The following is a 72089-nucleotide window of genomic DNA, read 5'->3' on the forward strand; positions in this document are numbered from 1 at the left end:
ATGTTTGAGTGGTACCCCAATAATAAGGGCTGCTGCTATGAATAGCAGCGTGTGGGTTTGGCCGTTGTGGAAGAGTATGTGATCGCAGTTCTTCAAGAATCCTGTGTTGCTGTTTTCTGGACTTTGTTGATTTTTCACACCTTTGAAACCAAAGCAGAGCAATGTGTGTGTGTGTGTGTGTCTCACTTCGCTGGAAGAAGAAGGGGTGTGAAGTACTTAATGACTGCTTAAAGGAAATTGTACAGGCTACCCGGTTGTTTTGGGATGAGTGCTCTTTGCAATACCAAAAGAGTGCTTAGTTTATTTTTAACTTTGTGATAAAGAACATTGTTTTGAATTTTCAAACGTGTGTGTGTCTGAAATTTGTACCCTTGAATTTTCGGGAGTCTGTACACCCACGATACAAAAAAGATGTTAAGATCCTAGAAAAAGCACAGAGCAGAGCAACAAGCTCATCAAGGGACTGGAGACTAAACATATGAAGAACAGTGAATATCTAGTCTAATGAAGAGAAGGATTAGAATTATAGCAGTCTTCCAACATTTAAAGGGCTGTTACAAAGAAGAGTGGTTAAATCCTACTGGTACGACCTGATTTGGGTGTACCCGTACTACTGGGTGTACCAGTAGTAGATCAGCACAAGGCTCTGCCCAGACATCACCCTTTTCTTGTTTTTAACTCTCTGCACATGCGCAAAGCATTCTGCGCATGCCCAGAGGGTGAAAAAACACACACGATGGTGGCACACTTCCTAACCAGTAGGGAAGGTAAGTAGCTTTCACTGCTGAGGTCAATCCAAAGCACCTGAAGGCAGAACAAGAAGTAACAGATGGAAACTTATCAAAGAGAGATCACCTGGAACTGAGAAATTTCTTCACAATGACAGCAAATAATCAGTGGAACACATTTTAAAAAGAGATTGGAGAGCCAGTTGTCTGAAATAGTAGACAGCCTCTTGCTAGAGTATGGCATTGGACTAGAATAAGTCCCGGGTCCCTTGCAACTTTGTTATTCTGTTAAGCATCAGACTGATTTGTGCCATACCAAGCAATAGCTTCCAACTCCTCAAGAAATACTCTCTTCCAAAGATTTCATTTACATCATCAAAATAAAACAAGATGGAGTTGGCAAAAGATCAACAACAAACATGTCCATGGTGGGGGTGAGTCAAATAATTCAAGACGGCAGCCATGATCACACCATTAAAGATTCGTCCCTTTTCAACAATGTATAGCTCTGGGTGACTTCTTTACCCCTGATTAGCAGCCATGCTTTGGCCCAAGAATCCTGCTTTTGGTCTAGGAGATGTTCAGCTTCCTGTACATTTCTACATGATGCCTAAGGTTCATTGTTCCCTTTGGAAAAAAAAAATACCCTTGCCATGTTGAATCTGTAGCACAAAATATCAGTGGTGAAATCCACTTACCAGTTCGGAAGCACACACTTTGGGTGCGAGCCCCCCACCAAGTGTGCTTTTTCATCCTCTGAGCATGCACAGGAGGGTTTGTGCATGTGGAGAGGGTTAAAAAAATGTGTCATGTGGGCGGATGGGCAAAGCCCTGTGCTGCTGCCACTATCAGTTCTCCGAACTACCGGTAGCCGCTGCTAGGGGTATGCCCAAACTGGTAGCCTTTCACCCCTGCAGAATATATTAAAAACAAAATCAGCAGGAAGTTATGTCTGTTTCTTTCTTTTGGGATAGCAGAGAGAGCTTCATAATAGAGAAATGTTTGTCCCTTGGTGTAACTTGTAAACCAATTCAGCTGCGTACAGTGTGTGAATGTGTTTGCTTTTGGATTAGAAATGGTTTCTTTGTTTTATCCGCCACGACGACTATTTTTGAAAAGAAAAAGGAAGTAACATGGCACCAGGACTAATTTCCTTCTCAAAGCTTTTGCCTGACCAATTCCCACCTGTGTTCCCATCAGTTAGTGTACAGAACTGACGATTGCAACAGGGTATTGATCAATTGTTGAGACACTTCTCGACAAGGGTGATTATTTGGAATGCAAAGTAGGGGGGATAAGATCTCCAAAGACAAAATCTGTTTAAGTAGTACAAGAAAATGAACAGAGAAAAGGCTGTTGTCAACCATGTTCAATACAATCCCGGCTAACTCTAGGCAGCATCCTTCAATGGTCACCCAAGGTGCTTACATTGTAAAAGGAGAGATTTTTCTCATTTGACAGAAAGTCAGTGAAATCATTCAATACAAAGATAGTTCATGTTTCACTAGACTCCTTTTTTTGTTCCTTTTCCGTAGGCCAAACAACAAGAGCAAAACACCAGACAGTTATTTTCTTAGGAATACAATGGGATTTAAAAAAATCTTTTTGGTTCTTTTTGTTAGTGTTGTGGTTAGCTCTGGCCCTGCTCTTGCCCCAAGGACTGTGGATGTGGGGGAGACATCCACATGCTGCAGGCCTGTTTTGCCCCTGGTGGAATCTGCTGATGAAGGCTCCTCTGACCAAGAAGACATGAGTGACAGGGAGGAGGAGAGTGGGGCAGACAGCTCAGAAGGAGATCAATTATCTAGCTCCTCCTTGGATTCAGAACAAGAATTAATGATACAGCCACGCATGCGGAGAGCGATGCATAAACAAAAACAACTGAGATTATTATCAAAGAAAATGAGGCCACCTGTGGTTGGGTGGGGCTGTGGTGATTAGTGAGGCTGCTATAAATAGCAGCCTGCGGGTTTGGCCATTGTGGAGGATTATCTGATCGTTGTGTTTCGTGACTGCCTTACTGACTTTGCCTTTTTGTGTGCTGATTTTTCCCCACTTTGAAACTAAACCAGAGCAAAGTGTGTTTCACTTTGTGAAAGAAGAAGGACTGTGACTTGCCTCACAGCTGCAAGCTAAGTATCACAGAACTGATAAGGGACTTGTACAAATTACCAGTTTGTTTGGAGACGAGTGCTCTTTGCTATACCATAAGAGGGCTTGGTTTAAGTGAATTTTCAGTATAAAGAACATTGTTTTGAATTTTCAAACGTGTGTGTGTCTGAAATTTGTACCTGTGAATTTTTGGGAGGATTCTACCAGAGAGCCCGACAGAACAGTTAGTTTTTATTGTTTTAAATATGGACTTTTATTCTGTAAGCTGCCTTGAGTCGCCATGGGGGAAGAGGTGGCAAAACTAATTAAATTAATTAATTGCATAAATTAAGATCAGTTTCTCCAAGCAAAATTAAAGGACATTCTTCAAGTCTGTTTAGCAATGAACGTATCATTTGCCATCTGGTTTTAAATCAGTCACAGAAGCATCAGCATTGAAGCAATAGTTTGCAGCTGACACAGCTCATATCCACTTTAGGATGAAAGCCCTACCGATCAGGATCTGTCTTTGCACACCATGTTTACCAATAGTTAATTTAATGATGGTTCATGGACTGAACTCTACTTCCAGGTTTGCACAAATGATGAACTATAAATCCAATCCATTAGATTGGATTAATTAATTAATTATTTTTATTATTTATTAGATTTGTATGCCACCCCTCTCCGTAGACTCGGGGCGGCTCACAACACAATAAAACAGTTCATAACAAATCCAATAATTTACAATTTAAAATATTTTAAAAACCCCATTATTAAGCAGACATACATACAAACATACCATACATAAATTGTATAGGCCCGGGGGAGATATCTCAGTTCCCCCATGCCTGACGACAAAGGTGGGTTTTGAGGAGTTTACGAAAGGCAAGGAGGGTGGGGGCAGTTCTAATCTCTGGGGGGAGCTGGTTCCAGAGAGTCGGGGCCGCCACAGAGAAGGCTCTTCCCCTGGGGCCCGCCAAACAACATTGTTACATGCAAAAATAAGAATATAGTAGAGGCCTTTACAGGAGCAGCTCTGGCACAGCTGGTTAAGACACCAACTAGAGGGGAGAATATTCTAGATTTAGTTTTTACGAATGGGAATTGGGTTTCAGATGTCAAGGTGGGAGAAAATTTAGGTTGCAGTGACCATCTATGTTTGTGGTTTGATGTAAAAACTCATTGTGAGCAATCCTATAATGCAACCAAAGTATTGGATTTCAGAAAAACAAATTTTAATGCAATGGGAGAATATTTAGATAATGAATTAAAGGGGAGGGATAAAATGGCAGGAGCGAGCATCCAGTGGACTGTATTAAAAAAGGCCATCTTAAAAGCCACTGGACTGTATGTAAGACAAATAACTAAAGGTAAAAGGAAGAAGAAACCGCTATGGTTTAGCAATGATGTAAGGGCTATAGTCAATGAAAAAAAGGCTGCCTATAGGAGGTATAAAGAGTCTGGAAGTATAGCTGATAGGGAGGTATATAAAATGAGACAGAAGGAGGCGAAACAGATAATATATGCTGCTAAAGCCTCAAAAGAGGAAGAAATTGCCAAATCTGTAAAGAAGGGGGATAAAACCTTCTTCAGATATATTAATGATAAGAAGAAGAAAAACTGCGGCATCACGAAGCTTAGTACCGGGAATAATACATGCATTAATGGGAATAAGGAGATCGCTGACCATTTCAATAGCTACTTCTGTTCAGTTTTCTCAAAAGACACCTTACAAAATAATACTATAGAGGGATATAGCATTGCTTCCAGCTGTACGGATTCAGCTCCAGTGATCTTAGAAGCCGATGTCTTAGAAGAACTTGAACGATTAAAGATAAATAAGGCAATGGGTCCAGATGGCATCCACCCCAGAGTTCTTAAAGAACTCAGATCTGTCATTGCTACCCCCCTGACTGATTTGTTTAACCAATCCTTGTTAACAGGAGAAGTTCCTGAGGATTGGAGAATGGCCAGTGTTGTGCCTATTCACAAGAAGGGCAGTAGAGAAGAAGCTGGTAACTACAGGCCAGTTAGCTTGACATCAGTTGTAGTTAAAATGATGGAGACTCTACTCAAAAAGAGGATAAATCAGCACCTAAAAAACAATAACTTATTAGACCCAAATCAGCATGGCTTTACTGAAGGCAAATCATGTCAGACTAATCTCATTGATTTCTTTGACTATGTCACAAAGGTGTTGGATGAAGGTGGTGCCGTGGATATTGCCTACCTGGACTTCAGCAAAGCCTTTGATACGGTTCCACATAAAGAGCTGATAGATAAATTAGTGAAGATTGGACTTAATCCCTGGATAGTTCAATGGATTTGCAGCTGGCTGAAGCGTAGACATCAGAGAGTTATTGTTAATGGCGAGTATTCTGAGCAGAGTCAGGTTACAAGCGGTGTGCCACAAGGATCTGTTCTGGGTCCTATTCTTTTTAATATATTTGTGAGTGACATAGGGGAAGGTTTGGTAGGGAAGGTTTGCCTATTTGCCGATGACTCTAAAGTGTGCAATAGGGTTGATATTCCTGGAGGCGTCTGTAATATGGTAAATGATTTAGCTTTACTAGATAAATGGTCTAAGCAATGGAAACTGCAGTTTAATGTTTCCAAATGTAAAATAATGCACTTGGGGAAAAGGAATCCTCAATCTGAGTATTGTATTGGCAGTTCAGTGTTGGCAAATACTTCAAAAGAAAAGGATTTAGGGGTAGTGATTTCTGACAGTCTCAAAATGGGTGAACAGTGCAGTCAGGCGGTAGGGAAAGCAAGTAGGATGCTTGGCTGCATAGCTAGAGGTATAACAAGCAGGAAGAGGGAGATTATGATCCCACTATATAGAATGATGGTGAGACCACATTTGGAATACTGTGTTCAGTTCTGGAGACCTCACCTACAAAAAGATATAGACAAAATTGAACGGGTCCAAAGACGGGCTACAAGAATGGTGGAAGGTCTTAAGCATAAAACGTATCAGGAAAGACTTAATGAACTCAATCTGTATAGTCTGGAGGACAGAAGGAAAAGGGGGGACATGATCGAAACATTTAAATATATTAAAGGGTTAAATAAGGTCCAGGAGGGAAGTGTTTTTAATAGGAAAGTGAACACAAGAACAAGGGGACACAATCTGAAGTTAGTTGGGGGAAAGATCAAAAGCAACATGAGAAAATATTATTTTACTGAAAGAGTAGTAGATCCTTGGAACAAACTTCCAGCAGATGTGGTAGATAAATCCACAGTAACTGAATTTAAACATGCCTGGGATAAACATATATCCATCCTAAGATAAAATACAGAAAATAGTATAAGGGCAGACTAGATGGACCATGAGGTCTTTTTCTGCCGTCAGACTTCTATGTTTCTATGTTTCTATGTTTAGTTGACGGGATCCGGAGAAGGCCCACTCTGTGGGACCTAATCGGTCGCTGGGATTCATGCAGCAGAAGGCGGTCTCGGAGATATTCTGGTCCAATGCCATTAAGGATACTTCCAAACTTGGCAGCCTTAAGACTTGTGGACTTCAATTCCCAAAATTCCTCAGCCAGTCATTTTGGTTCAGTGTCCCCTATGAATACAGTCAAGCCGATGAATCTTATTGAAGCTTTAGCCATATATAGACAAGACTAGAGCCAGGGCTAAAGTTTGCTTTAAATATTCCAAAAGTTATAGTTGATGATAATTCAGTTCTACAGAGGAATTGTTGAGTCTGTACTTCTATAAATGTTTGGTTTAGCTCTGCAACCAAACAAGACAGACACAGTCTTCAACGGATAATTAGAACATCAGAAAAAACAATTGCTACCAACCTGCCTTCGATTGAGGACCTGTATACTGCACAAGTCAAGAAGATGGGTGTGAAAATATCACATCCTGGACATAAATTGTTTCAACTTTTACCCTCAAAATGATGCTATAGGGCACTTCACACCAGAACAACTAGGCACAAGGACAGTTTTTTTCCCCCAACGCCATCACTCTACTAAACAACTAATTCCCGCAACACTGTCAAATTATTTACTAAGACTATATTACTATTATTCTTCTCATTCTTCCTAATACCTATCTCTTCCCACTTATGACTATAACCATGTTGTTTATATCTTTATAATTTATATTGTTTTCTTTGTTTCCTAGTACGTTTTGATTGCTTATTAGTATCCTATCACTAAGATCACTTATAATTCTTAATGAATACATTTTCTTTGTGTATACTGAGAGCTACAAGCTTTCCTTCTTCCTTCCTTCCTTCCTTCCTTCCTTCCTTCCTTCCTTCCTTCCTTCGCAGTATTGTAAGCTAACTCTGCATTCTCATGCCAAAAGTTCAATCATGACCAGCTCAAAGTTGACTCAGCCTTCTAAACTTCTGAGGTTGGTAGAGAGGGCTCTAAAACACTGTGGTATATAAGTCTTATTGCTAAGCCTATTGCTATTGCTAAAAGTCACAATAATGAGTGTTTTAGTAATACAGGTAGTCCTCAATTTATGACCACAACTGAGCCCAACATTTCAGCTGCTAAGCAAGGCAGCTGTTAAGTGAATATTGACCCACTTGATGGCTTTTCTTTCCACAGTTGTTGAATGAACCTACTGAAGTTACTACATTACTAACATGGTTTTTAAGTGAATCTTCCAACTGACTTTGCTTGTTAGAAGATCGCAAAAGGTGATCACATGGTCCCGGGACCCTGCAAGCATCACAAATACTTATCAATTGCCAAATGTCCAAATTTAGTCACATGGCTTTGGGGATGCTACAACAGTCATACAGTGTGAAAAATGGGCAAGTCCATTTTCTGTGCCTTTTTAACTTTGAATGATCATTAAACAAATGGCTGAGGACAACCTGTAGGTAGATAGATCTTGCAGTATTTCTGCAAAAATTTGGGTGTGATGTTTTTCACTATGCTGGGTACATATAAAAGTAACTTATAAAGTGCTACAAGGTCCACTTGTATTGCCATGGCAATATAATCTTGGGGGCCATTGGTTTCACTTCTTTATTTTTTTCATTCTGAGTTACTGTGAGAAACCTGGGAATGTAGCCAACAATAACAGAATAACTAAGGGGGTGAGAGATAAGTGCTTTGATCCCTACCTTAAACTTATGGACCAATAGGACAGTGATGGGCTACCAAAATATTTACTACCACACCATGGGTGTGGCTTATGCATTTTGTTTCAACATCTTTCAGTGCAAATTGGGTGCTCTGGGGTGGAGCTCCAAATTTTGCTACCAGAACTGCGCTCCTGACTGTTCCCTTAGGAGTCCATCACTGCAATAGGAGGACCATATTAAAACAACATACCTCACGTGTGACCAGAATTTGAAAATAATGTTTAATATAGCACAGTTTCTGACTAAAATGGTCCGACTAAGATTGGCATATGCGGGCCTGATTGGGGTAGAGAGCAGGGCTGACACAGAAATACAATTTCAGAAACATAGTAACATAGAAACATAGAAGATTGATGGCAGAAAAGGGCAGCGCCGGACTTACCCGGCAGGCAGGCTTTGCTGGAGGGACCGGGAGACACGGTCCCTCATGGCGGCCGCCATTTTGGATCCCGGGCGAAGCCTCGCGATGCGAGACTTCGCTCGGGAGATCGGGGCCTGATTGGCCAGGCCCTGATTGGTCCGGGCGGGGCCTGCTTGCCCTATATAAGGGCGAGCAGGCCCGGGGCTCTTCCTTTTCGCCCGGACCAAGCTCCTGAGCAGACGTTCGTTCGTCTGCTCCGGCGGCCATTTTAGGTGGCGACCTCGTGCGAGGCGCCATTTTGTGGCCTGTGGTTGAAGCGAAGAGCCTTTTTTCAGTGTTTAGCGGAGCCAGCATCGGCTGGACTCCGCTCTGGTTTGGAGCCTCATTACCTGTTGTGGGTGGTGGGGGTGCTGCCTTTGGGAGGCCCCGCGGGCTTGTGGTATCCTGGGGGTGGCTTGTGGCCTGGGATAAAGGCCTGGTGTCGGGCCTTGTTGCCCACTGGGAGGTGGGATTAGCCTTTTGGGAGGGCTTTGTTCTGCGGAGGCCTGCTGCTTCTGGCAGGCCTTTGCCCGGGGTGCAGGGCCCGTTGGGGGAAGGCTTGGTCTCGCCCTATTCCTTTTTGTTACAAAATAGATTTTAGTAGTATGGCCCCTAAAAAGCGGCCAGCTAAGGCCCTCCCGGCCCAACCTGTGGTGCGGCCTAGGAGGGCTGCCAGGCCGTCTGCCCGGGCTCGGGCGGCGGCAGAGGGGCCCCCGGGGGGGATCCCGGTTGGGGGGGTGGTAGGGTTTATGCCCACAGTCCCTCAACCCGAGGTGTCCCCTTCTCTCTCCTGGGCCAGGGTCCTGGAGCGGCTCGACGAGTTGGAGAGGTGGAGGTCGGGGGCAGGCCCGGAGGGGCTTTCCTCGGCTGCCACCGCAGCTTGGGGCGCAGACCCCGAAGAGGAGTCGGCCCCAGCTGGGCAAGTGGCCCACGAAGTACAGATGGCGGGCACCGGACAGGCGGGCAGCACCGGGCAGACGGGCCATGCTGGACAGATGGCCCAGCCTGGGCAATGGTCATCGTTCCAGGGCCCAACCAGGTTGGGCCCACCGTGGATGGCTTCTACCCCTTACGGGGCAGGTGAGGTTGCATCACATGCAGGCACATCTCCGCTCCTGCCCATTCAGGGTCCCGGGTTCATCCCGCCAGCTTTGGGGGGTGGCAACAGCTTCACGGGGGCTGCTGCAGGCACCTGTGGTCAGGTTTGGTCCCCGCCGGCTCCGCCAGTGGGGGCGCTGGGGGTACCTGTCCCACCTGGGGCGGGGGTGGGGGGTTGGATTCCTCCTCCACCGGCCATTATGCCACCGGTCCCATTCATGTACCCACCGGGGCTTGGGGTGCTGGGCTCGGGGGCCACCACGGTGTGGGACCCGTTCGCCAGCATCAAGCCTGGGGCCATCCCTTGCGGGTTGCCCGCTACGCCGTTAGGGTACCATCTGCACCCGTCAGTTAAGGAGGCAATCTGGCGGGGGGAGTACGTTGATTTGTTCTCCATCTTGAACAGGGAGGTCCCTAAACAGGACAAGGAGGTGGTCCCTGGGGAGAAGGTGAAAAAGACTAAGGTCACGAAATGCTTTAGCTCATGGCTGTATGCCTTTCTGACCTTCGCGTCGGTGGTCATTCAGAGGCAGCCGGGGAGGGCCGCTGCCTTGCTGAAGTACATCGACCTCATAGCGAGGGCCCATTTCGAATATGGGGGCACCATATGGAGGCATTACGACAAGGGCTTCCGTATGCGTATTGCCCATGACCCCTACTTGCCCTGGGATATGGTGGTTCCGGACCTGTGGTTCCAGGCCACCCATATGTCGGGGAAGGAGGGCTGTGATAGGACCGATAGCGGTCACTTTATGGAGGAAGAGCCGGCTACACCCGCGCCGGCCAAGGCCGTGGCGGGGGTAGTCGGCAAAGGGGCCACTCTCGTGTGTCACGAATTTGCGGCGAAGGGGGCGTGTTTTCGCCCCATTTGCCGGTTTCGTCACGCCTGCGGAAGTTGTGGGGGAAACCATTCCGCAGCCGTGTGCCCCCGCCCCAAGAAGGGGATTGAAAAGAAAGGCTCGGGTCCCCCAAAGCCTCCCCCACCTGCTGGGGGAAAAGGGGCCCAGCCCAATTGATTTAGTGGTGCTTGAGGGTTGGTTGGGCGACTACCACCCTCGCTCGAGAGCGGCCGCTCTCTTGCTAGGTTTTTCAGAGGGATTTCGGATCCCTTATCAGGGTGTTAGGAAGGCCTTCATGTCTGACAACCTTAGGTCGGTTGTTGGGCATGAAGACATTGTTAGGGAGAAGATTGGGAAGGAGGTTGCCGAGGGTAGGGTCCTTGGGCCCTTCTCGGAGCCGCCCTTCCCGAATCTTCGGGTGTCTCCCTTAGGTGTGGTCCCCAAAAAGGCGAGTGGTGAATTTAGGTTGATTCACCATTTGTCTTTTCCAAAAGGGGAGTCAGTGAATGATTTCATTCCTGACGAGTTGTGTTCGGTCCGGTATGCGTCCTTTGATGCAGCCGTGACCATGGTTAGGAAGTGTGGGGTGGGAGCCCTTATGGGTAAATGCGACATTAAGTCGGCATTCCGGCTCCTCCCCATACACCCAGACGACTTTGAGCTGTTGGGCTTCCATTTTGAGGGGGGCTATTACGTGGACAGAGCTTTGCCCATGGGGTGCTCTGTCTCGTGCTCTCTTTTTGAGAGTTTTAGCACCTTCTTGGAGTGGGCGCTCAGGAGGCAAAGTGGTCTGGGTACGGTCGTTCACTACCTTGATGATTTCCTGTTGGCGGGGCCTGCGCATTCGGAGCAATGTTTTGTTCTGATGCGGGACTTCGAAGCCCTTTGTGCTCAATTAGGGGTGCCTTTAGCCTCTGAGAAGACCGAAGGCCCCGCTACCAGGATTACCTTCCTGGGTATTGAATTGGACTCGGAGGAGCAATCTTCTAGATTGCCCCTAGAGAAGTTGGTTAAGATTAAGCGGAAGCTTGATGAGGTCCTGGGCTGCCGGAAGGTGACCCTACGGCAGCTCCAGGAATTGGCAGGCATTCTTAATTTTGCCTGTCGGGTGGTTGTTCCTGGAAGGGCTTTTTCCAGGAGGTTGTATGATGCGATGAAGGGGCTCCGTTTGCCCCATCATCGTACCCGCCTTTGCGCTGGGGTCAGGGCTGACCTCGGCGTGTGGCGGGATTTTGTGGATAGATTTAACGGGTTGTCTTTCTGGAGGCACGAGCTTCTGTTGGAAGCTGAGTTGCAGCTCTGCTCTGACGCCGCGGGGACTTGTGGTTTCGGGGTAGTGTTAGGTGACCAGTGGTGCTGGTCGGCATGGCCTCCGGAATGGAGTGCCTCTTCGTTGGTTAAGGACCTAACGTTCTTGGAGCTCTTCCCCTTAATAGTGGCCTTAGAGCTTTGGGGGGAGCAGTTTAGGGACAAGACCGTGCACTTCTGGTGTGACAACCTAGCGGTTGTCCATGTGGTGAATGCCCTGTCCTCAAAGAGCGACAGGGTCATGCGGCTTGTCCGCCATTTTGTGCACCGGTCCTTGTCTCTAAACGCATTGTTTTTGGCTAAGCATGTCCCCGGGTTAGATAACGGGGTTGCTGATGCCTTGTCCCGTGGTCAGTTGTCCAGGTTTCGGACCCTGGCCCCGTGGGCCCGAGAATTGCCAGATGTGTTCCCCAGCCACCTCTGGAGTCTGGGAGGGATCCAGAGTGGTGGAGAGTCGCGGCATCCCGGGCAATCCCCTTGTCTGTAACGCCCGGCACCCTTGGGGCATACCAGCGTGTGGGTAAGGAGTTTGGGGATTTCAGGCAGGGCAGGGGTTACCAGCTTAGCTGGCCCGTCCCTGTATAGCGCCTGGCCGGGTTCTGCGTCCAGCTTGGGCAGCGTGGCCTGTCAGTTAGGACGATCCGGTCCTGGTTAGCCGGCCTCGCCTTTCTGTCCAAGGCGGGGGGGTTTGCTGCTTGTTACGGGTGACTTTGCATCCGGCAGGTGCTGGAGGGCTGTATGGGGAGCGAGCGGGGGCCCCTGGTGACACTCGTCAGGCTCTGACGGTGGAGCAGCTGTCTTTAATCAACGTGGTTTTTGGCAGTCTGTGTTCCTCATTGTAAGAGGCCCGTCTTTTTTGGTGCAGCGACTGGTGTCATGCTTGGGGCCCTTGGGGTCAGCGAGGCCTGGCCTCATCTCAGGCTGGCAATTCGCTCCGTGCCTTCCAGCACGCTGATCTGGCCGTTAGACAAGGGGGGGGTCCCTTGTGGTAAGGCGGTCTAAGTCAGATCAGCTACGCAGAGGGGTTACCATCTACCTAGTGCGGCCGCCGACCAATCAGTGTGTACGGTGGCCGCCCTACAGCTTGGTGTTTTCTGCGGGGATCAGGTCTGGGGTACCCGTCTAGGCATTGGGACGGTACCCCTTCTGACCCGTTTATACTTTTGTGCGTTAGTACCCAGGGCTATGGCCCAGGTGGGCACGGATCCCGCCGGTTATGGAACGCGTTCGTTCCGTATCGGCGCCGCCACTAGCACGGCACTTTCTGGTTTCCCGGCCCATTGGATTCGGGTGATCGGCCGCTGGCGGTCAGCGGCATATTTGGGTTATGTTAGGCCCGCTGAGGATCCTAGGCAGGGCTTAGGCTAGGTGACCTCTCTGCGTGTGTTTCCTCTTGCAGGTCCCCAGGCTGACGTGACACCGACGGCGCTGCTGTGTGGCCACAGCATGATTTGCTGGGCCGGCCGCCTGGCGGCCAGGAGCGCTGTCGGGACCCAGCCGTCCCTGGGGCGGTGGGTCAGGGTTGCCTGGATGGGCCGGAGAGGTATGCGGTGGGAGGGTCTCCTACCGGTGTGGCTGGGCGGTCAGCATTTGGTGGCTGCGCCCGGCAATATGGGGGGCGGCTCCTGGAGTCGTTCCCAAGTGGGTTTGGGTGGGCAGTGTCCTTGGCCGCACCCAGGTGGCTGGTATTGCACTTAGGTGGCAATGACCTGCGCATACTGGGAGGCCTGGCGCTGCTCATCCAGGCACGCGAAGACCTGCGAAGGCTTCGTGAGGTCTGGCCCACCACGCAAGTGGTGTGGTCAGAACTATTACCTAGGATTGTGTGGAGGGATGCCTCTTCCCTTAGGGCCATTCACCGGGCTAGGCGACGGGTGAATAGGGCTATGGGTAAAACAGTTAGAGAGTTGGGTGGAGTAGTAATACCTCATCCCCTTATATCAATAGACCAGCCATGGCTCTACCGTGATGATGGCGTTCACCTGTCTGACCAGGGGAACGCCATCTTCTTACAGGACCTGCAGCGGTCTCTGCGTGAGCTGGCGCAGATAGAGGGGGGAGTCGGGGGGCCAAGATAGAGATCTGACCCCCGCTCCTGTGGCAGGTTAGGGGCGGAAAATTGGGTGGTTTAGCAACCGCGCGTTCTCCCTTGGGCATCTTTGGGGATGATTGACAGGTTCTCTGCAAGCTCATGGAGGGAGTTTCTGCCTGAGCAGCTGGGGGGAACCTGTCTTTGGGTCCTGCACCTTTAATTCCCCGATTCGGGTTAGCCGGTGGGACCCCCCTCATGCACAGCATGGCAGAAAAGGTCACAGGGGACGGCCTGGCCCTCACCTGGACCTTGCATCGAGATACGCCCATGAGTTGCCCAGGAATGTTTACTGGAATAACGTCATTTCCGCCCCGGAAGTATTTGTTTGACCCTGCAGGTCCAGTTCCGGGTCATAGTTGTTTATGCTAATTTATGCAAAGTATTTGAATAAATTATGCAAATTTATGTTGATAAAAATGACCCAATTTTAAATCCAGCTCTGGTGTCCGTGTCGTTACTCCGTCTCTCCAGCAAAGACCTCATGGTCCATCTAGTCTGCCTTTATACTATTTCCTGTATTTTATCTTAGGATGGATATATGTTTATCCCAGGCATGTTTAAATTCAGTTACTGTGGATTTTATGTCATTTTATTCCATTTTACATATTTAGGTATTGAATCATATTGTATTTTATCTCATAACTATTGTATTTTACCCTACTCTTATTTTAAATTGTTTACATAGGATTTCATTGGTAATAATGTTTAAATATTGTACATTGATATGGCCTATAGGCTAATCAATAAAGCTAAGCTAATCTAACTAACAAAAGGGACCTTGGAGGTCTTCTAGCCTAGCCCCCTGCTCGGGCAGGTAACATACCAACAACAAGTTGCTGCTGCTTCTTTTTAAAGAGACAATTTGATGTAAAAATGTACTAACTTTGATGTCGATTAAAAATATAAACCACAATGGAAATAAAAGCGAAAAATAGGCAAGTGTTTCAACTTAGGGGTTTGTGTTTCTGTAGGTGTAGGTAAATAGAAATTACAATGAATTCAGCACTAATGGCCATTTAGATTGAAAGTGGGAATGTATTTAGTGGGGCATTAAATGCTGCCAGGCCTATAACTCCCTATGTGTGTTTATCTTTTGAAGGCTGCAAAAGAAATGCATAAAAAAAAGATGCCTCCTCCAAATCTTTCTAAAAGCACAATAGCAAGTTTCACATTGCATTACATGGTACATCTGTTGATGTGTTCAGTTAAGATTTCCAAGCAAACAATTTCTTTCTGAACCAAAGGATGAATAATTTGAATCTTTCATTCCAATCTGCTGCCCGTATTTAGGCACACACTAGGCAGTTTTACTTCATAATGCCTGTGGGGGCAAATCATGTCTTTTAAAAGCAAATAAAAGCTTGACTTCCCTGGTAGAATTGGCTCAGAATGGAGAAAGGGAATGGGGTGGGCAAGAGCCTGGATTCTGAGTTACATAAAATTAGATGAGAATTTATTTTAAATTATTAATGGAGACAGATAACAGTCTACTGCATTATACATTTAGAATCCTGCTGTCAGGTAATAAAGAGGTAAGGAGGATGTATTAGCACACATTAACTGCAGATATGCACTAAGTGGAAAAGTAATTTTCTCTCTCTGTATTTATAGTTACAGAATATTGTGTGTTTTACTTGGCTTGCAGCCCGCGTCTTTGTTGTCTCTAGTGAAGTTTGGATTGGGGTTTGTATTAAATTGGCTTGCACTTTAATCCTTGGCTTCTCCATCAGGTTTTGTTGATTAAACCATAATTGATGGGTTCAACTATCATGCTGCAGTATATAGATCAGTGATGGTGAATCTTTGGCACAGGTGCCACAGGTGGCACATGGAGCCATATCTGTTGGCAGACAAGCCATTGCCCTAGCTCAGCTCCAATGTTCATGTGTGTGCCAGCCAGCTGATTTTTGGCTTGCACAAAGGCTCTGAGAGGGTGTCTTTGCCTTCCAGAGAGCTTCTGGGTGGGATGGGGAGGCTGTTTTTACCCTTCCCTGGCTCCATGGAAGCCTTTGGAGCCTGGAAGGGTGAAACATGAGCCTACTGGGGCCACCAGAAGTTGAGAAACTGTTAGCACAGGGTACATGATTGTTAGGGATTGCCATTGTAAACTGCATATTGTAAACTGTACCAAACTTGTACTTAAAGAGTTAATGTGCACTTAAAGGGTTAATTTGTACTTGAAGAGTTAATATTCAAGGCTGTTTCTTCGCTTCCTCATTGAAGCTATAAAAGCTCATTATTTGTCATTTCCTTTACTTTACTTTTGCCTGAGATGGGGGAGGTGTGTTTAAGCTTCGTGCTTGTATAAGCTTTGTGCTTTTATCTACATTGTATTTTAGCGTTGTGCTCTTATCTATATTGTATTTTGCTTTGTGCTAATCTTGTAATTGCTCAGTGCATATTCTGTATTTGCTTCGTGCTTATTCTGAATTGTTTATATTTTATTTATATGTAAATAATACTTATTTAACTAAGTCTGTGTCTTGGCTTTATCACACATCCACGCTCTTTTAAAATTCTCTGCTCGGTATTGTCGAAGGTTTCATAGCATAGCTAACGGAGACAAGCCAACAGAAACAGTCCATTTTGAGCCTCCAGAGGGCCTCCAGGAGGATGGGGGAAGATGTTTCTGCCCTCCCCAGGTATTGAATTATAGGTGTGGGCACTTGTGCATGCACTACAGCATGCACACACACTCTTTCGGCACCCGAGGAAAAAAAGGTTCACCATCACTGATATCTCATTACTGGCTCAAGGTTGACTCAGCCTTCCATCCTTCTGAGGTGGGTAAAAGGAGGACCCAGATTGTAGGGGCAGTATGCTGGCTCTGTTAAAAAGTGCTATTGTTAACATGTTTTAAGCTGCCCTGAATCTAAGGAGAAGGGAGGCATACAAATTGAATAAATAAATAAAATAATAGATCAATAGAGTGGCACTTTCCATATCCAATGATTCTCTATTGAACAGGAGAAATTCATAATGTACAGGAGAGGTGTCAAACTCAATTTCATTGAGGGCCACATCAGGGTTGTGTTTTACCTCTTGGAGCCAGGGTGGGCATGGCCAGCTTGGTGTCACTCATGTAGGGGGCACATGTGGTGGCCAGAGTGCTCTGCCAATGAAAATGGGCTCCTGAGCTCTGTTTTCAGCTGCAACAGTCTCCTGCACTACTTGGTCAGTGAAAACGGAGCTTGGGAAGGCTACATGCAGCCCTCCCAAGCTCCATTTTTGCTGGCAGAGGCATCAAGAGCCGGTCCCTCACTATTTCCAGGGAGACCCTGCAGGTCAGATCTAAACACCCTGTGGGCCAGATGTGTTTGACACCCCTGATATTATAATAATAATAATAATAATAATAATAATAATAATAATAATAATAATAATTTATTGGATTTGTATGCCGCCCCTCTCCGTAGACTCAGATAGCATTTCTCAGGTAGAATCTGAAGCTCAGGAGTTAGAAGAAGGAATGAAGCAGGAATTCTTTCAAAGCAGAAATTTCATCTTTAAGAGCATTACTTCACAGAAGATGGTTCATACCTTCTTTGAGTCAGGGGGAAAGGATACCGATATAAATGGCAGTACCCAAATTGACCCTTACAGTGCTATAGGAACAAAGTTGAAAACCATTGCTGCCTTCACCAACTGTAATGCTGCACGAATCCCAGTGACCAGTTAGGTCCCACAGAGTGGGTCTTCTCTGGATCCTGTCAACTAAACAATGTCGCTTGGCGGGACCCAGGGGAAGAGCCTTCTCTGTGGCAGCCCCGGCCCACTGGAACCAATTCCCCCCAGAGATTAGAATTGGCCCCACCCTCCTTGCCTTTTTTAAGCTGCTTAAAACCCACTTCTGCTGCCAGGCATGGGGGAATTGAGATACTCTTTCCCCCTAGGCCTTTACAATTTTATGCATGGTATGTCTGTACGTATGTTTGGTTTTATAATAAGGGTTTTTAACTGTTTTAGTATTGGATTATTATTATATGCTGTTTTATTGCTGTTGTTAGCCACCCCGAGTCTGCGGAGAGGGGCGGCATACAAATCCAATAAATAAATAAGTAAGTAAGTAAGTAAGTAAGTAAGTAAGTAAGTAAATCAATCAATCAATCAATCAATCAATCACTCAATCAATGAGATCTCTACAAAACTAAATCTGAAAACTGGAAGATGAAGCAATCTTTCTCCCACCCTCTGAGAAAAAGTCTCCCTGAGTGATTGGAAGAGCTGATTTGAATGAGAAACCACAGAAATCTAAACTAGAGAGTAACAGAATAACAGAGTTGGACGGGACCTTGGAGGCAGGTCTTCTAATCCAACCCCCTGCTCAGGCAAGAAACCTTATTCAGTGGTACCTCATGATACGAACCCCTCGCCATACGAACAACCTAAGATACGAACCCGGGGTTCGAAATTTTTTTGCCTCTTCTTGTGAACTTTTTCCATCTTATGAACCCGCTGCCGCCACCAAGAAGCCCCGCCGCCCGGCTGTTGCTTTTTGAAACAGCCGGGGGGCTTCTCAGCATCCTCCTGAACCTGAACGCTAAACCAGAACTTCCGGGTTCGGCATTCGGGAGGCCGCCGAGAAGTCCCCTGGCTGTTTCAAAAGGTGACAGCCGGGCGGCGGGGCTTCTCGGCGGCCACCCGAACCCGAACTTTTGCCGAACTTCCGGGTTCGGCATTGGGAGAACGCTGAGAAGCGCCCCGCTGTTTCAAAAGATGACAGCCGGGCGGCGGCGGTTTTTTGCATTTTTTTTTCGTTGCACGCATTAATTCATTTTACATTGTTTCCTATGGGAAACAATGTTTTGTCTTACGAACTTTTCGCCTTACGAACCTCCCCCGGGAACCAATTAGGTTCGTAAGACGAGGTATTACTGTACCTGTGATGGTGAACATGCCAAAGGTGGCATGCAGAGTCCTCTCTGTGGATATGTGCACCATTGCCTGCTACTCTTCTGGTTTCCGGCATGCAATTGTGTGCCAACCAGCCAGAGTGCCAGAAATCTGAAGACCAGCTGGCCAGAGTTCATGAGCATGCCAGCCACCTGGTCTTTGGGTTTCCGGTGCTCCAGTGCGCATGAAAACCAGCTGGTGTGCCGAGAACCACAAGACCAGCTGGTGTTCGTGTTTCTAGTATTCCAGTTTGGGCACATAGTGCCAATCATCATCACCGCCCTATACCATTTCAGACAAATGTTTGTCTAATTTATTCTTTAAAAGGTAGAAAATTTTAAGCGTCCACAACCTCTGGAGGCAAGTCCTTCTACTGATAAATTATTCTCACAGTTAGCGAAATTTCTCCTTAGTTTTAGTTTGCTTCTCTCCTTGATTAGTTTCCCTCCATTGCTTCTTGTCCTGCTTTCAGGTATTTTGAAAAATTTTGCAGAGTTTTCAGTATTGTGTCATTCTTCCCACCAGTTTTCTCTTTCTCTCTCTCAAAATAAATGGTCAGGCAATAAATCCTTTCTCTCTCCCCTCTTTCATTCCAATTTTTGCGTGAGTATGTAGGTATTTTGGTGTGCATCACACACATTCCATACTTCCCTCAGTCTTGCCCTCATATACAGTAGACACAAGTTTCACAAACATCAAATGGCAGAGTTTCTGGCTGACAGATCTAGCCGTTTCCTGGAAATTCAATATTCGACTGTAAAAAGAAAGAACAATTGTCCAGATCAATCTTTGTCAAGCGTGGCAACTTTAAGATCCATAGACTTCATCTCCCAGATTTCCCCAGCAAAGTGAGGAGACAAATTCCACAGATCTTAAGGTTGCCAGTGTTAAAAAACATAGTTCAAGCTCTCTCTAATATCGAAACAGCCTTGAAGATTGAAGAGCCCACAACCAGATTAGGAGGTTGCATTTCTGAATCAGATTTCCCGGGCTAATTAAAGCTAAGCTATCTCTGGTTGATCATCCCCTGGTTGACCCTAAGGCATCCTAGATTGCCCGTATGGTGAATTTTGTATCAGCAGAAGAAAGAATTCCAGACTAGAACAAATAAAGATGGCTCAGATGGCTTGATAGCGGCAGTATATGATAAAAATCACCTGTCCTTTAAAAATACTAAAGTTCCTTTGTGGAATGCAAACAGGATACATTCATTTATTATTTATTTATTTATAAGATTTGTATGCAGCCCCTCTCCGTAGACTCGGGGCGGCTCACAACAACAATAGAACAATTCAAGACAAATCTAATAATTTAAAAACATTTTAAAAACCTGTTATTAAAGCAGATATACACACAAACATACCATACATGAATTGTATAGGGCCGGGGGCGATGTTTCAATTCCTTCATGCCTGACGGCAGAGGTGGGTTTTAAGGAGCTTACGAAAGGCAAGGAGGGTGGGGGCAGTTCTAATCTCAGGGGGGAGCTGGTTCCAGAGGGTCAGGGTCTTCCCCTGGGACCCGCCAAATGACATTGTTTAGTCGACGGGACCTGGAGAAGGCCAACTCTGTGGGACCTAATTGGTTGCTGGGATTCGTGTGGCAGAAGGCGGTCCCGGAGATATTCTGGTCTGATGCCATGAAGAACTTTATAGATCATAACCATCACTTTGAATTGTGACCGAAAATTGATCGGCAACCAATGCAGACTGCGGAGTGTTGGTGTAACATGGGCATACCTTGGGAAGTCCATGATTGCTCTTGCAGCTGCATTCTGCACGATCTAAAGTTTCCGAACACTTTTCAAAGGTAGCCCCATGTAGAGAGCGTTACAGTAGTCGAACCTCGTACCAATTTGTCCACTAAAACGCAGAATAATTTCATAGTCATTTTCTCAGGAATCATAATTTAGAAAGGCTTATAGTGTCACATCACACACACATACCCCAACCCTGGGAGAAAGTGATTTGAAGTTGAGAAAGATCAAGAGCAAGTATTGCAGTGTTCTAAATTTAATATATATTTTTCTGGAGGAGTAGACATGATCAAGATTTCCTTTTGGTCTCAAATGTCAGGCACCCCAATTAGTTTGTAAATCATTTGACTTGACTAAATATGCTTAAGGCTTCATTCCTTCACTCGTTTATTTATTTATTTTATTTATTTATTTTGTCCAATACCCAATAATACACAATGAAGGTTATAGAGAATATAGTAGAGAAGAAACACGAGATATAGGAGAGACTATAGAACAGGGGACGGAAGGCACTCTAGTGCGCTTATGTGCGCCCCTTAATGTGCCCGAGAGAAAACAAGGCAAAATATTGACCAGAATAGGATTTCTTTTGAATTCTGATGGATGAAAGAAAAGGATGCTGATGCATTCTCATCTATTCTTAAATATGTTTTGCATCCTTTTCTATACTAATTTTGCTCCAAGGAATTAATTTTCCGGCAAAATTAAATAACTCTGGTATAATCTAGAATTAACCTAGTTATATTTACTCAAAATTTGATATGTTTTCTTTTTAATTATAAAAAAAAATTGAGTAGTATTCAGCATGGAATACTACATAATTTTTAGGTCAGTCTTTGCCCCTAGAAAGAGATTGCTTAATATTTATAAAAAACATTGAACAGGAGAAAAATCCGAGCATTCAAAATATATTCAATCCCAGTCTGCATGGAAAAATAAAATGCATATTATTATTATTATTATTATTATTATTATTATTTAAATATACTTTATTAATTTATACAAAAAGGAATAAAACAGGGGGAAAGGGGGATGGGAGTACAGAAAAGAAAAATGCATATTATTAAGCAAGGAATATATATTCTTTGGATAAACAAGAGATCATTAGGATGAGGTTGGTTTTTTGTTGTTGTTGTATTTTCTCAATTCTCTGTGTAGTATGTTAGGTAGTGTATTATTCTGAACAGTCCGAATCTCCAGCTACAAAGGATCAGGTAGCAAAGAAACCCCCTTGAAACTCTATTCACATTTCAATTTTCATAGCAAAATTGGTGATCTACTAAGAGAGGTGAGTTTCAGCAGGTTCTGACCAGTCCTGGAGAACTGGTAGTAGATATTTGGAATAGTTCAGAGAACCGGTAGCAGAAATTTTGAGTAGTTGGAAGAACCAGTAAATACCACCTCTGACTGGTCCTGTCATCATCTATTCTCTCCCGGTCCCAGCTGATCGGGCAGAAATGGGGATTTTGCAGTAACCTTCCTGTTGTGGTTAGCTCTGGCCCTGCTCCTGCCCCAAGGACTGTGGATGTGGGGGAGACATCCACATGCTGCAGGCCTGTTTTGCCCCCGGTGGAATCTGCTGATGAAGGCTCCTCTGACCAAGAAGACATGAGTGACAGGGAGGAGGAGAGTGGGGCAGACAGCTCAGAAGGAGATCAATTATCTAGCTCCTCCTTGGATTCAGAACAAGAGTTAATGATACAGCCACGCATGAGGAGAGCGATGCATAGGCAACAACTGAGAGATTATTATCAAAGAAAATTAGGACACCTGTGGTTGGGTGGGGCTGTGGTAATTAGTGAGGCTGCTATAAAGAGCAGCCTGTGGGTTTGGCCATTGTGGAGGATTATCTGATCGTGGTGTTTCGTGACTGCTTTACTGACTTTGACCTTTTGTGTGCTGATTTCCCCCCGCTTTGAAACTAAACCAGAGCAAAGTGTGTGTCACTTTGTGAAAGAAGAAGGACTGTGAATTGCCTCACAGCTGCAAGCTAAGTATCACAGAACTGATAAGGGACTTGTACAAATTACCAGTTTGTTTGGAGACAAGTGCTCTTTGCTATACAAAAAGAGGGCTTGGTTTAAGTGAATTTTCATTATAAAGAACATTGTTTTGAATTTTCAAATGTGTGTGTGTCTGAAATTTGTACCTGTGAATTTTCGGGAGGAGTCTACCAGAGAGCCCGACAGAACACTTCCCCTGGAGTGGGATGGGAATAGAGATTTTGCAGTATCTTTCTCCTGCCACGGCCACCAAGATACACCACACCCACCAAACCACGCCACCAAACCAGTAGTAAAACATTTTGAATCCCACGTCTGCTAGATTCTACAAAATTACGCACCAAGGTTTTTACAAATATTTTCTTTACTTAACATTCTTAACATATGCAGTTAACAGTCATTTTTAAACAAGACCATACTTAAACTTAAAAAGAAAAAAATAACAGAAACCCCAATAAAATTATTAAAAACTAATAGTAAAGAAACAACACCCCCCCAACCAAGAAAGAGGGGGGAAAACCTACATTTTATTTTATGTTTTAATATTTATTAGCATTCTCTGGCTTACTTATAAATACATTACTAGAGTAGAACATACATCAGGTTGACATGCAGGTCTCTTGTCTGACAGCTGTCAAGCAAAGGCATAACAAGGAGTTTTGAGTAGCTGGATTGGGTTGGGAGAAGAAGTAACAAGTTTGAGACAGAACTTTTTCAGAGTTTGGTACCTTACTGAGTCCGGCATTAAAGAGCAAGCAAGGTGGGTGTGTACTATGTAGACATGAGATTTGCACTTTAGTGTCAGGACACTTTCAGTGGAATTGGTCAAAAAGAGTTTTAGACCTGTGTGATTCCATGTTATTGACTCAGTTTGAGGGCAGAACTCCCCACCCTTTCCACACAATTGTACTGTGAGTCATCTGAAAATGGTGGGAAAGTGGATCTTCTGCAACCCAGCAAGACAGACACAGACTTCAGAAGATAATTAGAACTGCAGAAAAAACAATTGCTACCAACCTGCCTTCCACTGAGGACCTGTATACTGCATGAATCAAAAAGAGGGCCGTGAAAATAATTACTGACCCCTCGCATCCTGGACATAAATTGTTTTACTTTCTACCCTCAAAACGATGCTACAGAGAACTGTACACCAAGACCATTAGACACAAGAACAGTTTTTCCCCAAATGCCATCACTCTGCTAAACAAATATTTCCCTCACATCTGTCATACTATTCACTAAGGCTGCATTACTATTAGTCTTCTCACTGTTCCTATCTCCCATCTCCTCCCATATATGTATGACTGTAATTGTTACTTGCTTCCTTATGATTTATATTAATAATGATTGTTTCCTGATTGCTTATGTGTACCCTATGACAATCATTAAGTGTTGTAACTCATGATTCTTGACAAATGTATCTTTTCTTTTATGTACACTGAGAGCATATGCACTAAAGACAAATTCCTTGTGGTCCAATCACACTTGGCCAATAAATCTATTCTATTCTATTCTATTCTATTCTATTCTATTCTATTCTAATCCATTCCATTCCATTCTACCCTACCCACCCCACCCTACCCCACCCCACCCCACCCCACCCCACCCCATCCTACCCAATTCCTATTCTATTCTATTCTATTTTATTGTTATGTATGACAAGATGCCACTTTATGGGGCTTATGTTCCTTTCCAGTTTGTAGAATTCACCTCCTTCTAACTTCTGGTTCCCGGGTTTCACTACTCAAATTTACATGGCAGATTATTTACACACCTGAGTTGTTGGAAATAGATGGCATAAAAGTAGAAACAAATTTAAACAAAAAGGGGAAAAATCTGTAGTGGAGACCACTACAGTGTTTCCTCAATTTTTGATTTTTGAAAAAACGTGGTATAGACTTTTCGCAAAGTTCGAACCCGCAAAAATCGGAATTATTTATAATTCCTCCTCTTTTTCTTCCTTCTTTGGACTGGAAGCAATGATTCAAGCATTGTTGAACGAGGTTCTCTTGCATTCTTTCCCACATTTTGAGGTTGGTGGAAGTGAAGACCATTGTTTTCATTTTAAGAACCAGGGACTCAAGCTGCTTTTGAAGTATTAAAAAAGAGAAAATGATTGAGAATACCTTTTGTCTGAAGATGAATATTGCCATAAAATGTATTTAATTTTTTACCAGGAAAAGAAGCAATAGTTAACTCCTTAGTTCTTAAAATACAGAGAACATATCTCACATGTGACTTTTGCCTTGAGTAAAATAACCCTTCTCCTCACCTCCACCCTCCCAAAAAACCCTACATAAATAAAAAGTAATGTGATAGTCCTTATGGTGGAGAATGTGTAGCTTAATTTTAGGCTATGCACCAAGCTGTGGAAAGTTAGCACCCACCCCTCTCCTAGAAGAATGAAATATTTTAGGAAATATTTTAAAAGGCAGAATATTTTCCCTAAAAGAGAAAGAGAAATCTTAAGAGAGACAGAAGTTCAGCCCCAGCTCCCTGCCACCAGCAGATATTTTGTGCCAGTCTATCTACAAGAGAAAAGACTGATCCAACCTATCTACAAAACAAAAGACTCAAAGCTCCATGATGATAGGATTATCCCTCAGGGCAAAGCCGTTCAGCCACAATAACTATTGCACAACAAGCCCCTTCATTGCATCAGCAAGCTTCAACCAAGCCTGGGACTCAAGACAGCCTACATAATTAGCTATGATCTCTGCATAGCCCCATGGGAGTCTGACAGCAGCCAATAGAATACATTTCTTGCACAGGAACAGGAAGCTCAATGGCAAGGCCCAAGAGAGGGTATAAATAACCCCCCCTCTCCACTCTCTTAGCCATCCAAGACTTCAAACCCACGTGGTCCAGTACATCAATAAATCACCTTTCTAATTAGCCTCCATGTTTCCAGTGCCTTTCTCCCCACTTGGAACTGAACCAGATGGATATTTCTTCCAACATTAGGACGGGATGGCAAATTCTGCACGTGAACCCTTTCTGATATTCTTTAGACTCATTAAGGATAATTATTGCTAATGGCATGATTATACATGTAAAATTAGAATATCTTACATTATTCTTAGATGTCCAAAGTGGCTTCCCCTTTGGTCTAAGAAAGGTCCATCATAACTATGAATCTCTCTATGTAGTCTCTTTATCTAAACCTGGAATAGGTAGCTTATCATAGGTCAGGGACGTAATTATTTGAAACAGATGTTTCAATCATCTGGAAATAAGACAGGTGGCAAATAGCCCTGAGAGAGAAGGAAAGGACATTCCCGGGTGTCCTTTCAAGTAAAGGGCAGATTATAAAATGATAGAGCAAGCTCTTCCAGAAAGAGCTAATAAACACAACTAGATCTACTGTAACCAGGGATGGACTTCAAAAATTTTAGCAAGAGGTTCTCTGCCTGGTTGCTAGGTGGGCATAGCTATGGTGTGTGTGGCCTAGTTGGCCTTCTACACCACAGCAGGGGGTGGGGAGTTGTTCTCCTCAGGCTCCAGAGGCTCTACTCAAGCCTTTGAGAGGGTGAAAACAGCCTCCCCAGGCTCCAGAGGCCCATTTCCAGCCTTCCTGAACTTCCAGTAGGCCTGTTTTTCACCTTCCCTAAACCTGTATGTGTGCTTTGCACTTACCTGCATTCAAAACAGGCCGTGTGTGGAACAGAAACTAGCAAAAAAAAAATTGTCAAAAATCATGTCCACATGTCTGTGGGATACTGCAGACGACTGAAAAGTTGTTTGCCAAAAATGTGATCCTATAACCGTGGGAGATATGCAGCCATTTTACCATCAAAATCCAAATTAGGTTTTTTGTGTGTGTTTGGGGTGGGGAGGCAGGAATCTGTCATAACCACCACCAGTTGCTAGGTGACTAGTTGTAAGCCTAAGACTACCTGTAGCTGCAAATGTAGAACATTTCCAGCCGATGTGATTTTCTGCCAAGACAAAGGTGGATGGATTGGGAAAACATAGATAAGAACTGAGAAAAGATCCTGTGAGAGAAGGTGAAAATAAAGACTTCAAGGGATTCCCCCCCCCCTTTTTCATCTTGCCAGAATAATATTTTATTTAGGGCCAAAATGTAAGCAAAGAAAGCTTTATACTGTATATTTATAATTATTGACAATGGCTTCAGATTAAGTGGAGAAGGTAGCAAAGGGCTCTATCATTATTGATCTTTCTATTAAGAGTTTCAGTTTTAGGATGCATTGTTATCTTTGCATGCTTAATCATGCCCAAGATTAACCTAATTTTTCTTTAAGGCCATGGAATTTGCAAATATGCATCTGTGTGAAAACAACAAAACTGCAATATTTCAATGTAGGTCCTGCCTCTTTTGTATGTGTGCATGTTCCAAAAAATGGGAGCTTGTGGACACTGGTCATTTTGATGAAAGCCACTGGAGTTTTAGGGCATCTCTGAACCTAGGCCTTTCTTTAAAAAAAATGTTTCTATGTGTTCTGTCGGGCTCTCTGATAGGAGCCTCCCGAAAATTCAAGGATACAAATTGCAGACACACACACACACGTTTGAAAATTCAAAACAATGTTCTTTATCACAAAAGTCAAAATAAACTAAGCACTCTTTTTGTATAGCAAAGAGCACTCTTCCCAAAACAACCGGGTAATCTGTACAATGTCCCTTAAGCAGTCATTAAGTACTTAACCAGCAGCTATGGAGAAACTTCACACCCCATCTTCTTCCAAGGAAGGGAGACATACACACGCACACACGCTGCTCTGCTTTGGTTTCAAAGGCATGAAAAAGCAACAAAGTCCAGCACACAAGATTCCTGACAAAACTGCAACAGATATTCTTCCACAATGGCCAAACCCGGCTGCTGCTATTTATAGCAGCAGCCCTAATTACTGGAGCCCCACCCAAACACAGGTGGCCTCCCTTATTTCTTGTAATATGTTCTCACTTGGTCTCTTCTACGCATAATTCTGCGCTTGCGTGGGTCCAACATGTCATCATCTGAAGCTATAGAAGATAAGGAAGATTGACTGCCTTGGCTGTGTACCAAGCCCCCCTCTGCCGAGTCACTCCCACCTTCTTCTTCGTCCAAGGAAACTAAACTCTGAACTGATTCTGTCGGCAATAACACAGGCCTGTGACATGTTGAATTTTCCCCTGCATCCATCTCCCCATTCCCTGGGGCAGGAGCTGGTCCAGAGCCAACCACAACACTATGTGTGTTTGATTCTTATGAAAATCTAAAATAGAAAGCAAAAGGAGATCAATGCAATATGTGGCACAATTCCTTCAATTCAAATTTTAGCACCTTAATCAGATATTATAAGCCAAGAGTGTCAAACTCACAATGACAAGTTGTCATCATGCAACCTTTCCCCCCTTCGCTATACTGGGGGAGGGGGGCAACGGCCCAAGGGAAGGGAAGGGAAGGGACGAAAAGGGAAGGAAATTATTTAGTATTACAGGAATCCAGCTGACAACACAGGATCTTTGCAACTTCATAAACAGTGCTTAGTAAAAGGGAAAACTGTACAACTTGTGGGAAAACTCCAAGGCAAAAATAAAATGATGTGAACACTGCAGTTATCCACTGAATATTTATATTAGCATTTTATGTTTGTTTATTTGTTTGGCTGCATTGGCACAGATGTACTTAAACCTGTAGAGCTCTTGAGTCTTCCTTAGTAATTCAGTCTAATGGTCCTCTAAGTTCTTCTTTTTTAATTACAATTATTATTCCTATACAGCTTTGAGTACATGTGACACAAAACATGTGTGTCCTCAGAGAGGGGCAGCATACAAATCTAATAAATAATAATAATAATAATAATAATAATAATAATAATAATAATCATATTTCCATATTGGAAAAGCTTATAATAAACCTAGGTACATTTTCCAACCTCTTTTCCCAGATGCACTGAGGAATGTTATGTTTACTGACAGATAAGTACCTCAAGGTAATTCTCACCATTGCACTTTGTTTTTGCAACTTGTAAATCTCCCACATTGTTGGTAGCAAAATAATGCAAACATAACTGTGCATTATTTTTATTTTTTATCTTGGTCCATTTTATTTTGTGGGGTGCATTCTGTAGTATTTATTTATTTGTTTGTTTGTTTGTTTAGTCAACTACATATTGATAATATACACAGATATAACATTGTTTATATCCATAAGATGGGTAATGATAAGAGGGAATATTAGAACTTTACTGTTAGTGCTAGAAACTCAGCTTCTGCCATGTGCAGAAGAAAAAAAACCACAGCTTCTGCACATGCAAAACATGCAAAAAACAAGACGGTGGTGCCTATGGTGTTGCTGAGAGAGATGGTTCCAGGGCGTGTCCAGATGGCCATTGCTGTTGGTTCAGCGAGTAGGGGGAAATTCCCAATAATGGTTCTATAGAACTGGTCTGAACTGGCAGGAACCCATCTCTGATTAGATTACAAAAATTGTTAATGCAATTGAATTTGTAGCTTTGGGTGGGGTGTGTTGGGTGGTTGTATGGTTGTATCTTTACACAACTTCATCCTCAGAAAAGTGGTTCAACAAGGAAAGGAGAGATTTAACAAAGACAATAGTAATCATATTATTGTGGAGCTTGATGGTGGAGCTTTCAGCTGAGCATGAGTTATAGGACATTGGTCTGTCAGTTGAAAAGAGGAATGATTAAAAAAACATCCTGTCCACTTTTGCATGATGATTAATGATGGGCGAACCGAACCCTCACAATTTGGGTCCGTACAGGTTTATTTTTATTTTTATGTTTATTTATGTTTATTTTTACATAAAAGGACCGCCGTTTGCTTGCAGCGCCGCTGCGGCATCCTTTTTCATAAAAATAACAATGTTTATTTTTATGTGAAGACCTCCCTTTGAAGGAGCTGGGGAATCTCTCCCATGAAGAGATTCCGGGGGTGGAGTCTTGACGTCACTGGCAGGTTTCTAAGGATGCCAAGGTGATCACTTCCTGGATTCAGTGATCACCTTGGCGTCCTTAGCAATCTGCCGATATACGTGACATCAAAGCTCCGCCCCCGGAATCTCTTGGTGGGATTCCCCGTTTGGGTTTGGGTTCAGATTCGCTTCGGGTTCAGCCGAATTTTGCATAAAATTTGTCCGAACTTGCCCATCATTAATGATGATACCAAAATCTAAGCTAAAACAAATTTTCTCCTTAATGCTATAAGGAATTCTTTAAATGTACCTATGAAAAAGTCTGAATAAATGCATCTGTTCAAACTATACTGATATGGAACAGAAAGAACCACATGTTTGTTTAAAATAATTTTTATTGAATTTCTATTCAAATTTTTGAATGGAAAAATAAGCCATGGCTTAGTTGAAGAGTGGAACTGATTTATTCAAGCTTCTGCAAATTTATATTAACTAACCTAAATTTGTGATGGGGAGATTAGGTTTGTGAATAGTAAACAGGCATTCTAATAACTTGTACTCCCTGGACTGTACACAGATGTTGCAATATTAAAAATATAGCTTTCCGGCATATAGCCAAAACATGCAAAGATTCCTAAACCAAGAATCTCTGATAGTGTTTAACAAAGCAAGTTATCTCATGAGATTTCAATAAGATTAGAAGACTGCCAAGATAATTCTTTTTGGAGTACATGCTTAGAACCTACAAAAAAACAAAATTCTTACTACTTTCAGAATTTCAAACATCCATTGAGGACAATCTTGACATCTGATGACCATGTGTCTGGGTGTTTGCGAACATGCACACCTCTGAGTAATTCTTTTTGACTTCTGACAACTACATGGCTAGCTCCCTGAAATTTTTTTGGCAAGTGTTTAGGAATTTGCTTACCATTGCCTGCTTCATAGCAAAACTGAGAGTGTCTGCACAAGGCTCCCCAGCTCGACACAGAGCTACCGTGTTTTCCCGAAAATAAGACAGCGTCTTATATTAATTTTTGCTCCCAAAGATGTGCTATGTCTTATTTTCAGGGGATGTCTTATTTTTTTTCAATGAATTGTATCCTGCATCCTGCTGCAGCAAAAATGCATCCAAACAAGCAGCCACATGTTGGATACGTGTTGGATGTGTTCTGTTCGGGTCCTATGTGACCCGAAACCAAGTTTGAGTCCCCGGTAAAACATTTTCCCTGCATATCTGAAACTTGAAATTTCATGACTTTTCATCATTTCAGGGGTTCTCTCTATGAGAATTTTTTTTGGGGGGTGGGGGGCTTAGTTTTTGCTGGGCAATAAAACTTCCTAATGTTATGTTCGGGTCACCCTGACCCGGACCGAAAACTCTTCATTTGAAGTGCTTATGTTTGGTCAATTTGAAAACTTTTTTCACTTGGAAAGTAGTCTGAACATTTCTGCACACAATGATATGAAAATTGAAATGAAAATAGTAAATCTTATTGGTTTATTTTGCTGATATAATGCACGCCCCCCCGTTTTTGTGATTTTTTTTCAATTTATGGATAGTTTTGCTTGCAAAATCCATTCTATTTTACTAAAGTTGGTGTGGGATTGGTAGCTTGAACATTTCTGAATATAAGAAAAATATAAAGGAACTGAAAAAAATGATTCTTATTGGTTTTTTAACATCAGAAATAAGCCCCCCCCCCCTCGGCTGCTTGCAACCATTTTCACTTTTTATTTTTTTATGTTTCAAATCCGAAATATTATTTAAAATCTTAGGCATTCATTTACTCAATTTAACAATGCTGATCATCAAAAAATATTTTTGGGGTGGTGGCTAATTGTTTTCTGGGCAAAAAAAAATCATCACTTCGAGTCTGTTTCTGTTTGTATGTGACCGGACCAAAAAGAATTTTTTTAGGTACTTGAATTTGATCTTTTTGAAAACTTTTTCAACTGGAAAACTAGTTTGAACATTTATGAACATAATGATATGAAAATTGAACTGGAAAAATTGAGACTTATATTTTTATTTTGATCAAAAAGCCCCTCCCCCCATCCTTTCTGAATTTCGTGTCAATTTCTATTTTTTAGGGCTACAAATCCCTAAGGAATTTCCCCCCCAAAAGGTTTGATATACTAAATTGAACATTTCTAAATATAAGAAAAATATAAATGAACTGGAAAAAATGGTTCTTATTGGTTTATTTTTGCCACAAAAGGGCCACCCCACCTCGGTCTTGCTGTGTGCCATTATTGTCACTTTTTATACATATTTGGCTAGAAATATTTGGAATATCCTTTTGAAACAATCCTGAACATAAGAAAAATAGAAATGAACTGAAAAAAATGATTCTTATTGGTTTATTTTTGAATATAAAACCATATTGTCTTGTACTCGAGTATAAGCCTACTCGAGTATAAGCCTATTTGAGTATAAGCATGGGGCCCCATTTATGTGCAAAATAAACCAATATGCATCAATTTTTCCAGTTCAATTTTCATATCATTATCTTCAGAAATGTTCAAGCTACAAATCCCACACCAACTTTGGTAAAATAGAATATATTTTGCTAGCAAAAATATCCATAAAGTGAAGACTATTTCAAAAAAACGGGGGGGGGGCATGCATTTCATCAACAAAATAAACCAATATGCATCAATTTTTCCAGTTCAATTTTCATATCATTATGTTCAGAAATGTTCAAGCTACCAATCCCACACCAACTTTAGTAAAATAGAATGGATTTTGCAAGCAAAACTATCCATAAATTGAAAAAAATTCACAAAAACGGGAGGGGGATGCAATATATGCGCAAAATAAACCAATAAGATTTACTTTTTTCATTTCAATTTTCATATCATTGTGTGCAGAAATGTTCAGACTACTTTCCAAGTGAAAAAAGTTTTCAAATTGACCAAACATAAGCACTTCAAATGAAGAGTTTTCGGTCCGGGTCAGGGTGACCCGAACATAACATTAGGAAGTTTTTTCGAACAGAACAGCAGGGTTAAATCTGTTTGATTTAGCGTTTTGGGATACACTTTATGGACAGCAGTGTTATATAGGTTCTGTTCGGGAATGTTGCGAAATGAAACGTCTCCTACGTCTTACTTTCGGGGGATGCTTTATATTAGGCAATTCTACAAAACCTCTCCTATGTCTTACTTTCGGGGGTGACTTATATTAGGCAATTCTACAAAACCTCTCCTATGTCTTACTTTCGGGGGTGACTTATTTTCAGGGAAACAGGGTAGAATTCCCAGTCTCCAGATGCCAAACTACGCAGATCTTATTCCAAGGACCGCCTGTCTCCACAACCTCTCTGCCAAATATTGTTCCCCTTTCCTTCTTCCAGTTTTTTTCCTAGATATTTTCCCAATATCATTTCATTAAAGGTCATATACATTCATAGTCACCTGCTAACAATAATTAAACTACTTTTTAAACCCTGGGGGAATATTGCAGGAAGGTAGTCAGAGGAGGAAGTTACTATAATTGGTAAAAAGGGAGCACCAATGAAGACTCAGGTGATGCAAGGTTACATAAATGGCAGAATTCATGGCAGAACGGTCAGATTTATTGGGGTGGGTGGGTGTCTTTTAAACTACTATAAGCTTCAGTCATATAGAAAGGTCATAGAAGTTTTAAGTCATAGAAGTCTTAAGTCAGATATAGAAAGGTCATAAAAAGGTTGAGATGTATATCTATCTCAAACATTTTATGACCTTTCTTGCCACAGCTTTTAAATGAATCACTGCAGCTGATTAGTTAGTGACCTGGTTGTTAAGTGAATCTGGCTTCTCCATGGACGTTGCTTTTCAGAAGGTCGAAAAAAGGTGATCACATGACCCCGAGACACTGCAACGGTTATAAATATGAACCAGTTGCAAAGCATCTAAATTTTGTTCACAAGGCAATCGATGTAGCTGTGAAAAATGGTCATAACTCACTTTTTTCAGTGCCAGTCACTGAATGGTCACTAAATAAAGTGTTGTAAGTCAAGAACACTCTCTCTCTCTCTCTCTCTCTCTGTGTGTGTGTATGTGTGTGCAGAGATCTTCTTGAACTCTACTTACTTTTATTTATTTATTGTTAGAGTTGAAAGGGACCATGAAGGCCATCGAATTCAACCCCCTGCCCAAGTAGGAACCCTATAGTACACCAGTCAAGTGGCAGTTCAATCTTCTCTTAAAAATGTCCAGAGTGTTGGAGTTCACAACGTCTGCTGGTAGGTTGTTCCATTGGTTGATCGTTCTGATCGTCAGGAAGTTCCTCCTTATCTCCATGTTGAATCTCTCCTTGGTCAGCTTCCAGCCGTTGTTCCTCGTCTGGCCCTCTGGTGCCCTGAAGAATAAAGTGATCCCCTCCTCTCTGTGACATCCCCTTGTATACTTGTAGACTGCTATTATGTCTGCTCTGGCCCTCCTTTTCTCTAGGCTATCCATGCCCAGTTCCCTCAGTCTCTCTTCGTACCTCTTGGTTTCCAATCCCTTAATCATCTTGGTTGCTCTTTTTTGCACCTTCTCCGGAGTTTCAATGTCTCTTTTGAAGTGTGGTGACCAGAACTTAAACTATAATTCCTAAATAACCAATTATTTAATTTATTAAATAAAATGTGAGTTAATGACATGCAGAGCAATTAAATACAGTGCCCATTTATAACAGTTATCCCTTAACGTTGTAGTATTAAGACACTGATCTTACAACTAAACACCCATGCAGAATACAAAGTTTAACACCTAGATTGAGTAGAAAAGATAGGAAGACAAGAGGATAAAGAGAAAAAGTAGGAAGTGGGTTGGTATGAATTTGTAGGAAGAACTTAAGGAAGTGCATAAACTCGACTGGTTTGGATAGGGAAGAATCAGGTTTAAGCTCCTTCTAAATTAAACAAAAGGGACCAGGAGAAACTGAGATATATGTTGCTTCCCTGAGGAGGAATTTTTGTTTTCTCCTCACTGGCAGAATTGATTGAGGATAAATTTTAATTCTTTTCTTGGAATTAAGTTCTTGCTGAAAGATTTTGGGAAATCATCAGTCCTACCTGATTTATTGCAATTAACTCTACATGGAGCTATCCTTGAAGGCCACTCAAAAAACCTCACTATTGTATGAAATGTAAGGATGGTAATGATGATGATGATGATGATGATGATGATGATGATGATTTATTAAATTTATAGGCTGGCCAAATCTCAGCAGAAATTTCAGATGGCTCCAATTCCATGAGCTTTCTTAGTGTGGAAACCTTGTTCTTTCTTTAGGTGATGAATCAGGATGCTGGGTGAGTTATTCTCAGGAATGTAAAGTAATCAAAAGAACTGGGAAAAAACCTTCTCCAATCCTTTTCTAACTATGCGGAGCTTCATTTTGAACTTTTGTGTACAGCGGTGGGATGGAAAAATAACAGAATAGCAGAGTCCTTAGAGATCCTCTACTACAACTCCTTCTGCCTCCAGGAGAGAGCTTTTAGCTGTGATGGTGAACCACATGAGTATCAGAGGTGGCATGCAGCACCCCACTTCAGGTCTGCTGCACATGGGCACATACCTCCCACTGGCCAGCTTGTCTTTGACTCTCTGCTGCGCACGCACAAGGGGTGGAGCATGTGAAGGGGAGATATGGTGTGGGTGCATCGGTGATGGGCTACCAAATTTTTACTACCACACTGTGGGTGTGGCTTATGCATTTTGTTTCAATATCTTTCATTGCAAATTGGGTGCTCTGGGGTGGAGCTCCAAATTTTGCTACCAGAACTGCGTTCCTGACCCTTCCCGTAGGAGACCATCACTGGGGTGCATGCATGCATGGGGCTGCATGCAGATTGCATTTTGGCTACACGCACACACATTTGCATGTGTGGGCATGTGCTTTGGGCACTTGCTCTGGAAAAGGTTAGCTATCATTGGCCTATAGCATTACAGATAAGTGGCTGTAAAGTCTCTTATGAATGTCTGAAGGCAAGCTGTTCCATTGTTCTTACTGTCGGGAAATTTCTCCTTATTTCTAGGTTGCTTCTATAAGTTTGAAACTTCGAGAGAATATCCAAAATTGTTTCAACCACAATACAGAAGGGGTTTTTTTGTATAATGCTGGGAAGTGGAAAATCAACTTAATCTCATCAGCTTGAATATGGTGTAGTTGAAAGATGGAGGAGAGAAAGATCTTGCGATAGATAGCTTATATTGATAAGGAGAATATGAGCCACAGTTCTTCATTTTGACCCAAAATATATCACAAAATAGCAATTGAAGCACCTAGGAACCAAGGTAAATGTAATTTCTTGTTTTCTTGAAGTGGGTCTATTCCATGTAATTTCCAAATCTTAACCATGTCTGGAAGATGCCACCAACAGTGGCTCTTTGCCTCCTTCTCTTGATCTTTCAAGTAATCTCTAGTAGACTACAAAGCACACATATTGTTCTGTTTTGCTGAGTCTTTGCCTAGTATCCTATGATAATCATAAAAAGCCTGAGAAAGTGCTGTACCTGATAAAGTATATCTAAAGAATAAACTACCTGGAGCCTCTCAGATTTTTAGAATTTGGGTCATTGGCTATGATGGCCCTCAGAAATATTTACAACTTCTTTGATATTTACAGAATAACCTTTTGGGGACAAGGGTATCACATAAAATGCATGGAGCTTCAAGGACATTGCAGGCTTTAATTGCAGGAACTCAAGTCCCATCCTCACTGGCTGTAATTATTTAAAAAAAACCTGATTGTTTAAGGAAAGGGTAAAAATTCAATTCAATTCAATTCAATTTATTAGATTTGTATGCCGCCCCTCTCCGAAGACTCGGGGCGGCTCACAACAATAATAAAAACAATATTCCAGCGAAAACAAATCTAATATTAAAAAGCACATAAAACACTATCATATTTAAAAGAGCAAACAACATATACATACCCAAATACATAACATAAATATAAATATAAAAAAGCCTGGGGGAAAGGTGTCTCAACTCCCCCATGCCTGGCGGTATAGATGGGTCTTGAGTAATTTACAAAAGACAAGGAGTGTGGGGGCAGTTCTAATCTTCGGGCGCAGTTGATTCCAGAGGGCTGGGGCTGCCACAGAGAAGGCTCTTCCCCTGGGGCCCACCAAACGACTTTGTTTGGTCGACAGGACCCGGAGAAGGCCAACTCTGTGGGACCTTATCGGTCGCTGGGATTCGTGCATTAGCAGGCGGTTCCGGAGGTACTCTAGTCCAATGCCATGCAGGGCTTTAAAGGTCATAACCAACACTTTGAATTGTGACTGGAAACTGATCAGCAGCCAATGCAGCCCATATTTGCTTTTCCACTCTTCTAAATAAATTCAATATTTCCCCAGCTCCATATATTGAAATAAAGAACCTCAGATAGCAGAATATGTGTAATAAAAAGAGCGAGCGTCAAGTTTATGGTTATGGCCATCATCTTGACTTTTTTATCTCCTTCTGGATGTCCCTCGAAGACACCTAGTACAAAGGGGAAAAGGAAAGACCTGCTGAGGGCTCTGACACTGGTCAAGGCAAAGTCTCTGTTTGAAGACAGAAGACAGAGACCTTCATGGCAGACTGCTTTGCTGATTGATGTTCTATACAGAGCTGCATTCTTTTCTCATGTTCTTCCTCTTCCCCTTAAGACCTTTCCATCCCTTAGTTTCAGCTGAAGTGGACAATATGTCTTATTTTAATGCATTGCCAGTGATCGTAAGATTGAAAATGCACAGATATCTGTAGCAGAGGCAGCCGGATTCCACATGGATCAAAGGGCCATTTTTGCTCTCAGTAGCCCCTGATTTTGATGTGCCAAGCAGAGGTGGGCTACTGCCCAGATGGGGGGGGGCACAATGGGGTACCACAGTGTGGTAGTAAAAATGTTGGTAGTCCTTTACTGCTGCCAAGGGATAGGTGGTGCATCTAACCTTGAAAATTTCCAAAGATACTTCACCAGAAGAGCCCTTCACTCCTCCATTCCAAACAGAATACTCTATGAGACTAGACTTTCAATCCTGGGCGTAGAAAGCTTAGAACTAAGACGCCTTAAACAAGATCTAAGTATTGCCCATAAGATCATATGCTGCAACATCCTGCCTGTCGGCGACTACTTCTGCTTCAACCACAACAACACAAGAGCACACAACAGATTTAAACTTAATATTAACCACTCCAAACTTGAGTGTAAAAAAAATGACTTCAGTAACCGAGTTGTCGAAGTGTGGAACTCACTACCGGACTTCATAGTGTCATCCCCAAACCCTCAACACTTTACCCTTAGATTATCTACGGTTGACCTATCCAGATTCCTAAGAGGTCAGTAAGGGGCAAGTACAAGTGCACTAGAGTGCCTTCTGTCCCCTGTCCTATTGCTCTCCTATATCTCCTGTACCTTTCTTCTATTCCTATATCTCTTCTGTTCTTTCATTGATATGTTCTATTACTATATCTTCTTTTCTATTATCTCTTAAATATATTTTACTATGAGTATCTCCTCTATAACATTCATCATGTATTTTACTATGTGTATATATATATATCCACTAAAACCCTCATTGTGTATTGGACAAAATAAATAAATAAAAAATAAATAAACCCTCATGTCTTGACATCTTCATATTAGGCACTGGAATTTAGTGCATTAATTCAAATGCAAAATGTTTCTGATACTCAGATGTTTTGGAGTGATTAGTAGTAATAGGTCAAGGTATAAATAACTCAGAGAAAGGATATTCTCTATTTCCTTTCCAGATTAAGGCGAGTCTATTTATAGATTCCAAAGCAATCCAAACTAATTATTGGGCAATACCCATATGGAAGCCAGCTTCTACATATGTTCCTGACTAGTAGTGGAATACTAGCACATTTTGCATTTATGTAATTTCACACTATGCACCAAATCATCCCCCTTCACCTTACCTTAAATGACTGTACATAGTTTCACTGACATTAAAATATGTTGGCAGTTTCTACTGCATGTGGGAACCCCCCGGGTCCTTTGAGGGGGATGTTGTTAATTCCAAAGGTCATGCTGTGATAAATTGTAGATGTGCATATGATCATTTTGTTCAGCCTTGGAGGTGCGGTGGTTAAAGGGTAGTATTGTAGGCAAACTTTGTCCACAGGCCAGAGTTTGATTCTAATGGGGCCCAAGGTTGACTCAGCCTTCCATCCTTCTGAGATGGGTAAAATGAGGACCCAGATTGTTGAGGGAAATATGCAAATATTGCTTTCATTGTAAACCACTCAGAGAGTGCTGCAAAATGCTAAGGGGCATATGTAAGAATAAATGCTAATGCTATTGCTGTTGATGCCACCGATCAAGGTTATACTGTACACACAAACTTCTGCTTTTTTAAATATGCTGACCAGCCCTTTGGAATGATTTTAGTTCTGCTTTGGAAAGCAGCTTAGAACAGTGCATCTAATCTTGCTGCTCTGCAGCTATGACCTTGCTTCGTTCAACATCTTTTTCTGCTGTATGAACAAGTGCCCAGCTTAATAAATAATAATAATAAAGATGGAAAAATATACACAGTTCCATATACTAAATTTCCTTAATCAGGGAAGGCCTCAATAGTCAGTGGTATAAATAAATCAATTACTTTACATAAAAGTTATTCAATTTAAATGAATTAAATAAAATAAGATGAATACTGTACATTAATAAACTGAAGGAGAAACTAACCAAAGAGTGGAGCAACCTAGAACTAAGGACAAATTTCTTGGCAGTGAGAACAATTAACCAGCAGAACAGATTGCCTTCAGAAATTGTGGGTGCTCCATCACTGGAGTACTTTTCCAGTGACACCGGTCTATCAGGACAACCTGGTTGACCCAAATATGGGATGGAGCATACTGCTTGCACTTTCACTTTTCAGTCTCAATCCAGGAGCCTTCACAGGCAGGCACTCCGTAACAAACTATTTTGTGTTACATTTTAAATTTACCAACAAATTCATCACCTCGAGGCCTGACTATTGTAACGCTCTCTACATGGGGCTACCTTTGAAAAATGTTCGGAAACTTCAGATCGTGCAGAATGCAGCTGCGAGAGCAATTATGGGCTTTCCCAAATATGCCCATGTTACACCAACATTCCGCAGTCTGCATTGGTTGCCAATCAGTTTCCGGTCACAATTCAAAGTGTTGGTTATGACCTATAAAGCCCTTCATGGCACCGGACCAGATTATCTCCGGGACCGTCTTCTGCTGCACGAATCCCAGCGACCAGTTAGGTCCCACAGAGTGCGTCTTCTCCGGGTCCCTTCAACTAAACAATGCCGCTTGGCGAGGCGCAGGGGAAGAGCCTTCTCTGTGGCAGCCCCGGCTCTCTGCAACCAACCCCCCCCCCAGAGATTAGAATTGCCCCCACCCTCCTTGCCTTTTGTAAGCTACTTAAAACCCACCTCTGCCGCCAGGCATGGGGAAATTGAAATACTCTTTCCCCCTAGGCCTTTACAATGTTATGCATGGTATGTCTGTATGTATGTTTGGTTTTTATAATAATGGGTTTTTAACTGTTTTTAGTATTGGATTATTTTTGTATGCTGTCTTGTTAATGCTGTTAGCCGCCCTGAGTCTCCGGAGAGGGGCGGCATACAAATCCAATAAGTAAGTAAGTAAGTAAGTAAGTAAGTAAGTAAGTAAGTAAGTAAGTAAGTAAGTAAGTAAGTAAGTAAATAAATAAATAAAAAAAATTTTAAAGAAGAGGCTGGGCAGCCACTTGTCTAGAATGGTATAGGACAGTGATGATGAACCTATGACATGACTGCCACAGGTGGTACGTAGAGTGATATCTGCTCATGAGCCATTGCCCTAGTTCATCTCCAACGTGCATGTGTGTGCCGGACAGCTTATTTTTGGTTCATGCAAAGGCTCTGGGAGGGCATTTTTGGCTTCCAGAGAGCCTCCAGGAGAATGGGGAAGGGCATTTGAACCCTCCCCCAGCTCCAGAGAAGCCTTTGGAACCTGGGGAGGGCAAAATATGAGCCTACTGGGCCCACCAGAGGATGGAAAACAGGCCATTTTTGGTCTCCAGAGGGCCTCTTGGGGGGGAGCTGTTTTCACCCTCCCCAGGCATTGAATTATGGGTGTGGGCACTCACACATGTGCAATAGCCTGTGGTCATGCTCTTTCGCCACACAGTCATGCTCTTTCAGCACCCAAGGAACAAAAGGTTCACCATCACTGGTATAGGATTTCCTGTTTGAGCAGGGGGTTGGACCATAAATGATCCCCTTCAGTGCAGATCCAATTATTTACTCGTGCTGATGCACATGAATATTCTATACTAATGGTTGGACCTTCTTACATTAGATAAGGATTAGTGGAGGTTGGACTTAATTCTCTTGCAGCTATCCAGGAAATGTAGAGATTCTAGCTGATTCCTCTTTTAACTCTTGCCAGGTGCAAAGGATCAGGTACATAAGTGAAGATCCACTTAATCTGATTTATTGCTACTCACAGTAATGCACAGGAATAGTGCATTCTATACTAATAGTTAGAACCTGCTTAGATTAGATAAGGTTCAATGGTCTATTCTATTCTATTCTATTCTATTCTATTCCATTCCATTCCATTCCATTCCATTCCATTCCATTCCATTCTATTCTATTCTGTTCTATTCTAAACTTGCTGCTGATTGTTTCACATCGAAATGTAATGCTTGTAACAATTTTTTCTGGAGCAAGAAACTATACCATTAAAAGAGTTTCTTTAAGAAATGTGCTGTATTTTCTGTATTCAGACAGCTATAGCTGCTCAGTTGGCCCCATTACCAGTGGGATTTTACCTGCGTTGAGCACAAGTTGGGTCTAATTGCTTACAGCTGAATGCCTAACCGAACATTTTTTTAAAAATCAATTAAAAGCAAGTGTAAGAGCACCACTCTAAAGTAAACTTACATCAGAGGTGTGTTCCTCCCCTCCCAGCTTGGACCAGTTCACCCAAACTGGTAGCAACCCGCTGATGACATAACGATGATGTCATAGAACCGGTTTGGTCAGTGCTGGTCGTAGATTCCGGCATCCTTTTGGGGGGATTTTTTTTTTTGGGAGGGGGGGATTTTTTCTGGTTTTTTTCTTCTCTTCATCATCTTGTTTCCGGGTTAAAAAAAATTGCTTGGATTTTTCAGCACTGCCCATTCATGCATCCACGCAGCGTGGAAGGAAATGAACTGGCAATGGGGTAAGTTAGAACCCACCCCATCATATCGAGAAGGATCATTTCAATCTCTACTTTTCTTAACACAAGTCTTGGGGAAAAAATTCCCCAGTAGAAAACATAGTAAAGAAAGAAACTTAAAACAACAGACCCTTGGTCTTATTGGGAGTTTTTCATTTGCCAAACTGACCCCAAATATAGGATGGGATTTTTGTCAGATTTGAAATAGAGAAAAGTGGAATGAGACTTTCAAACTCCTACCCTTGGCCATGCCTCCTTCTCTTCCAGGCTTTGAGTTCCACTGCACCTCCTATATAGGCCACTTGGCTGCCGCACATCCCCATAGCTGCCCATCTCCTGCAATAACATGCTGGCAGGCAGAAGCAACATGGCTTCTGTCTGCCACTTAATTGGCCAAAAGCCCACGGCAAATGATGTTTTGGCAAATGGACAGTGACCAGTGAAGGGCTACCAAACCTTTTACTACCACGCTGTGGCCGTGGCTTATGCAGGACGCCCTGCATTTTCTTTCAACATCTTTCAGTGCAAATTGGGTGCTCTGGAGTGGAGCTCCATTTTTGCTACTCTACTGCGTTCTTCCCTCCCAATCTGGGCAGCAGCCTACCCCTGACAGTGACGAAAGGGGTGGGATGGAAGGGCACAGGCCCATTGGCTAGGGCGAATAGCTAGAGGCGGGTCAGCTGAGGAGGAAATCTAGAGGTTAATGGGCAGAACTAGAAGCCTGGAGTAGATTGAGGTATGGCCAAGGCTAGGAGTCTGAAAGTCCTAGACTAGTGATGGTGAGCCTATGGCATGGATGCCACAGGTGGCATGGAGAGCCATATCTGCTGGCACGCAAGCCATTGCCCTAGCTCAGCTCCAATATGCATGTGTGTGCTGGTCAGCTGATTTTTGGCTCACAGAGGCTCTGGGAGGGCGTTTTTGGCTTCCAGTGAGCCTCCGGGGGTATGGGGGAGGACATTTCTACCCTCCCCCCAGCTCCAGGGAAGCCTTTGGAACCTGGGGAGGGCAAAACACGAGCCTACTGGGCCCACCAGAAATTGGGAAACAGGCCATTTCCAGCCTCCAGAGGGCTTCCGGGGGCCGGAGGAAACTGTCTTCACCCTTCACAGGCATTAACTTATGGGTGTGGGCACTTGGACACGTGCAATAGCACGTGCCCATGCTCTTTTGGCACCCAAGGGAAAAAAGGTTCGCCATCACTGTCCTAGACCCTGATTTGTCCCAAGATTTTGTTTCAAAGACTTCTGATCTCATTGCCTAATGCTTACTTTTGGAAATGGCAAAGAATTCTTCCTTCATTTATACATGACTATTTTTTTAAAAAAAAACCCCATTAAATCTAGGATTTGGCAATATAAGTGAAAGCATGATGTGATTTAAAGATGCTAAATCCAAAGCACTGTTTTGATGCCTTTCAGTTCATCCATTTCAGTAGGAAATAATCTGTTTTTCAGTAGGCGCAAGTTGGACTCCTCATTGGGGCTATATAGAGCCTAGAGGCAAAAAGGAGCTGTGACGTTCCTTCAATATACCAGGGTGATCCAACAGAAAAACCATATAGCCCCTCCCTGATACAAAGCTGAAGGGATCTGATCTGGTGGCCTAGAGGTTAATTCTCTGCCTTACAAGGCAGGAGCCCTAGGATCAAATCCCAGTAAGGGTATGGCTAGCTGATGAGGCCAGAACAAGGCCAAAATAGCTCTATCCTAGTCTCCCTAATTTTAAAAATTCAGCAATATATATATATATCACCCCACATTGCTTTACAGCATTCACTGGGCAGTTGACAATGTCAACATATTTCCCCTAGCAATCTAAGTCCCCATTTTACCAAACCTTGGAAGGATGGAGAATTGACTCAACTTGAATTCATCAAGATGGAGCTCTAGACTGTGTTCATCCATTTCAGTAGGAAATACTGCCTGCAATACTGCATTCTAACCACTATGCTACCAAGGCTCGGAAATGCCATTCCTTCATAAGAATGAGAGTCTATTATCTGCACTCTCCATATCACATAATTTGAAAGTTTCAATAAATGGAGAGAAAGAAGGGGAAAAAATGAGCATGTATAAGAGTTTGCCTCTTTCTGTGTGCTTCCCATCCCTATAGAGAGATGAATACAGTGTCAAGAATGACTGAGTGATGAGTGAATGCGAATTGAATGTAAAACAAAGGGACTAGTGCAAAGGACATATGTGGAGATGAATGGAAGAGTGTATGAGAAATGAATTTTCAAACAAATGTATGAAGAAAGGGCGAGCATGCCGAGAGGAAAGGAAAGATGGAAAAGTGAGAGAGTTGTGGTTAGATGGGGTCAAGAAGATTCTCAGAAAGAAAAATGTGAGAAAGTTAAAGAACAAAAATGTATGCATGTGGTTTACAAAGCAATAATGGTATGGAGTGGGATGTTGAGTGATGTTGATTTAAACTACATTTAATTAAACACTTCCTTTTCTTTAATCTTTTACCTGCAATTCATTTTACTCAGTATTGCTTTTATTTCTGCTTTGTATAACTGTTTCATAGGTGGGTTCCTCCCAGTTCGCACCAGTTCTATAGAACCGGTAGTAAACCGATGGGGATGTCAGGAAGCTGGTTCTGTCGATGCCAGTCCGTGGACCACCATGGTTTGGGAGGGGCGATTGGGGGGGTATTTTGGGGGTGTGCTTTTTTTGCTTCTGCACATGCTCAGAAGCCATCTTGGTTTTGGCTTTATGGGAGAGAATTTTTTTCCTTTATTTTTTGCTTCTGCGCATGCATAGAAGCTGACTTTTCAGCATTGCACATGCATGCACAAATGCACCCATGTCTGCACAGCATGGGCACATAGCACACAATGTGCATGCAGCCATACAGCATGGGAGGAAGGGAACCGATGGCGAGGTAAATTAGAACTCACTCCTGCTTTGTTTAAAATAAATAAATACAGGTTACAGAAAAGCTCATTTCAAGAATTACTTTCCTCTTTTAAAATATATTTAAACTAAAATTATGGAGGTGGAGGCAAATCTTTTTATTTAGTTGTCATATTTCAAGTGACCCCGAGCATAATATATTTATCTATGACCTGCAGATTCACTTGCATTTTTTTGGTGTGGGGGGGAATCTATGGGAAAATGTAACGACATTTAAGTATTATACATGCCTAAGGTATGTTTTGTGATGTGATATTCCTTTAAAATTTATACCAGCAGGGCATTGAGAGTTAGCTACAACTATATTTCATAGCTTGTATCCACTCCACTAAAATTGCAACAATTTTTATTTAGCAATTTTATGTGCCACCCACTCCTTTAATAGCACTGAGTGCCACAAAAAATTATAGCCATTCTAGATTATGTAGGTTGGATCACAAGCAAATTGCTTACCATCTTTAGCAGCAATACCCAATTAGTCCTGTCCATCAAATGTTTTGGAGGAAATATTCAAAACCTTTCACAATTAATTATGTTGATTGATTGATCCATATTTCTTAAGGCATATACTTGATGTAGCCTCAACATTGATTCTATTTTTGTAGTTAGCTTCTAGATTCATTTGGAAACCATCATGTATATACCATCATATATACACCTCCACAATATGAACAAACGTGATGATACCTCCTGCCTACCAGACATCTGGAAACCAGCTCTCATTAACAAACGTATCCCAGCCATTCAAACTGAAACCAGACCCAGAACAACACAGGACACTACCACCAATCAGACTCAAACCCACACCCACCCTACAGACCAAATACAACCACCACCCAGAAGCCAAACTACAGCAGTGCCCCCAACTGTTGCAGACCCCTCTGACATGCACACAAAGCAAACTGACAACACACCATAAACACATGACCAGACCACTAACTCGCAGCCAAACCAAAATTGTTACACCCCAGACACATATTACAAAACAGCTAAGTAGTCTGCAAGCTCCAACTACTCAGGATATCACCTCCAATCCACAAACATCAACTAATCAGCATACATCAATTACATCAATGACCCCAGCAAAATAAATCACTTTTTAGAAGCAGAAAAGTAAACTGGCTATAAGCTTTGTAATCTGCAGCTCTTCCAAAGTAATGGAACAAGAGTTGATCAACAAGAATTCTGCTGGAACTCTTGTTAATCAAGCTTTTTGGATTCTCAAAAAAAATACTGTGTAAGGGCACACAAGGACTATTAAATATGACAGACGAATGCTGCTGACTCTTCTTTTTTCTCCTCTCCTTTGATCTTCTTCAGAGGACCAGAGAAATGCATAAACTAAAACCATGGAAAAAGAGATTTATGGTCCCAATCATGAGCTATGTTGCCAACTAAAAATAACACACTACCTTTTCTTGTATTTTGCTATTGGTCATCTGGAACTGAAGATAAATCAGTCAATCACAATTTTTTTTGTCTTTTCCCAGCAAGGGTAAGTCTAAATGCAGGTAGGGTGTAAACATTGTTGGAGAGATTTGTAGAAACTGTGAGAGTATGGAAGGGAGGGAGGGAGGGAGGGAGGAAGGAAGGAAGGAAGGAAGGAAGGAAGGAAGGAAGGAAGGAAGGAAGGAAGGAAGTGTTGTGTATGTGAATGCACAATTGGAAGATTTCACTCTGGTCTGCGTTAGGGGAAATAATTGGCTAGTGGCTGGCAGCTCTCTATAAAATAGCGCTGCCAGCCTGCGGTCTCCCTGTCATTATTATGTTGCAATTATATTGCTGTTCAATACTGAATAAACCCAGGGGTTACATCTGTCGGCTTCGACTCCAATCTTCACCCAGAATATAAAGAAAGAAAGGAAGGAAGGAAGGAAGGAAGGAAGGAAGGAAGGAAGGAAGGAAGGAAGGAACACACTGTCCCATTTCAACAAATTGTTCCAAAAAATAAAATAGAGTCATGGTGACTACAGATGGAACAGTGTAGGAAAACAGCCAAACAAACAAGAACAAACAGAGCCTGTGAAAAGTGAGCACCACTACTAACAGCAGTTTAATTTATCAGATAAAGAAATGTTGACAGACAAGAAACATGGCAAGAAGGCAGGGATTAAAGGATGTGATTTCATCGCTAACTATCTGTGCTCTTCCAAGAAGTTTTAGGTGAGATCCTAAATGGATGCCCAGCTAAGGATAAATTGGAAATATAAAAACACAACGATGAAGAAGGGAGGAAAATGCAATACGCCTTCCAGAAGGTACTTTTGATTTGGTTAGAACTTAGTTTCAAAGAAAATAAGCTTAAGATCAGGATCAAGCAATCAGAACCCAGATTCTTTTGTATCTACACATGGAATAAATAGGAGATAGATATTTCAAAGGCTCAAAAAAAATAACTGTGAGAGGGATTGTGGAGTCCCTCTCACAGGATGCTCATTTGAAAATGAGCCAGTCATGTACAGCAGCAGCCCTGGGTTGTATAAACAGAGGCATAGAATCAAAATCACATGAAGTACTAATGCCGCTTTACAAAACGTTAGTAAGACCACACCTGGAATACTGCAACCAATTTTGGTCACTGTATTAAAAAAAAAACAATGTTGAGATTTTGGAAAAAGTTCAGAGAAGAGCAACTAAGATGATCAAAGGCTTGGAGACTAAAACTTATGAAGAGTGGCTGCAGATTTTGGGTCTGCTAGAAAATAATAAGAGAGCCGGGGTGGTGCAGCAGGTAGAGTGCTGTACTGCAGGCCACTGAAGCTGACTGTAGATCTGTAGGTCAGCGGTTCGAATCTCATCACCGGCTCAAGGTTGACTCAGCCTTCCATCCTTCCGAGGTGGGTAAAATGAGGACTGTGGGGGCAATAGGCTGGCTCTGTTAAAAAGTGCTATTGCTAACATGTTGTAAGCCGCCCCGAGTCTAAGGAGAAGGGCGGCATAAAAATCGAATGAATGAATGAATGAATGAATGAATGAATGAATGAATAAATAAATAAATAAATAAAATAATTAGGGATGACATGATAGCAGTATTCCTGTATTTGAGGTGCTGCCATAATAATATAATAATAATAATAATAATAATAATAATAATAATAATAATAATAATAATAATTTATTAGATTTGTATGCCGCCCCTCTCCGAAGACTCGGGGCGGCTCACAACAATAATAAAAACAATGTTACAGTCGAACAAATCTAATATTAAAAGAAAAAAAAGACATATAAAACCCTATCATTTAAAACCAAACAACACATACATACCAAACATAAAGTACAAAAGCCTGGGGAGCGGGTCTCAGTTCCCCCATGCCTGGCGATATAGGTGGGTCTTCAGTAGCTTACCAAAGACAAGGAGGGTGGGGGCACTTCTAATCTCCATGGGGAGTTGATTCCAGAGGGCCAGGGCCGCCACAGAGAAGGGTCTTCCCCTGGGGCCCACTAAACAACATTGTTTAGTTGACAGGACCCGGAGAAGGCCAACTCTGTGGGACCTTATCAGTCGCTGGGATTCGTGCGGTAGCAGGCGGTTCCGGAGGTACTCTGGTCCAGTGCCATGTAGGGCTTTAAAGGTCATAACCAACACTTTGAATTGTGACCAGAAACCGATCAGCAGCCAGTGCAGGCCACGTGATCGGCAACCAGTGCAGGCCATAAAGAAGAAGGGGTCAAATTATTCTCCAAAGCACCAGAGGGCAAGAGAAGAAATAATGGTTGGAAACTGAACAAAGAGAGAAGCAACTTGGAATTGAGGAGAAACTTCCTAACAGTGAGGACAATTAACCAGTGGAACAGCTTGTCTTCAGAAATCCTGGGCATTTCATCACTGGAGGTTTTTTAGAAGAAACTGGAGACTCACTTGTCTAAGATGGTATAGGTTTTCCTGCTAGAAGAGGGGGCTGGACTAGAAGACCTCCAAGGTCCCTTCTAGCCCAATTCTATTCTATCTGTGCAAGTCTGTGGCTAGGGAAGTTTTATGACAGGCTACACAGAAAAGAAAGCATCCTCGCACAGTTCTATATGGAGCTCATACATAATAGTGGTGGCATGGTAACCACCAAGCACAAATTGTCTCTGCTGGAATCAACAGTCTTGATTATTTATCAAGTGGGAAATCATTCTCTGCAATACTAATGAAGCAAGGATGGTTTCTGACTTAACTTGCTTCCGGTTCGCTTCCTCCCGCTCAGCATGCACAGTGTCCTCACCCAAAAATATCCACTCCCCAAAAGCCCAAAACAAGAGGATGACACATGTGCAGTGCTGGAAACTCAGCTTCTGCGCATGCACAAAAGGAAAAAACCTATTCAATTTAAAAAAAAATCATTTAAAAAAAAAAGATGGTGTGGCGACCACTGACCAATGCCAACAAAATTAGTTGTGTGACATCATTGTGACATCAGCAGTGGTTTACTACCAGTTTTGGGGGAACTGGTCCAAACAGGGAGGAACCCACCTCTGTACTGAACTCTTATAAAAAATTACAACCTGTTCTGTCTGGGTCACTCCGGAAGCTATGACCAACCCAAAAAGAAAAGCCAGACACACCAGTTGAATCCAAACACAGTTTTATAATGGTAAAGAGAAAAGAAGCCAACAGAAAATGTCCTTACAGGCCAGGAAAGCACTGGAACTCCAAAAGAAACACGAAAGCAATTGTTCATACAGAAAAACAGGATCCTTAATGCCAAACGAGGCTGTTGAGCTAACGGACACAAACCTCCCACGGGTCTTCAAGACTGCTGGGCCATGAGCCAGGAACAAAAACGCTGAGAGAAAATGCAGATAACACCAACTCCCCTTTGATAACACTCCACACTGCCGAACTGGTTGTCATGCCTTATAAACACTTCCCTGCTAATGAGGACCACACCCAACCCCCAGGTGCTCCTCCTTCAGTGCTGATAATATCTACGTAGTTGAGTTCTCCTTTGAGCTATGCGTCTCTTCCGCATACTAATGATAGCTTGTGCTTCATCATCCAGGGACTCCAGGGACTCCAGAGAATCCAAGCTACTGGCTTGAGATAGCCCTTCCCCAGGGCTCCCAGGTCTTGCTTCATCTTCACTTTTTTGACTGCTGTCTCCACTGTCCGGCTGCAAAGAGGAGCCAGCAGAGATGCAGCTGGTCTTTGATCTGGCTCAGGCTGAACCACAACACAACCAGAGCAGAATGTTGTATTTTCTCTTCAACTGTGGGAAATGTCTGATCTTCATTCTATGGAAGTTTCCAACTTATGTTGCTCAACTATCTATAATAGGGGCATCAAACTGAATGTTTCGTTGAGGGCCGCTAGACCTTGGGGAGCAGAGGTGGGCATGGCTGGAGTCAGCTCAGTGTCACTTTTTTCAAGGGCCTCCTGTGGTGGCCCGAGCGCTCTGCCAGAGAAAACAGGCTCCTAAGCTCCGTTTTCAATTGCAATGACCTCTTGCAATCCTCTGCCAGCAAAAACAGAGCTCAACAGGATGCTCCCGAGTTCCATTTTCACTGACAGAGGCACCATGGCCTGGTCCTTTGCTGTTCCTAGGACAGCCCCACAGGTCAGATCTAAGCATTTATTCATTCATTCATTCATTCATTCATTCATTCAATTTTTATGCCACCCTTCTCCTTAGACTCAGGGCGGCTTACAACATGTTAGCAATAGCACTTTTTAAACAGAGCCAGCATATTACCCCCGGAAGCCGAGTAACAACGCTGAGACATGTTGTGGATTAAAAATGGGTCATTTGTTGAATTTAAATAAATTTAAATAAATTTAAATAAATTTGCCTAAATTTGCATACGCCAATTTCAATATTTAAATTCAGAACAAACTAAGGACCTGCAGAGGCCAAAACTAACGGGGCGGAAATTCCTACCATAACATTCCTTGGCAACCTTGGGCAAAAACTCCCTGCTGACCCAGGTGAAGGTACCACCTTCACCTGGGTCCAGACCACGCCCCTTCGTCGTGTGGGAGGAGTCCACCCTCCAATCCCCGTGGGAATTGGATCCGGTGATTCCCATGGACATCCTCTCTCCAATCCCCGATGTTGTTTAAACCTCTAGTTCCTGGAGAGAGGCGGTCCATCACCCTTTAGGATGCCCAAAAGGAGCATGCGCAGTTGCTTCTAATTGCCCATTTCCACCCCTAACCTGCCAAACCCCAATGACCAAAGGGAGGCCTATACCACTAAGTGTGCCGCACCCCCTAACCAATCCAGTCCGTACCCTCAGTGTGGAATAGGTGAAAAAACGGCCACCTCTAAAGGGGAGGCCGCAAAAAATTCCTATTCGGCCCCGAGGCGACCTCAGGAGGACACACTGGTGATAGCGGAGGGTGGGCGGGTGTTCGCTTTAAAGCCAAGCAAGGGGGAGGTCTTGTCCAGATCACCCTTAAATAGGGCGATCTGAGACCTCCCCCAACCCAACAGGCAGCGCGCCGCCCTGGCGCGCTGCCAAAAGCCAAACTTCCGGGTTACGAAGAACCCGGAAGTCCGGACTTTATGGAGCTGCCGGCAGCATCTCTCCGGCCCCGCAGGTAATTTCGGCTGGCGCTAAACCGCCAGCCGTGCATTTGCCCCCACAATCCGGGTCCTCATTTTACCCACCTCGGAAGGATGGAAGGCTAAGTCAACCTTGAGCCGGTGATGAGATTTGAACCGCTGACCTTCAGATCTACAAGTCAGCTACAGTGGCCTGCAGTACAGCACTCTACCTGCTGTGCCACCCCAGGTCATTCCCGCAGGCTGGAACTGATACCTGGGCCTTGAGTTTGACACCCCTGATCTATAGTTAAAAAAAAAAATCTTGCCATTTCTTCCTTTTTCCAAGCTGCAAATATTCATTTTGATAGAAAAGAAACATCTGTACAGATGCAAGCACCCATGGAAGTTGCGAGATAAAGGAAGCTATTCTGGCACTCATGCAATTTAGAGGGGGGTGAGATTTAACTGCCAAGGGAAGCCCATTGAAAGCAGTGGCATTTTATAGGTTTAATTATGTGTACGGGTCTGCTGAATTCAATACCACTGCTTTTAATTAAAAGAAGTTATTCAATCTACAGAGTCGTCCTTGCAATGTGTGGGAGTAACAATAGCAAGTTATTAAAAACATAAGGGAGGGAATATAAAGCTTGCATGATCAAATTGGTGCCACTATGCGATCAGGATAATTATTGCTATTGATTAGATTAACTAATAACTTGGCATCAACAAATGCAAATATAGTGAATTGGAATGTTAATTTATCGCAGCATCCATTTAATGCTAACCAAAAATCAATTGCTGACAAAAACTGCAGAAAAAAAAAAGGAAAAACACACTTTCAGTTTATACTAGACAAACAGCCTGCTGATAAACCTGTTGCATCATGCATTGATGACTTCTACATTGGCCCTTGGAGTCCGGATAGGGTCCCTCTATTATTATTATTATTATTATTATTATTATTATTATTATTATTATTATTCATTAGATTTGTATGCCACCCCTCTCCAAAGACTCGGGGCGCCTCACAACAGTAATAAAAACAATATAGTAGTGGAACAAATCTAATATTAAAAAACATATAAAACCCTATCATTATTTTAAAAACCAAACAGCACATTCATACCAAACATAAAACAAAGTATAAAAAAGCCTGGGGGAAAGGTGTCTCAACTCCCCCATGCCTGGCGGTATAAGTGAGTCTTGAGTAGTTTACAAAAGACAACGAGGGTGGGGGCAGTTGTAATCTCCAGGGGGAGTTGGTTCCAGAGGGCCGGGGCCGCCACAGAGAAGGCTCTTCCCCTGGGCCCGCCAAACGACATTGTTTAGTCGACGGGACCCGGAGAAGGCCAACTCTGTGGGACCTTATCGGTCGCTGGGATTCATGCGGTAGCAGGCGGTTCCGGAGGTACTCTGGTCCAATACCATGTAGGGCTATTACTCTTTGCCCTGTGAGCATGGAAGGCTGCTCCATCTTCTGGGTCAGTGATGGCCAACCTTTTTTTCGTCAGGTGCCGAAAGAGCGTGCGCGTGCGCTATCGCGCAGGTCCGAGTGCCCACACCCATAGTTCAATGCCTGGGGAGGACGAAAACAGCTTCCCCCACCCCATGGAGGCCTCTCGTGGCTGAAAACGGCCTGTTTGCCAACTTCTGGTCGCTCTAGTAAGCTCATATTTCACCCTCCTCAGCTGCAAAGGCTTCTCTGGAGCTGATGGAGGGTAAAAACACCCTCCCTCATCCCCCTGGAGGCAATCTGAAAGCCAAAAACACCCTCCCAGATCCTCTGTGTGAGCCAAAAATCAGATGGCCGGCACACACATCCACATTGGAGCTGAGTTAGGGCAATGGCTCATGTGCCAGCAGGTCTGGCTCCACGTGCCACCTGTGGCACCTGTGCCATAGGTTCATCATCACTGTTCTAGGTCCTCTGCCTCCTGCTTACACCCTGGCTCCAATTTCAGTCATTGCCATGTATGCAGAACTGCCTGCACAATCCATCACTTCTATCATAAGTTCACCCTTGGGTGGGACATCACTAGACATGTACACAATGAGGAGAGATAGCATCACATCGGCACAATAGTGCTATCCTCATTTGCCTTCTCTTGCTCTCCCAGCAGACACCACTTCATCGTATATGCATGTACTTTAAAATCTAATTCAATTGCAGTTTTCCTAAAATTTGCTTTCCGGGCGTCATCTCATCTGCAAACTCAGACATTACTTCATTTGAATTAATTTTCTCATCTTATACTTGAATCCATTTGCATATTTCTGTAACCTGCATATGCCTTCTAATTGGTGCGCGATAACAGTATGTAAGATTTAGATTAGAGATCTTGGCTAGCACAGATTAGTGTGAGCACACTAGGAGTAAAATCGGCCGTGGGACATACTTGTAACTTATTGGCCAAAATGTGCTAGAACCAACCAACACTGTCATCATTGCAGCAGAGGCGGAGTAACGACACGGACACAGAGAGCTGGATTTAAACTGGGTCATTTTTATTAATTAAATTTGCATAATTTATTCATTAAATTTGCATAAATTTTGACTAAAAACCTAACAAGGACCCGCAGGGTCAAACAAAAACTTCCGGGGCAACTTATGGGTGTAGCTCCATGCTGATCCAGGTGAAGGGCCCCGCCCTCACCTGGATCCCAGCCATGCACCTGCATGTGGGAGGTCTCGCCGTCTAACCCCTACAAGGGGATAGAAATGGGCGGGACCCAAAGGCAGGTTCCCCCCAATTGCACAGATTGAACTAAAGGCACCATGAGCCTTTGGAGAGAACCTGTCAATCATCACCAAAGATGCCCAATGGAGAACACGCAGTTGCTAAACACCACCCAATTTCTGCCCCTAACCTGCCAACTCAAATGACCAAAGGTAAGCCAATTAGACTAATCGGGGAGCGAAGCACCCCCTAACCATCCATCCGTCACCGCAGTGTGGAATAGGTGAAAAAACAGTTGCAGAAAATACCGAGACCACCAAAAATTTCTATTCGGCCCCCTAAGGGCGACCCACAGTGGCACACTGAAAGATAAGGAGGGCGGGTGGGTGTTCACTTGCTCATCGTCAGGGTGAAAAGGAGGCCCCAAGCCTGTGCAGCCTCTTATATAGGGCTGGCAGTCTCCGCCCCCAACGACATCATCGGCCAGGGCCGATGCCCAAAGATGGCCGGGATCTCGTGATATCTCGCGAGATCCCCGCCCCAAGATGGCGGCTATGCTGAGGACCGTGTCTCCCTGGCCCTGCAGCAAATCCGGGCCGGGGTTGACTCACTAGCCGCGCATTTTTAGAGCCAGTTTAGCTTAGCAGTTAAAGCACCAGGCTAGAAAGCAGAAGAGCATGAATTCAGCTTCCACCTTAGCCATAAAAGGTAACTTTGGCCAGTCACTCTCTTTTAGCTCAACCCACCCCACAGAGTTGTTGTTGGGAGGGGGAAATAGGAAGAGGAAGAAGATATATTGGCTGTGTTCACCGCCTTCGGTTATTTGTCAAAATACTTAAGGTGGAATAAAAATAAACAAACCACAGTTAACAATAGATTGTTATACATGGCATCTAGTGATGATTATGAGGGAAATGAAAGCAGAGGTGGGTTCCTCCTAGCCACCATCTTTTGGGGGACTTGGGGGGGGGGTTGGTTATTTTTTGCTGGTTTTTGCTTCTGCACATGTGCAGAAACCAAGTTTTTGAGACTACGCAGGTGCCCGTGTAGTGTGCATATAACCACGCAGCAGGAAGCAAACCAGCAAGTTCACCCACCCCTTGATGAAAAATTGCAACTTGGAATCTAAGATTAATAAATGAATGAAAGAATATGATCTATAATGTGTTCCTTGGAAACTAAGACGATGGGATGAAGCGTGGGCCGGTGTTAATGGGCTAGACCTGATTTGCAAATGAGGAAAGATGCAGTTTAGAGAACTAAATTGTGTGCCAGAGTGTGCCATAAAAGTGCCAACTCATATGTCAGAATGTAGAAATTGATGCTATCCAAATTCTTGTGGATATATAAGAAAGTAGTTTCCCAGGTTGCTGTTAGTTGCACCTCACACTCCAATGAGGAGTGATAATAGGAGAACCTTCCGGGACACATTTTGCATTATTGTGAATGAATGCGATTTGGGAGACAACCTTATTCCTCTTGGTGATAGGAATAAATGAATATGAATGAGATAAGAGAGTATAGTGCGACTGGGTCATTTAGGGATTCAAGAATAAATGTGAATCATAACTGCTTCGTGTAGTTCAGCTTTTAATAAAAAGTATGTTTGCTCTTTAAGCTTTATTCATAGCCATCAATTGACATGGGCCAGGGATAAACATAAATGTATTTATTTATTGGACTTTTATGCCACCCCTCTCCGAGAACTCGGGGCGGCTTACAACATATAACAAAACAATGTATAACATTTTAGATCCAATTAATTAAAATTTAATTAATTAAATCTAAAGGCATGATTGATTTGATTGGGTGTTATGAAAAACTGAGAGAATTAATGAAGGATTCAAGGGAATGAGAAAGTCTCTATCCCAACAGAAATTAATTTGGTGATATTGAGAGTATACCTTACATCAGGGGTCTCCAACCTTGGAAATTTCAAGCCTGGCAAACTTCGACTCTCAGAATTCCCCAACCATCTGGCTGGGGAATTCTGAGAGTTGAAGTCTGTCTAGCTTAAAGTTGCCAAGTTTGGAGACCCCTATCTTAGATGATAATGGCCAGAAATGAATAGGAAAAAAAGAGGAAAGAAATGAAAAAGAAAATAGAACAACTGCGAAAGAAAATATAAATCCAGCGTGGGGGAAAATAGATGATTAATGTTCTGTCAGAATGAATAGGAAGTGGACAAAAAGAAACACAGTGAAAAATAATTGCATTATAAAGTAAGGCCTTATGTGAAGAAAAATGTTGTAGGGTGGAACAATGAAAAGAAAGAGGTTGCAGATAAGAAAAATGTACATAAGATAAGGCGACCAGACGTCCGGCTTTTAAGGAATTTTTCTCACGTCCTGCATTGTTTCTAAAAAGTCCTGCTTTTTTTGGGCGGCCAGTTTGCAGAAGAATGCTCACTCTCTCCTGCTCCGCAGCGCCCCACCACCATGATGCTCCTCGCCCTCCTGTTGCTGGGCTTGCTGCAAGCTGGCAAGCTGACCAAAGTGGCCTCCGCACCCCAAACTGATGGGCCAGACCTTTCCTGATGCTGCGGGACCCACAATTCTCGCTGCAGTCTCCCTCCAGCCCTCCAAGCCCTCCAGTCTGTCAGCCAGCGCCATGTCTTTTTTTGAATTTTTGGGTCTTTTTTGCTTTCTGCCCTATGTTGGTATGTCTCGATATAGCTAGGCTATGAGACCTTTGACATACACTGAGCAGAGAATTTTAACAGAGTGTGGATGTGGGTAAAGCCAAAGAAAAGACACAGACTTAGTTATGCTTAATAAGTACTATTTACATATATACAAAACAGAAACAATCCATAACAAGCACTAAGCCATACAATATAATAAGCACTAAGCAAACACACTCCCCCCTCAAGGCAAAGCAAAAATGAATGAGCGTTAAGGCATCATTGAGAGAAGGAGTACTGGCGCCCTCTTATGGCGAACCAGCCCAAAATATTTAAAGTGATAGTACAAGAAACTATAATAGGTAGTTTACAATGGCAAACCCTAACAACCATGTACCTTGTACTAACACCCTAGCTGGGAAATAAAATAATGTGCTAAAGCTGACCAGACTAAGGAGGCTAGCCAGATAAATAGCCAAATAAATAGGCAGATAATTAGGCAGATTCCCCCCCCCCCCCTATTTTCCTACTCCAAAACTAAGTTGTGTCTTATATTCTGGTGCATCTTATACTCTGAAAAACTACAGTACATTTTGTTCCACAGTCCATTTGTTTCTTTGAATTTTGGCCCTCATTGCACCAATGAAAGGTCTAGTGCCACTTGTTGCCTGTATAGGCTCTAAAATTTGTGCTGGTTTCCTTTGCCTCAAAGTTTTAGTCTGCCTGTTTGTCTGTCTCTCTCTCTCTCTGTGTAAGAAGAAAATGAATGAACTTTTTAAACCCTGCTAATTTAAAGTGCAAACATGGTCTGAAAGTGAGGTCTTGCATGTGTGATTAGGAAAGCTCTTTGCCCTGCAGATGAGGTTCAAAAGGTATTCAGATAATTGTCTGGGGCAGATAATCAACTCCAGATGCCCTTTTTGTAGCTGCTAAGAGTCGTCCAGAAAGCACTAGAAATTGAAGTGGCTCAGCAGGAACGATGGGATAAAATGCTGAAATTCATTTTTGCAGCAAAATGAATGACATCCACAAAACCCACTTCCACACTTTTAATGTAAGCACATTGATCTGTCAAGCCAGGGGTCTTCAAACTTGGCAACTTTAAGACTTGTGGACTTCAACTCCCAGAAATCTCCAGCCAGCTATGCTGGCTGGAGAATTCTGGGAATTGAAGTCCACAAGTCTTAAAGTTGCCAAGTTTGGAGACCTCTGTGTCAAGCCCTTCGAATATATCAAACTAGGAATCCAAGACCTTGTAGCTTGGTACTACTTTTATTGTACAGTTATAGGAACAGAATCTTGCATTTCCCCCCCTCCCTCCTTTTAGCTTGATGATAAGTATGAGCTGAGGTGGCGCAGCAATTCGAGTGCAGTACTGCAGGCTACTTCAGCTGACTGCTAGCTGCAGTTCGGCGGTTCAAATCTCACCAGACTCAAGGTTGACTTCCATCCTTCCCAGGAGGAAGGAGCTTGTTTGAGCCTTCACTCATATTAAATTCCTGTCTCAGTCTGGACACAGGGCTCTTGTTGTCAGGTGTGAAAGATCAGGTCCACACATGAAGGTCCAATTAAACTGATTCTTTTTTTTCTTTTTGTCTTTGAATGACCCTATAATACCTTGCTGGGTGGAGTTGTGGCAACAGGATGCCCTTCCTATTGCCAATGCAGAGTTCGCAGCTGACATTTACTCATTGTGCACAGAGAGAAATATCTGCTGATACCTGAGATCAAACTCACAGCCTCCTGAATGTGAGGCAAGAGTTCCACCGCTAAGCCACCGCACCACTCATTGTCTATGCATAGGAATATTATCAACTAAGGATCAGTTTGATAATGCCAATGGAGAGGTTGGAATTAGATTGCTTTTGGCTATGTAGGGGTTCTAGTCTGAACCCTCTTTTAACTCTGCTGCAGTTTCTGCCTCTCCTTTTCCAACATTATTACATGACTTGTCTTGGTAGTGGTTCTTCCTCCTGTCTATCAAGGCTGTTCTCTCTGGACTCGTGATGGCGAACCTATGGCACACGTGCCACAGGTGGCATGCGGAACCATACACAAGACTCTTCTATGTTTCAATTCCAATGCGCATGCATGTGCTGGTCAACTGATTTTTCCTCCTCTGGACGCTTCAGGGAAACTTCCCTGAAACTCCAGAGGCAAAAAAAAATCCCCCAACTGACAAACCAGAAGTTCGGGAAAAAGTTAGGGTTAGGGTTAGGGTTTGGGCTAGGGTTAGGGTTAGGGTTAGGGTTAGGTTTAGTATTTGGGCTAGGGCTAGGGTTAGGGTTAGGGTTTGGGCTAGGGTTAGGGTTAGGGTTAGGGTTAGGGTTAGTATTTGGGCTAGGGTTAGGGTTAGTATTTGGGCTAGGGCTAGGGCTAGGGTTAGGGTTAGGTTTAGTATTTGGGCTAGGGCTAGGGTTAGGGTTAGGGTTAGGGTTAGGGTTAGGGTTTGGGCTAGGACTAGGGCTAGGGTTAGGGTTAGTATTTGGGCTAGGGCTAGGGTTAGGGTTAGGGTTAGGGCTAGGGCTAGGGCTAGGGTTAGGGTTAAGGTTAGGGTTAGGGTTATTTGGGTACTTTTTTTACCTAATAGCAGTGGAGAGGGTTGGGGGTGGGTAGAGCCGTACCGTTATGAACCCATTAATTTTTGGCAATTTTTTTTCCTGGCGTCTCTGTGTGGAAGAAGCCCTCAGTTTTGCTTCGAAGTTAAGATGAGGCATTAAGACAAGTGGGTGGGAAGGCTTCTTCTGACACAGAGACGCCAGAAAAAAATCACCCAAAACCGGTGGGTTCATACCTGTATGGCTCTGGACCACATTGGTATGAACCCACCACTACCTACCAACAGTGAAAGGTTATCAAACTTTTTACTACCACACTGTGGGCGTGGCTTATGCAGGACGCCCTGCATTTTCTTTCAACGTCTTTCAGTGTTCTGGGGTGGAGCTCCATTTTCGCTACCCCATTGTATTCCCCCCCCCCCGTATAGCCCACCCCTGTCTACCAGCCTCCAGAAAGGCCTGTGTGCATGCTTGGTGGGGGAGGGAAGGAAGGAAGGTGTATGGCCACGTGCACACATGCTAGCATACCCACACATACCCTTTTTGGTTCACCTTCACTGCACTAGGCCATTTCAAGGCACACCAGCATTTTCATGCTAAAACGTTCATGTGAACTTTGACTAGTGCCAATCACCCTTGGGGAGTGCCCAAAGCAGAAGGCAACTAGCATTTGTTTTGCATAGCAAGGCAATCTTAAGGGAACAAAGAAATAATTCTCCCATTTGCAAGGAAAAAAGGGGCAAGAGTTGAGATGAAGTGGGGTTTCCTGCATGGTGAAGCCACCCTACCCCCAAACTCCAAAACAACTGATGTGAAACTCTCAAAAGCTTCTTCATTCTCCCAATCACTAGTAGGACCCATTGAAAGAATTGAGAATGAAGGTGAATATATATGTCTCAGGATAACGTTGCAGGATCCAATCTGGGCCAATCACTGGGACCAGAGGTTTAGTCTTCTGACCTTTTGGACTTGTGCTGGAGCCCATCCTCAGGAAACTCCTCTCTAGCAGAGTGGGTATAATTACCTTGACTTTCACTGGCCTCTCAAAATTGCATGGTGCCACTCACCTCCCAGGTTAAAAATTCCATATATCTTTAGCTAGCAGTCATCCCTATTGCACTTACTGAATAGAAACCTGAATACTCATGCATATGATCATTGCTACATTAAGCCAAAATTTATGGCAGCAGCTACCCAGAATATACAAATATTACATTCATATTTCTCCTGGGAATTTGGATAGTTGCTGCAGATGCCTTAGGCATGTAACCTAGAAATAGGTGAACTATATATGCAAGCTTTAAGTTGCTGATGTTTGACTTAGCAGAACCTTGTGTATAGAAGAGATGGTGGGTTGGTTGGATGGATAGATGGATGGATGGATGGATGGAATGGATGGATGGATGGATGGACTGATTGCTTGATTGGTGATTGAGATTGATTTTTGATAAGAATATTTCTGTAGAGATCCTCTTGATGGAATGTGTACCTGGAGAAGGGGAAATTTCAGCAATTACACCACGGCTTTCAGGGAAGAGATAGCACCTTCCAAAGACTGGACCAAAATAAGAGACTACCAGTATATAATGCTGAATTGGATAGAGGAGGGAGGAAAAAAATTCAGGATAGCTGCACACTGAATATCTCAGGTTAGGATAGAAGGTTATAACTTTAGTCTGATTATATTTATGTATGTATGTATGTATGTATGTATGTATGTATGTATGTATGTATGTATCTATCTATCTATCTATCTATCTAATTTATTTTATTTATTTTATTTATTTTATTTATTTTATTTATTTTATTTATTTTATTTATTTTATTTATTTTATTTATTTTATTTATTTTATTTATTTTATTTATTTATTTTATTTTATTTATTTTATTTATTTTATTTATTTTATTTATTTTATTTATTTTATTTATTTTATTTATTTTATTTATTTTATTTATTTTATTTATTTTATTTATTTTATTTATTTTATTTATTTTATTTATTTTATTTATTTTATTTATTTTATTTATTTTATTTATTTTATTTATTTTATTTATTTTATTTATTTTATTTATTTTATTTATTTTATTGGTTGGTTGGTTGGTTGGTTGGTTGGTTGGTTGGTTGGTTGGTTGATTTATTGATTGATTGGATTTTTATGCCATCCTCGGAAGGATGGAAAGCTGAGACAACCTTGAGCTGGTGATGAGATTTGAACCACTGACCTACAGATCTACAGTCAGCTTCGGTGGCCTGCAGTACAGCACTCTACCTACTGCGCCATGCCGGCTCTTTATATTGTTTATTAGATACTGTATAACAGAGATGGGTTTCAGCACATTCTGACCAGTTCTAGAGAACCGGTAGCAGAAATATTGAGTAGTTAACAGATCCAGTAAGTACCATCTCTGACTGCCCCTGCCCCCATATATTCCCTATTTTCCTCCCAAATCCCAGCTGTTCGGGAGGAAATGGGGATTTTGCAGTATCTTTCCCCTGCTGGTATGGGTATAGTATGGCTAGGTGGACATGACTTGGTGGGTTTGGCAGGGGGAGGATACTGCAAAAAATCCATTCCCACCACATTCCAGGGGAAGAATATTGTATCCATTCCCACTCCACTTTGGACTCAGTGAGAGGTGGCATTTGCCAGTTCTCCGAACTACTCAAAATTTCCACTACTAGTTCTTCAGAACCTGTTGGATTTCACTCCTGCAAGAAACTCAGGAGACAAAGCATGTCCATTTTATTCCACAAATGTTTTGATCTTGATTTATTTATTTTATTTATTCAACTTCTATGCTGCCCAATCCCGAAGGACTCAGGGCAGCTTACAACAACAATATAGATACAATATAAATAGATACAAAACGATAGAAAGAAGTCGAACATTATCTAAGACTAAAACATTATCTAAACCTGAAACACCATAAAAAGTTATAAAAATGATAGTCACAATAATATACATGCACACCATTCATACAGTTGGCCAAGAAAGATGTAAATTTATGGTATTGATATGTATCATAGCATTTGAAAGAGTAAATAAATGAGATTTTGATATTATTATCTAAATGTGTGTGTTTGTGTGTGTGGTGAATGAATGATATTGCTGGAAATTCAGTTGATATGATGAATGCCTGGATAAAAAATAGCACTTAGACTTATACAGTGGTACCTCATGATATGAGCCCCTCGTCTTACGAACAACCCGAGATACGAACCCGGAATTCAGAAAATTTTTGCCTCTTCTTACGAACTTTTTTCACCTTACAAACCCACCACCGCCAATCGGTTTTTGTGATCTGCGGCTCTCTCGGCAGGTCGGGAGGCTCCAACTGAGGTGGGGAATCCCAATAGGGAATTCCAGGGGTGGAGCTTTGACATCACGGAGACATCCTTCCTGGCCAGCCAAAACATGGACTCCAGGAAGGAGGTCTCCGTGACGTCAAAGGTGTTGGAGGGGAGAGAGAACCATGTGTCAGAGGAGCTCTCCGCAGCGGCCCCATCTGGCTGCCACTTTCCCCTCTTGCCCTTCGCTTCCTCCGCTTGGAAGTGAGACGAGGAAGCATCGGGCGAGGGGATTTCCCCCATCTCGCTGTCAAAATGTGTCCATGGGAGACCCAGCCATCCATCGCCCACAGCCCCTCCTGCCAGAAGCCTGCAAAGAGCCAAAGCTGGGTGTGGAGAAAGGCAAAACTTTCAGCTCCTGGATGGACCAGAGAGCCTGGAGACGCCACCTTCCAGCCCGCCTGCCCTGCCCTGCCTGTCACCCTCCCACCCTCCGCCAACAGCGCCTGTCCCACCCTCTTCAAGAGCTGCACCGAGGCCGCCTGGGAGCCCCTGCTTCCAGGAGGGTTCCCCTCACTAGCCTCCTCTAGATCTGCCGTTCAAGGCTTTGGTAACTTTGGAGGATCCCTGCCCAGCACACGCGCGCTCTCCCGGCACAACTTGCCCAGAGGATTTTTTTCCACCTCTCACGATCCCTCCAATGCCCCAACCTGAACTTTAGCTTGCGGGAGGAAGGGGGTTGGCTCCCCACCCAAAGGCAAAATATGATTTGAAAAGCTCTGGTGCGCAAAAAACTTGGGGACAGCGTGACTTGGTAACGTGGGGAGGAGGAGGAAGAGCCGGGCCAGGAGGAGGAGGAGTGGGAGGAAGGCAAGATCTGCTCCCAACACCAGTTGGGAACGCGGAAACCAAGGGTTCTCAGCCAAGACTTCTGAAAGAGACCGAGCTTTATGCAATCTCTCTTGGGATTAAAGGAGTGGGCGCCCGTACACAAAAAGAGGCGCTAGAAACACACGCTCAGTATCGGAGCTTCTTTCCTGAGCCCTAGATATCAAGGAAGAGATTTGGAGGTGGGGGTGGAGATGCGTGTGTGTGTGAGAGAGAGAGAGAGAGAGAAAGAAAGGAGAAGGGTCCTTTCTCAGAGTCCAGAGATCTATAGACTGATGCTTCTTTTATAAAAGAATCTCAAGGGGCGTGGGGGCTGGCAATGAAAAGAATCCAGAGCCCTGGAATAAAAGTCAAGCTGGGCTGTTCAGAGGCACAAAAGCCCAATTCCTTCGCTAGAAACACACGCTCAGACGTTAGTTTTGGTAGGGGCAAATCGTTTATTCGGAAAGGGACTGGTTTCCTCAGGGCTTTGAAAAAGTTACGATCTGAAGTCCATTGTCCTGAAATGCTTGGATTGGTAAATCGCTTTCGCTGGTTCCTTTTAAGTCCTTTGTTGCTTGGCCAGAAATTGTAGACCAAAGAATAACAGAAGACCTTAGGCATGGACTTATGGTTGCAAGATTTCCTCTCAGGCCAGATGGCAAGTTGATCAGGTCCAAAAGTAGGAAAAGAAAGGAAAGGAAAGGGAAGGAAAGAAAGGAAGGAAGAAAGAAAGAAAGAAAGAAAGAAAGAAAGTTACGAAAACTCCCGGGAGGGGGCTGGAGAGAAACACTCCCCACAAAACTTCCTCCCCTCCTTCTTTTTTACAGTGAAACCGGAGTGGGGGAATATTATTGGACCGAACAGAAAAGTGGGGAAAAGAGGGTCATGAAGGGAGAACTTTCGCTTCTTCCACTGTCCGCTTGCTGAACATTCCCCTTTTGATGTAACAGAGAAACATTGCTGTGTTTTGGTGAGCCTTCTTGAGCTGCCTCATCCTTCCAGCCGAGAGCATGCTGGGCACAGTAGTCCTCAGACTACCATCACCTGGCAGAGGGCGGCATGATTCCTTCGGTGGGAACTACATTGCCCATGAAACCAGTCCTGCAGTAACCATGTGGCTGTGCTGTTGAGCTCTCCCCCCCAATCAGGTTTTAAAAAAGACAACAGAGGGTGGTGGAGGTGACTTCCCAGCTGAAGTGTCCCGCCCCCCGCACATTGGGCTCTGCAAAGCTTCTTTAAGTGCTATAACTCCCCTTTGAAAAGCCCGCCCAATTTCCTCATCGGGTTTCCCCAATCCTGCTTCTAGTGAAGAGATTGGGTTTTTGTGCCTCTGAACAGCCCGGTTTGACTTTTATTCCAGGGCTCTGGATTCTTTTCATTGCCAGCCCCCACCCTTGAGATTCTTTTATAAAAGAAGCATCAGTGTAGATCTCTGTGGACTCTGAGAAAGGACCCTTCTCCTTTCTTTCTTTCTTTCTTTCTTTCTTTCTTTCTTTCTTTCTTTCTTTCTTTCTTTCTCTCTCTCTCTCTCTCTCTCACATGCACCTCTACCCTCCACCTCCAAATCTCTTCCTTGATATCTCGGGCTCAGGAAAGAAGCTCCGATACTGAGAGTGTGTTTCTAGCGCCTGTTTTTGTGTACTGGCGCCCACTCCTTTAATCCCAAGAGAGATTGCATAAAGCTCGGTCTCTTTCAGAAGTCTTGGCTGAGAACCCTTGGTTTCCGCATTCCCAACGGGTGTTGGAAGCAGATCTTGCCTTCCTCCCACTCCTCCTCCTCCTGGCCTGGCTCTTCCTCCTCCTCCCCACGTCACCAAGTCATGCTGTCCCCAAGCTTTTTGCACACCAGAGTTTTTCAAATCATATTTCGCCTTTGGGTGGCTCCCGTGTGGGGAGCCAACCCCCCCTCCTCCCGCAGGTTGGGACATTGGAGGGATCGTGAGAGGTGGAAAAAAATCCTCTGGGCAAGTTGTGCTGGGAGAGCGTGTGTGTGCTGGGCAGGGATCCTCCAAAGTTACCAAAGCCTTGAACAGCAGATCTAGAGGAGGCTAGCGAGGGGAACCCTCCTGGAAGCAGTGGTTCCCAGGCGGCCTCGGTGCAGCTCTTGGAGAGGGTGGGACAGGCACTGTTGGCAGACAGAGGGAGGGCGATTGGCAGGGCGGGCGGGTGGGAAGGTGGCGTCTCCAGGCTCTTTAGTCCATCCAGGAGCTGAAAGTTTCACCTTTCTCCACACCCAGCTTTGGCTCTTTGCGGGCTTCTGGCAGGAGGGGGCAGTGGGCGATGGATGGCTGAGTCTCCCACGGACACATTTTGACAGCGAGATGGGGGAAATCCCCTCTCCTGACGCTTCCTCGGCTCGCCTGTCCCCACTCTGTTCTCCTCCACTTCGTCCGCCCACCGCTTTTTAAAAAACTTAAAGTTTTGGATTTTCCTAATGGGCTTGCATGCATTATTCCCTTTTCCATTGATTCCTATGGGAAACATTGTTTCGTCTTATGAACTTTTCACCTTACGAACCTCGTCCCGGAACCAATTATGTTCGTAAGACGGGGTATCGCTGTATACTGATTTACAGTGCTTTACGGCCCTCTCTAAGTGATTTACAGAGTCAGCATATTGCCTTCAACAATCTGGGTCCTCATTTTACCCACCTCAGAAAGATGGACGGCTGAATCAACCTTGAGCCTGTTGAGATTTGAACTGCCAAACTGCAGTCAGCTGACATTCAGCAAAAATAGCCTACAGTACTGTACTCTCACTGCACCATCGTGGCTCATGTGGTCCATCGGAGTGTATTTTTGGAGATTTAATAAGTCGGGTTATTCTGTTAGGCAGGGTATTCTTCCATTGGGTTGGGAAATAGTCTGATGTATAATTTGTGTAAAGTTAAGTGTCACTACAGAATCATTTGTCTTGGTCTGCTTCCAGATGACTGCAGTACCACAATGCCTCAGAAGTGCTAAAGAGTCCTAGTATGGAAATAAACATAAGAGTAAAGAATGATCATTAATTAATGTGCAGCCTCTAAGGGACCCTTGCTTGTCATTTTGATGATACTGTATTGGACCATGGAACTGCCACATTTATGAACGGCAAACATAAACAGAACAAATAGAAGAGAATGATATCTGGGAATACTGGGAATGATATCACTGGAAACAAGTTAGGAACAATTTGTAGAAGGCATCAAACTATGGAGGAGTTGGGTGAATCACGAGAAGAAGGAAAAAAGCAAAAGAACACTTTGACTGAGGAAGGGACTTTTTTGGGGTCAACCAGAATTTTTGTTTTGAGAAAAGAAAATACATTTCATGTTACAAATGTGTACCCAGTACTTTTTTTTTTTTAACCAGAACTCTTCTCATTCCTAATGATGCTTTCTATGGTGAGTAGGAGTTTAGTTTTCAAATACTATCACAAGCAGTCAAGAGGAAGAACAAATGACATGACTCACATCATCATTATACAAACTTGCTTGTGATTTTGTAGCACAAGTAATAGGGCAGGATTTGGGACATCATAACCTATTTCATCATGTTGGCATCTTAACCGTTAAGAATGAATGGATAGGATTAAGATGATAGTAAGTGATAATATCACATTTGGAATACTGTGTCTAGTAGTGGTAACCAAGATATAAAAAATAATGTTGAGAGCCCTGGATGGTGTTCAGAGAATAGAAACAAAGATAATAGAAAGTCTGGAAACTAATGATGAATGGTTGAGGGATCTAGGTATGTCTTATTAATCAAAGAGAAGAACCAAAGAGAAGTACTGTTTTCAAGTACAGTGTTCCCTCAATTTTCGCGGGTTCGAACTTCGCGAAAAGTCTATACCACGGTTTTTCAAAAATATTAATTAAAAAATACTTTATTTATTTAATTTATTATTCATTCATTCATTCATTATTTATTTATTTATTCATTCATTCATTCATTTATTTATTTATTTATTTATTTATTTATTTATTTATATGCCGCCCCTCTCCGTAGACTTGAGGCGGGTTTTTTCTCTATACCACCGTTTTTCCTGCCCGATGACTTCATATGTCATCGCCAAACTTTCATCTGCCTTTAATAAATATTTTTTTAAATAAACTTTAATAAATAAACATGGTGAGTAATGATCTAAATGGTTGCTAAGGGAATGGGAAAATGCACTTTAGGGGTTTAAAGTGTTAATGGAAGGCTTGCGATACTGTTCATAGCCAAAAATAGTGTATTTACTTCCGCATCTCTACTTCACAGAAATCCGACTTTCGCGAGCAGTCTTGGAATGCATCCCCCGCGAAAATCAAGGGAACACTGTATTTGAGAGCCTGTCACAAAAAAGAAGGGATTGGCTTATTCTCTAAGGCACCAGGGAACAAGACAAGAAGTAATGAGTGGAAAGTTTTCAAACAAGGATACAACTTAGAAGCAAAGAAGAAATTTATGATAGCAAGAGCAATTAATCAGTGGAATAGCTTGCCTCCTTGGGTTATGGGTGCTCCATCACTGGAGGTTTTCAAAAAATAGACTAGACTATGAGAGTTTGTTTGCAGAAAAATCAATTTCCAGAAGCACACATAGATGACTGGTTCAGCTGGATTCATACTCTTTTTAAAAAACATTATAATATATATACAAAACCATAAGCAGATTGTTTCCTCAAGTAAACACAAGCAGAAGCTAGTTTTACTTCAGCAGAGCAGACAAGCATAGAGTGGACAGAGAGCAGAGTGGACCAAGCCATGCCCAGCCTTAAACGTAAGTTTTCAGTTTTGATACTCTGCACAGATTCAGAAGTAGTTAGCTCCCATTGGCTAACTTAGTTGCCATGCCTATTCATTGGCTGACCTTGTTACCATTGGCTCTCCCAGTTCATGAATATCTTAACATAGACAACTCTTTGACTAGAATGGTATAAGCCCCCTACCGTGAACAAGGGAATGGATTAGAAGACCTTCCAGCCCTATGATTCTATAATGAAATATATAGACACAAGAACAGTTTTTTCCCGAACGCCATCACTCTACGAAACAAATAATTCCATCAACACTGTCAGACTTTCTACTAAATCTGCACTTCTATTCTACTAGTTTTTCTCATCATTCCTATCACCCATTTCCTCCCATGTTGACTGTATGATTGTAACTTGTTGCTTATATCCTAAGATTTTTATTAATATTGCTTCTTCATTGCTTATTTGACCCCTATGACAATCAGTAAGTGTCGTACCACATGATTCTTGACAAATGTATATTTTATTTTATGTACGCTGAGAGCATATGCACCAAGGCAAATTCCTTGTTGTCCAATCACACTTGGCCAATAAAATTCTATTCTATTCTATTCTAGTTATATTCTGACAGCTGTATGTCCCTCATTGTATTATGAATTAGTGAGCTTGAGTCTGAAGCCCAGAATGCTTAGTTTGTTCCATTTAACTTGGCATATTTTCTGTGAATAAGTACAAATTATGTGTCAGCTGTAAAACAGCATCAATTACTGTCATCAATAATTTTTCAGCTTTTCTCATTTGCAACTAACCATGGAAAAAAACATACTCTGGCAACATCTTTTTTTAAAATATGCCCCCTTGAGATTGCCTTTAATTCATTCCCAGGCATGGGTGAGGCAGTTTAAGTTGTCCTTAGCTTCTATTCAGGAGTGAAATGCTACTGGTGCAACCCAGTATGGGCATACCAGTAATGGTGTCCACTGGTGGTTCAGAGAACCAGTAGTGGCAATAGTGCGAGGCTCCGCCCACCTGCCCAGATGTCACAATTTTCTTTTAAAAAGCAAACGCTTCCAAACTGGTAGGGAAGATAAACAGATTTCAGAGCTGCTTCTATTTGCTAAGTGTTGTGGTTCAGCCTGAGGCTCCTCAGGGACCAGCTGGATCTCTGCCGGATCCATGCCCAGAGGAGGAGGACAGTGAACAGGAGGGGGAGGACCAGGCAGACGGGGGAGAGGAACGTCAGGAAGAGGAGGAGGGAGAGCAGCCTGAGACCCCCGGGGGGGGGGGCTCTCCCCAGCTAGTAGCCTGGATTCATTGGATGAAGACGCACAGGCTATAATAGACATGAGGCAGTGATGAGCAGCTCAAAGACGGGGCCAATTAGAAAGGTATTTCCATCCCTGAATTGGCAACAGCTGGGTTTGGGTGTGGTTCTCCTCAGCAGGGTTGAAAAGGGAGGCCTGCCCTTACAGTCTTGTGGAGAGTTCTCAATTGGGAGTCCTGTGGCCTAGAAGTCTGGAAGACTTGGGGGAGGTGTGGGTTTTATTATCTCCAGCGTTGTTTTTGCCAGCAAGAATCCTGTTTTATTGCCTGGCCTTCGTGAAACCTCTGTGAAGCTTCATAGTGTTCCTGTCTGTAAGAACAGTTTTTGTTACCTGTGTTTGCTTTGAATTATATAAACTGCCTTTGCTTTTTACCAGTGTGTCTGGATACTCTTTTTGGTTGGTGTTGGCGTCTGGGGGGACCCAGACAGAACACTAAGGAAAATATAATTGTAGTGGTAATGGACTCATATTTTCCCTTTAGCTGACAATAATGGCCAAAAAGTATATATAATCTACTGGGTTTTGTTACCTATAGCTTTGCAGGGAAGCTAGAAGACTGCAGTTCCTGGTAACAAAGGCAATTAAAACTGGATATATATATTTCACCAGCTCAAGATTGGGAAGGGGGACTTCAACTTTGTAGTGGAGAAAGGCGCATTAGTTCAGCAAGATTTAAAACAGGTAGCACATTTGAAATGAATATTGCGTCAAATTAATAATGAATTGGTAACAAGGTCAGCCAATGAACAGGCATAGCAACTAAGTCAGCAACTAAACACATATGAGTCTGTGCAGAGAATCAAAACTGAAGCTAGAAGTGCTGGGCATGGCTCAGCCCACTCTGTGCTCTCTGTCCACTCTGAACTCTGAAATGAAACCAACTTTAATCTCCTGCATAAGTGTTTGGTTGAAGCTGCTTGAAGAAGAATCTACAACGATATTGTATATATATACAGTATTCGTGTACGCCCAGAAAGTAATGCACCACATTTTTTCTTCAACAATTATTTATTGAAAACAATGAAACTTACACACAAGAAAGAATGATGTTTCTTCTACACTCCCTATTTTTTCCATGTAATCTCTGTCCCATTCTATGGCCCTTCTCCAGCGAGACACAAGGGTGTGTATGCCTTGTCGATGCCACTACTTGTTCTGGTCATGGAGCCATTTCTGAACTGTGGAGCTCTGCTGAACCGTCTTCTAACAGCCTCACCCTCTGTGCCCAGCGACTAACCGTACTTCTGTCGACTGCAGATTCTCCATAAACTGTACACAAACATTTGTGAATGTTCCCAACAGTGAGAAATTCAGTGACAACACCCTGCTTGTAACGTATATCACTTACAGATGCCATTTTGAAACACTGCTGCAGCTACGCTATCTGTCTGAAGAAATGCAAAATTTATACACACATTCCTGACAATTCAAATAATGTATATCTAAAGTTTTGCATTTGTACCATTACTGTAGCTTGAGGAAAAAAATGGTGCATTACCTTCTGGATGACCCTTGTATATAAAGAAGTTTCTTATTTAAATGAATCCTGCTGCATCAGTCTGCCTGTATGTGCTTTCTGCAACAAACTCTGACATTTATTTATTTATTTTTAATTTTTATTTATTTATTTATTTATTTTGTCCAATACACAATACATATAGAAGAGAATAGACATGCAGTAATATATATAAAGAAAATACAGTGATACCTTGTCTTACAAACTTAATTGGTTCCGGGATGAGGTTCTTAAGGTGAAAAGTTCGTAAGACGAAACAATGTTTCCCATAGGAATCAATGGAAAATGTGCAAGCCCAAAATTCATCCCTTTTGCCAGCTGAAGTGCCCGTTTTTGCGCTGCTTGGATTCCCCTGAGGCTCCCCTCCATGGGAAACTCCACCTCCGGACCTCTGTGTTTTTGCGATACTGCAATTTTATTGAGGCTCCCCTTGCTGGGAAACCCCACCTCCGGACTTCCGTTGCCAGCGAAGCACCCATTTTTGCGCTGCTGTGATTCCCCTGCTGTGATTCTCCTGCAGCATCACAAAAACATGGAAGTCCGGAGGTGGGGTTTCCCATGGAAGGGGAGCATCAGGGGAATCCCAGCAGCACAAAAATGGGTGCTTCGTGGCAACGGAAGTCCGGAGGCGGGGCATCCCAGTGGCGGCGGTGGGTTTGTAAGGTGAAAATAGTTTGTAAAAAGAGGCAAAAAAATCTTAAACCCCGGGTTTGTATCTCAAAAAGTTTGTATGATGAGGCGTTTGTAAGATGAGGTATCACTGTATATAAAAATAGAGGAGAAGATACATGAAAGGAAGAAAATATATATGATATATGAGATAAAGGAAAGACAATTGGACAGGGGATGAAAGGCACACTCGTGCACTTATGTATGCCCCTTACCGACCAGTAAAAAGTCTGGCAGTTGGACCTTCTGCAACGTGAGTGAAAACTCTTCAAATTTTTGTAAGGTTATATTGGAAGATCAGATTAAATGAAAGAAAGGTGGTAAAATAACCATGCCCTGAAAGTGAGCTGGGTCAAATCACATGCTAGGAGCCAAGAACAGAAACTGGTTAGTCAAAGTTGGCAAAAGCCACCTTGCTTATAGTAAGTAGGCAGTTCTCCTTGTGTGGAATTGCTTGGATGACAGCCATGCTGAAACATAAGATCCAACAGTAGGATGGTAACTGCAGCAAGATTATTGTATGCACAAAAATGGAAGAATAATGAAACACCTTCAGTAGAAGATTGGATTATAAAATTTACAAGAGTTGGCAGCAATAGCAAAGTTTGGTCAGGGAAAAAGTAATAAAGATTGGAAAACTTATATGGAGTTTTCTGAAAAACGAAAAGGCTGAACTGATAATTTGGGGTATTGAAAAGGGCTAAAGATGGAGGGAAAGATTAAGATGGAAATTACTTGACAGAAGGAAGGGAAGACTTTTTTGTTTTCTTTTTTCCATTCTTTTACTTCTTTTGCTTTTAACTTTTATTATATTATATGTACTATCTATCTATCTATCTATCTATCTATTATCATACATCAGAGAGAGAGAGAGAGAGAGAGACAGACAGACAGACAGACAGACAAACAGACAGACAAAGACAGGCAGACAAATGAAAATCTAATCACCAGGACTTTCTTTGGCTGATGGCAAAGCATTTGGCCAGTGATTCGAAGTCCTTTGACACTCTTCTATTAGGATTATTTGCTCTTGTTGGGGAATTGCCAGTTGGGCTGAAAG

Source organism: Erythrolamprus reginae, chromosome 5, assembly GCF_031021105.1.
Source record: "Erythrolamprus reginae isolate rEryReg1 chromosome 5, rEryReg1.hap1, whole genome shotgun sequence".
Taxonomy (NCBI): domain Eukaryota; kingdom Metazoa; phylum Chordata; class Lepidosauria; order Squamata; family Dipsadidae; genus Erythrolamprus; species Erythrolamprus reginae.